The 70654-nt window shown below is 51.2% G+C and overlaps 2 protein-coding genes across 2 annotated transcripts in view; both read left to right on the top strand.

Moving 5' to 3' along the window:
• Nucleotides 1-28877: 28877 nt before the first annotated feature.
• On the top strand, nt 28878-30021 carry GJA5 (gap junction protein alpha 5). Its single transcript, XM_064152143.1, has one exon. It carries the CDS (start codon nt 28878-28880, stop codon nt 29985-29987), a length of 1110 nt encoding a protein of 369 aa, XP_064008213.1. The 3' UTR covers nt 29988-30021.
• A 37445-nt stretch (nt 30022-67466) lies between these two features.
• Nucleotides 67467-70654, top strand: part of ACP6 (acid phosphatase 6, lysophosphatidic) — an 11851-nt gene continuing 8663 nt past the window's right edge. The window contains exons 1-5 of the mRNA XM_064152277.1: nt 67467-67705; nt 68837-68965; nt 69059-69189; nt 69755-69834; nt 70631-70654. The exon at nt 70631-70654 is cut by the window's right edge and continues 64 nt beyond it. Of these exons, the coding sequence (XP_064008347.1) occupies nt 67535-67705; nt 68837-68965; nt 69059-69189; nt 69755-69834; nt 70631-70654 (535 nt within the window). The 5' untranslated portion in view covers nt 67467-67534. The remainder of the gene's footprint in view (nt 67706-68836; nt 68966-69058; nt 69190-69754; nt 69835-70630) is intronic.

The following is a 70654-nucleotide window of genomic DNA, read 5'->3' as shown; positions in this document are numbered from 1 at the left end:
CAAGGACCTCTGTTTTGTGTGAAGAAGCTCTTTCACATGAGAGCTCTCATCAGTGCTACCGCCTAATGGCAGCCCTCCCCTGTGCATTGTGTTAGCTTGCTCTTATTGCTTGTTTAATTCCCTGGCACAGAATGAATCTGCCATTAACTATCCATGTGATCAGCACCAAAAAAGCTCATCACATGGACTCTGTTCAGGATTTATCTGGCTTCTGTGTGAAAGGGAGCAGCTCTGATAAGGCAAGGACAGGAAAGTGACTGAAAAAGGGACCTCTTGGCTTATCAGGTTCAATCTCTTTGAACAACAGGCATCTACAAAACAAATGGCCTTTTCTAAACTTACTAAGCTCTGCCCTAAATCTCATTAGGTTTTCACTCTCACTTGTGCTACTAGAATGCTGTTCCAGCACCTCCTTCCCTGCTCTGTTGCCTAGAAACCTTCTGATTTCCAACCTAAATTCATTCACGGCCAATTTATATCTATTTATTCTTGTGCCACATTGTCCTTTAGCCTAAGTAGTTCTCTCTCCCTAACACTCTCCCAACCCCCAATTCCTAAAGGTATTTATAGGCTGCAAATCTCTTCTCTCTTAACCTTTGTTCTTCCAGTCTAAGTAACTAAGCTCCCTTATAGTATTCACCCCTCAGGCACATCACATCATGTTTTAATTACTTTGGGTAGCTGCACTAGCATGAAGTTCAGTGCAAACTAATTAATGCAGGAAAGCTCAAGCTAGCACCACACAGGTCAGCTCAAATGTCTCTCTAGTCAGTTCTGTGAACATACTCTTGGCTGAGAGACACTCCCCATCCCTCTGGTCACCCCAATGCTTCTCTTTGCACCTGCTCCAGGCTGAAAACCCTTCTTGACTGTGGGTGAGCAGCACTGCACAGAGTGTTGTGTGTGAGTCTCACATCCTCTTGGACCATGTTAGTCTCACACACTGCAACTGGACATGCTGCTACATCCTGAAAGGTCACTTGCCTTTTTCTCCCCCACACAGCACTGCTGATTCATCCTCCTTTGGTGACTTTCACCCAGGATTTTTTTCTATCTCAGCCCTGCCAACTAGGAACACCCAATTCCTGAGAGATTCCTGCTAATCTCTGAGCAACCAGCTCCCAGAGTGTGGCTTTGCACTCCCCTCTTTAGCCTCACCTCAGTCACTGCAGCCGCGGAGCCTTCACTTTGAGAGAGTGATTGGCATTGGAATGGGCTGCCCAGGGAGGTGGTGGAGTTGCCATCCCTGGAGGTGTTGAAGCCAAGCCTGGCTGAGGCACTTAGTGCCATAGTCTGGTTTATTGGCCAGGGCTGGGTGCTAGGTTGGGCTGGCTGAGCTTGGAGGTCTCTTCCTACCTGCTTGATTCTATGATTGCATTTCTGTAGGCTCTCAATACCTATTTAAGCAGGGGGCAAAGGCTGTCATCTTAGTTTTCCAGATGGAGATTTCAGGCAAACCAAAACTTGGCTGACTTCTCTGTTGTCAGACATGAAACCTTCTGGAGCAGGAGCCTGAGGGCACTCTGTGAGGTTTCAGGCCAGCCTTGCTTTGTTGTCATTCTGATGCCATAATGTCTCAGGGCACTGGAGAGAAGGGCTGCAGCTGGAGAGAGTGATTGGCATTGGAATGGGCTGCCAGGGAGGTGGTGGAGATGCCATCCCTGGAGGTGTTCAAGAACAGACTGGCTGGGGCACTTAGTGCCATGGTCTGCTTGATTGGCCAGGGCTGGGTGCTAGGTTGGACTGGCTGATCTTGGAGGTCTCTTCCAACCTGGTTGATTCTATGATTCTATGATTCATCTCCCCTGGTGCTGGAATCCACCTCTGCCCTGCCAATACCTCCCACTTTTGTCTGCTCAGCAGACTTCATTAGCATTTCTGCTGTCAGTGCCAAGGTAATTAACACAAATATTCAAATTTAAAAGAAAATCAGTCCTAAGAGCCTTCTTTGAGCAGCCTCACAGATAACTTCCCTTCAGCCTATTAGGAGCTGGTGTCTCAATTCTGTCATCCTCTTATCCTCGTGGGAATTTCTCTAATAATCACTGTTGTCTTCAGCTGAGTCTTCTCCACTAATTTGCTTCTGGGACACCATACCACATCTTACTAAAGTCAAGGTAGATAAGGTCTACTATGTTTCTTTAACCAAGAAAGAGAGGAATCTTACCCCAAGAAAGCTATTTGACTGAAAGATTGTGCACATTGTCCTATTTTCCCCTTACTCCTTGGCTTTATGTCTCCTTTCCTTCAAAATCCATTCCACAGCATCATAAACTGCTGAGAGCTGCAAGCTGCATGTAGCAAGATGTCAGCTGTTCTTATTCCCACTGTCTGGGGGAATATTTGCTTCCACTTGTTCCACTCACTCAAGCCATACATGTTTTGCATAGTAATGTCTTGGGGAGGGGAGGGAAAATCCTTCTTCCCAGTTTACCAGTGGGAAAAGCAGCTATTTATCTGTGGAGCTGGAGAAGCTGTCAAGAAGATGACCTTCTTGTGGCCTTCCAGGATCTCAAGGGGGCTACAAAAAAGCTGAGAAGAGACTTTTTAGGCTCTCAGGGAGTGACAGGACTGGGGGGAATGGAGCAAAGCTGATTGAGACTGGACACAAGGAGGAAGTTGTTGAGCAGGAGAGTGGTGAGAGGCTGGAATGGGTTGCCCAGGGAGGTGGTTGAGGCCCCATGGCTGGAGGTGTTTGAGGCCAGGCTGGCTGAGGCTGTGTGCAGCCTGCTCTAGGGTAGGGTGTCCCTTCCCATGGCAGAGGACTTGGAACTGGCTGATCCTTGTGGTGCCTTCCAACCCTGACTGATTCTGTGATTCTATGATTCATGACAACTCTGGTTTTAACTTGAAGGAGGTGCACTAGAGAAGAGAAGGGATAAGAGAGTGTCTGGCTGAGGTATCTGTACAACACCTGTACTCACCTTTTGCCTCTGTGTCTGTCTTCACCTACCTCCTTGCTGTGCTGAGAACTATTCAAATATGTCCCACCACTGAAACAAAAGAGCTTGCAATAGCTACCTCGTGTGTGATGTGTGTGTTGCACAGAAATCTTCTCCCCTCCTTCACTCATTCAAGAGAAACAGCCTGTGTCTGCTGGATTCAGAGATGAACACTGCAGGACATTGAGTGTGCTGCTCAGGAGCAACACTAGGACAGCAGATACAAGGGAGTGAGCAGAGAGAATCAGACATGATCACCCCAAGTGTTCAACAAATTATCAGCCATGCAGGACAGGTTCTTCTGCCCCTGTGCTCAGCACTGCTCAGGCCACCCCTGGAGTGCTGTGTCCAGTTCTGGGCTCCTCAATTCAAGAGAGATGTTGAGGTGCTGGAAGGTGTCCAGAGAAGGGCAGCAAGGCTGGGGAGGGTCCTGGAGCAGAGCCCTGTGAGGAGAGGCTGAGGGAGCTGGGGGTGTGCAGCCTGAAGAAGAGGAGGCTCAGGGCAGACCTCATTGCTGTCTACAGCTACCTGAAGGGAGACTGTAGCCAGGTGGGGTTGGGCTCTGCTGCCAGGCAAGCAGCAACAGAACAAGGGGACACAGTCTCAAGTTGTGCCGGGGAGGTCTAGGCTGGATGTTAGGAGGAAGTTGTTGTCAGAGAGAGTGATTGGCATTGGAATGGGCTGCCCAGGGAGGTGGTGGAGGCACCGTCCCTGGGGGTCTTCAAGAAAAGACTGAATGAGGCACTTAGTGCCATGGTCTAGTTGATTGGCCAGGGCTGGGTGCTAGGTTGGACTGGCTGAGCTTGGAGCTCTCTGCCAACCTGGCTGATTCTGTGATTCTATGGTTCTATGACAGGGATTACATTTTGCACAGACAGCTCACTTAGAGGTCCTGCCTCTCTATGGCACATGAGAAACATGTGACAGGCCTCAGCCAGCCTATCCCAAAGCCATCTGTAAGCTAGATCTGTACTATTAACACATTTTTGGACCCTTCTGTGATGAAATCCTTGACAATTTCACTGGCATAAATTCATCAGGTCTTTATATAGTAATAGCTTATGAAAATTACTCCAGGGAGATAAAAGGACAAAAGGCCAAGTGCAGATTCCTGCATCTGGGGAGGAATAACAAACTGCAGCAGTACAGGCTGGGAGGTGACTGCTGGAGAGCAGCCCTGTGGAGAGGGACCTGGGGGTGCTGGTGGAGAACATCCATGGCACAGCAATGTGCCCTTGTGGCCAAGAAGGCCAATGGGAGCCTGGGGTGTATTAGGCAGAGTGTGTCCAGCAGAGCAAGGGAGGTTCTCCTGCCCCTCTGCTCTGCCCTGCTGAGACTTCATATTGAATACTGTGTTCAGTTTTGGGCTCCTCAGTTGCAGAGGGACAGGGATCTGCTGGAGAGGGTTCATTGAAGGGCTATGAGGATGATGAGGGGACAGGAGGGCATGGCTGATGAGAAGAGGCTGAGGGCCCTGGGGCTGCTTAGTCTGGAGAAGAGAAGACTGAGAGGGGATTGGATCAATGTTTATAAGTATCTGAGGGCTGCCAGGACAGGGGGGGACAGGCTCTGCTCACTGCTCCCTGGGATAGCACAAGCAGCAATGGGTGTAAGCTGCAGCACAGGAGGTTCCAGCTCAACACAAGGGGGAACTTCTTTCCTGTAAGGGTCCCAGAGCCCTGACACAGGCTGCCCAGAGAGGTTGTGGAGTCTCCTTCTCTGGAGCCTTTCCAGGCCTGTCTGGATGTGTTCTTCTGTGATCTGTGTCAGATAGGATTGTCCTGCTCTGGCAGGGGGGGTTGGACTCGATGATCTCCTCGGGTCCCTTCCAACCCCTGTGAAAAGAACACAGTGATATTCTCTTCCCCATGAAATTCTACCACAGGCTACATCTGCCAGGCAAGAGAGGGAGAAACAGCTCCTGAAACATACCCATCACAGAAGGACTTTCAATACAGCTAGAAATGAAGTTGCAAATTACTATAGGTTTCTCCACACTAAGAGTTTACTGAGCTGCTCTGGGAACTTATTGTGCACTCTGTGTCCTGCACTAACTGCCAGCAAGGACTCAGCCCTCTTGAGTCGCATTTTTCACTTAGAGGGTGAGAGTGTCCAGAGGGAGCATTCCTGCAGGGGCAGCCTCTGCATAGCCTGCCTCTGTGCAGGCTGGCTTTCAACCTTGTGACTAACAGAGGCACTAAATCGGTGGGAGAGCAATGGTAAGATTGGCAGGCCTGTGTTTTAGTCTCTGGGCTGCTTTTGCTTCGTGATCTCCACTAGCTGCTGCATAGTGACCCCTGGGATGGGAAGTATCCAGCCCAGGAAGGATTGCTGGAGGAGCACCTGGCCAATGCTTGGGCAGAGCAAGCCATTTCTCAGCGTAGCAGAGCCTTCTGTGCAAACCCCACTCTCCTCCCACCAGCTGAGGCCAGCCTTTATCAAACCCAGCAGGAATCTCTGGTTCACCATCCTCTCTGGCAGGCATTAGGGGCTCAAAGCAACACCTACATGAAATACAAGACCTCCAGATGCTCGATATGCCAAAAGCTTTTCTTTTTCTTCCCAAAGGCCCAAATGCTCGTGCAGCAGACTCTGTGTGTGCAGGGAGGTGGTGGAGGGGTAGTGTGTCAAAAAACACCTCTCCTGACAGGCAGATTATTCCATGTTTATCGGCGAGGGAGCCTATGAAATCCTCCGGGACAGGACTGCAGCTATGCTGGGCTCCTGATCCCAGCGACTAGAGCAGGTCCTATGTTATTTGAAGGGGTTGAGGACCTCCCCAGGCTGGTGTAACTGGGGTGGGGTAACCCTGGCTCTCTTCATTTAAGGAAAGCTTAGACCATGGCATTGTTATCCGGGGGAGGAGGTGAAAGGAACAGCAGTAGAGGCAACTGGAAGGGACAGCACAAAGCCAGCAGCGAGTGCATCCTGTCGGCATGGGAAGGGTGGCACAGGGAGAGGCTGAAAATGGAGAGGGAAGAATGAGAGCCATGGTCTTTAAAGGAACAACAACAGAAAGCTAGGCTTGGAAATAGAAAGATTAAGGGGAAAAGGGCGGGAGAGGCAAGAAAAGTAAGCAAAGAAAGAAGAGGGGGGGAAATGCAGAAAGGCAGTGGGGAAGACAGAAAGTGACACAGAAAGGGGGTGGAGAAAAAGAGAGGAAGAGAGAGAGAGAGAGAAGCGTATTAAAGGAGTAAATCTAAGCAACTGGGGAGAACAAGGATTCCACCTCAACTACAGGAAGGAGAAGTTCTCAAAGCAAGGAAAGAAGACAGGAGACAAGACACTGGGAATCAGGTGAGTAACCAGGAGGGCAATATAACAGAAGCGTTAATGGCAGATCAGACTGTGACACTCAAGGGGAAAACAGCACCAGGGGAGAGAGGGACTTAGTGAGGCAGGAACAGAAAGGTGGCCAAAAATAACTGCAGAAATGTGCATTTTGTTTCAGTTCCTTTCCAAAGCATTCCCAGTAATAACAAGATGGGCTTGGGCTGTTTTAAAACCTAGACTCTTGTTGCCACAGGCAGCTAAGAAAATGACAAGCAAGCCTCCCTGCAGTGGGTGCTGAGAGGTTTCAGTGCAAGGGCAAGCAGTGTTAAAGCCACAGGTATCCTCAGCCAGTAAAATGTGAGACTTGCAGTTTCTGTCAGAGCCCATTCCAGACTGCTCTGGGGAGGGTGCGGAAGGGAGCTCTTGCCTAGGAGAGGCTCTCAGGGTATAATCCCTTCACCAAAAGGCTGTGTGGATCTCCCATGCTCCAAAATGCACAGGATGCTTTCCAAATGCTCTTAGTTCCTTTTCCTTCAGAGTATGACATCCTGGCTGGTCTGTAGCATGGGAGCCTAACTCAAATAGAGCGCAGTGCCTTGCCCCTATCTCCTGGCCACCCGCACCGCAGCGCGCCGTGAGGGGGATGCCACTCTCCTCCATCCCAACACTGCCCAGAGCAGCCTCGGCACAGAGGCACACAGACCTAGAGGGACAAATGCCCTCTCCTGCCAGCAGCTGACGCTTCTTTTTGGTTGCTTTCCTAACTTTATTCACCTGTTTTTTGTGCTTGGAAAATGTATTCAATCACGTTTCCATCATGTACTACTTCTGGTATTGCCATTGGATGTTTCGAAGGGCAACATAGCTTGAAAACACAGCAACCCTATAGAGCTTAAAACACAGCAACCCTATAGAGCTTAAAACATAGCTAACCCATAGAGCTTAAAACACAGCAACCCTATAGAGCTTAAAACATAGATAACCCTATAGAGCTTAAAACACAGCAACCCTATAGAGCTTAAAACATAGCAAACCCATAGAGCTTAAAACACAGCAACCCTATAGAGCTTAAAACACAGCAACCCTATAGAGCTTAAAACATAGATAACCCATAGAGCTTAAAACACAGCAACCCTATAGAGCTTAAAACACAGCAACCCTATAGAGCTTAAAGCACAGCAGCCCTATAGAGCTTAAAACATAGCTAACCCATAGAGCTTAAAACACAGCAACCCTATAGAGCTTAAAACACAGCAACCCTATAGAGCTTAAAGCACAGCAGCCCTATAGAGCTTAAAACATAGCTAACCCATAGAGCTTAAAGCACAGCAGCCCTATAGAGCTTAAAACATAGCTAACCCATAGAGCTTAAAACACAGCAACCCTATAGAGCTTAAAACACAGCAACCCTATAGAGCTTAAAACACAGCAACCCTATAGAGCTTAAAACATAGCTAACCCATAGAGCTTAAAACACAGCAACCCTATAGAGCTTAAAACATAGCTAACCCATAGAGCTTAAAACACAGCAACCCTATAGAGCTTAAAGCACAGCAACCCTATAGAGCTTAAAACATAGCTAACCCATAGAGCTTAAAACATAGCTAACCCTATAGAGCTTAAAACATAGCTAACCCATAGAGCTTAAAACACAGCAACCCTATAGAGCTTAAAACATAGCTAACCCATAGAGCTTAAAACACAGCAACCCTATAGAGCTTAAAGCACAGCAACCCTATAGAGCTTAAAACACAGCAACCCTATAGAGCTTAAAGCACAGCAACCCTATAGAGCTTGAAGACACAGCAACCCTATAGAGCCACCTGGATCGAAGCAGGGACAACAAATGTAAAGGCTGCCTGCTAATTGCCACCTCTGCTCTGTGGTGACTCCTTTGATTTCCCAAAGGGTCATTTGTCTAACGAGCTTTGTTGCGGTCAGATTTTAACAGCTCAGGTAAACTGAGGCAGTGCTTCAGTCCTTGAGTACTGCAAAAACCATCCCAGGGTCATGTAAGTAGCACTTCTGGCCAGATTTCATCTAAAAGGTCACAGGCTGAAAAAAAACTTTATGGCTGAAAACAAAAAAGCTTAACTGCTGAACTTTTCCTCCATGCTAAATAAACCTACCAAAACCAGTAGGTGAAGCATTATGTATAAGAGATTTCTCCCAGCACTGCCTGTGTGATCCCCTCTTTTAAGGCCAAAGAACTCTATGCATGTAATAATATATGTGTGCATATGTCAGTGCAGAAAGGAGTGGGTGAAAGTGTTATTAGGTAGGAGCAGGTGAAACTGTTATCCAGAAGCCTCGTGGTACCAGGTGGTACCAGGTGGTACCAGGAGCTAAACAATTCTGCACTTTCTGGTCCTTTCACTATCAAGTCTGAGAAGCAGGTAGAAGTGTTGTTCAGAAGCCTCATGGTACCAGGAGCTAAACAATTCTGCACTTTCTGGTCCTTTCACTATCAAAGCTGAGAAGCAGATAGAAGTGTTGTTCAGAAGCCTCATGGTACCAGGAGCTAAACAATTCTGCACTTTCTGGTCCTTTCACTATCAAAGCTGAGAAGCAGGTAAAAGTGTCATTCAGAAGCCTCATGGTACCAGAAGCTGGTACTAGGTGGTACCAGGAGCTAAACAATTCTGCACTTTCTGGTCCTTTCACTATCAAAGCTGAGACGCAGGTAGAAGTGTCATTCAGAAGCCTCATGGTACCAAGACCTAAATATTTCTGCACTTTCTGGTCCTTTCACTATCAAGTCTGAGAAGCAGGTGAAAGTGGTATCCAGAAGCCTCGTGGTACCAGGTGGTACCAGGTGGTACCAGGAGCTAAACAATTCTGCACTTTCTGGTCCTTTCACTATCAAGTCTGAGAAGCAGGTAGAAGTGTTGTTCAGAAGCCTCATGGTACCAGGAGCTAAACAATTCTGCACTTTCTGGTCCTTTCACTATCAAAGCTGAGAAGCAGATAGAAGTGTCATTCAGAAGCCTCATGGTACCAGAAGCTGGTACCAGGTGGTACCAGGAGCTAAACAATTCTGCGCTTTCTGGTCCTTTCACTATCAAAGCTGAGAAGCAGGTAGAAGTGTTATTCAGAAGCCTCATGGTACCAGAAGCTGGTACCAGGTGGTACCAGGAGCTAAACAATTCTGCACTTTCTGGTCCTTTCACTACCAAAGCTAAGAAGCAGGTAGAAGTGTTATTCAGAAGCCTCATGGTACCAAGACCTAAATATTTCTGCACTTTCTGGTCCTTTCTTTCACTATCAAGTCTGAGAAGCAGGTGAAGGTGGTATCCAGAATCCTCGTGGTACCAGGAGCTGGTACCAGGTGGTACCAGGAGCTAAACAATTCTGCACTTTCTGGTCCTTTCACTATCAAAGCTGAGAAGCAGGTAGAAGTGTCATTCAGAAGCCTCATGGTACCAAGACCTAAATATTTCTGCACTTTCTGGTCCTTTCACTATCAAGTCTAAGAAGCAGGTAGAAGTGTTATTCAGAAGCCTCATGGTACCAGAAGCTGGTACTAGGTGGTACCAGGAGCTAAACAATTCTGCACTTTCTGGTCCTTTCACTATCAAAGCTGAGACGCAGGTAGAAGTGTCATTCAGAAGCCTCATGGTACCAAGACCTAAATATTTCTGCACTTTCTGGTCCTTTCACTATCAAGTCTGAGAAGCAGGTGAAAGTGGTATCCAGAAGCCTCGTGGTACCAGGAGCTGGTACCAGGTGGTACCAGGAGCTAAACAATTCTGCACTTTCTGGTCCTTTCACTATCAAAGCTAAGAAGCAGGTAGAAGTGTTATTCAGAAGCCTCATGGTATCAGGAGCTGGTACTAGGTGGTACCAGGAGCTAAACAATTCTGCACTTTCTGGTCCTTTCACTATCAAAGCTGAGAAGCAGGTAGAAGTGTTGTTCAGAAGCCTCATGGTACCAGGAGCTAAACAATTTGCACTTTCTGGTCCTTTCACTATCAAAGCTGAGAAGCAGGTAGAAGTGTCATTCAGAAGCCTCATGGTACCAGGAGCTGGTACCAGGTAGTACCAGGAGCTAGTACCAGGTGGTACCAGGAGCTAAACAATTCTGCACTTTCTGGTCCTTTCACTATCAAAGCTGAGAAGCAGGTAGAAGTGTCATTCAGAAGCCTCATGGTACCAGGAGCTAAATAATTCTGCACTTTCTGGTCTTTTCACTATCAACTCTGAGAAGCAGGTAGAAGTGTCATTCAGAAGCCTCATGGTACCAAGAGCTAAACAATTTGCACTTTCTGGTCTTTTCACTATCAACTCTGAGAAGAGCACAGCAGGTTTCTAACTTGCTTGCCCCTTTCCTTGGGAGTGGAACAGTAGCTGAGGAGAATTCCTGGGGCTTCAGGGTTTAAAATACATACCAGGCTCTGGTCTCTTGGGAACTATGTTAAGTATTCCTGCTACTATAACTATTTGGGGTTGGTGGTTTTTTTCCCACTCAACAGTACACAGTATCACAAGATTTCAGTATTAGGGACTTTCAGATGAATAATTTAAACCTTGCCAGAAGATGCAGACCTTCATGCCCTAGCCTCTCTCTCTTCTTCTCTTTTTGACCTTCAGACAGATGTCACATATTGGGCACGTTTGCCCTTCTTTCCTGACTTATCTTGCTGTGTTGAAACTAGATGAGAAGGGATGAGTAATTCAGCACTCCACTGTGGCATTAGGGAGCAGATTTCAGAGGCTGCTCCACACCTCGGGTGTTGCTGGATGAGGCACGAGGACAGAGGCTTAAAATTAGAACTAGTTCCCAGGAGGCACCAGAGAAACTTCAGTCTTTGGGCTAAGAATGCATAAAGAGGTGGGGGGAGGGGAAATCCATTTTATGGGTATTGATAAGCAACAGAGAAATCTCTAGAAGCAAATCCCTGGCACGCCAGCTACTTCCTTCAACAGAGAAATATTCATGCCACATGGTGAGGAGCCAGCATGGAATCATAGAAGCAACCAGGTTGGAAGAGACCTCCAAGCTCAGCCAGGCCAACCTAGCACCCAGCCCTGGCCAATCAACCAGACCATGGCACTAAGTGCCTCAGCCAGGCTTGGCTTCAACACCTCCAGGCACAGCAACTCCACCACCTCCCTGGGCAGCCCATTCCAATGCCAATCACTCTCTGGGAACTTCCTCCTAGCATGGAATCAGTCAGGGTTGGGAGGGATAGTGATGCATGCTTCTAAGGGTCTCTACTGTGTCTTTAAAGAGGGGTCAGTAGCTTTTAATGTAAAAACAGCTGGGGGTGTGCAGCCTGAAGAAGAGGAGGCTCAGGGCAGAGCTCATTGCTGCCGACAACTACCTGAAGGGAGGCTGTAGCCAGGTGGGTTTCGGCTCCTCTGCCAAGCAACCAGCAACAGAAGAAGGGGACACAGTCTCATGTTGTGCCAGGGGAGGTCTAGGCTGGATGTTAGGGGGAAGTTGTTGTCAGAGAGAGTGATTGGCATTGGAATGGGCTGCCCAGGGAGGTGGTGGAGTCACTGTGCCTGGAGGTGTTGAAGCCAAGCCTGGCTGAGGCACTTAGTGCCATGGTCTGGTTGCTTGGCCAGGGCTGGGTGCTAGGTTGGGCTGGCTGAGCTTGGAGCTCTCTTCCAACCTGCTTGATTCTGTGATTCTATGATTTCCTTAAAGAAATATTCATGCCACACAGTAAGTAACGAGCATAGAGAGGCATGCTTCTAAGGGTCTCTAGTGTCTCTTTAAAGAGGGGCTGGTGGTTTTTAATGCAAGAACTAGTGGATTTACACTTACATTTCCATCTTTCTTCATTATCTTTGTCATTACAGGCGTGCCTTAAGAATAGCTAACATTTTCTATACAAAACTGCTCTCTCTTAGAAGTAGAAAAGCTGACAGATGCCTTGGTCAGGGCACAGGGTGACTGGAGAAGTGAGGCAGTCCAGTAAGGGTGATTGCTGCAGAGCTCCACGTTCTTCAGCTGTGTTTGAATCTCTGTGAAGGAGGGAGGGAACAGTGAGAGGGAAGAAAAAGTGTCTCCAGTTTTAAATCAGACAAAGCTATCCAAGATGAGTGGAGTTAATTCTTGCTTCTTACTCCAATCTCCTCTGTAAGGATGAGGAGAATTCTTCAAGCCACACTTCTTCACAGATGTAGGTGTTCAAAAAAAGCCTGGCTGGGGCACTTAGTGCCATGGTCTGGTTGATTGGCCAGGGCTGGGTGCTAGGTTGGGCTGGATGAGCTTGGAGCTCTCTTCCAGTCTGGTTGATTCTGTGATTCTATGATTCTTTGGTCTGGTTGATTGGACAGGGCTGGCTTAGATGTTGGACTGGATGATCTTGGAGGTCACTTCCAACCTGCTTGATTCTATGATTCTATGATCTGGTTGATGGGCTAGGGCTGGGTGCTAGGTTGGACTGAATGAGCTTGGAGGTCTCTTCCAGCCTGCTTGATTCTATGATTCTATGGTCTAGTTGATTGGACAGGGCTGGGTGCTAGGTTGGACTGGATGATCTTGGAGGTCTCATCCAGCCTGCTTGATTCTATGACTCTAAATGGTGTCTCTAGTTTTCTGGATGTTTGATTTTCAGATGTGGTCCAGCTGGTGGAAGGGATAAACTCTCCCAGCACAGCATTAACCAGACAGAGCTCTGCTTTGAACACTATGCAGTGCCAGCTACACTGAAAATAAAGCCAGATTAGCAACATCTCTAAACAGCCTCCAAAATTCATGACTATTTTTTATCTTAATCTCTCACTGCCTCAGTTCCTCAGCTCTAAAGTCGAGCTAATTCTATCTCCTCACCTCTGGGTGGTGATGAAAATAAGTAAATTAATAATTGTGAAGCCATCAGATACTGTTGTGATGAAAGCCATAGGAAAACCCGAGAGGAAGCTAATAACTCTGCCTGTAGAACTGGACTTGAATAATGTACAGTAAATGAGGCACAGGCCACCCACTAAACAATGAGGAGAAAACAAAACATTGAATAGCTGCCCTTCAAGAAAGCCCCAGCTAGGCTGGCACAGAATAAGGCAGGCATCCTGTGCAAAGAATGAGGTGACAATGTAAGGATGTGGTTAGAGACTCTTAGCTATGAGGCACAGGCACAAAGAGATTGCATTAAGATTAGTGAGAACAGTAACCCTAGCGTTTCCTAACTCCCTACTGCTGGGTCCTGCAAAGGTCTTATCTGTTGTTTTTGGGAGGGAGGGGGAGCAGGCACATGTATATGTGTATACAATAAGTATACAGAATAATCCACTCAGGAGTTACAGCCATGAGTGAGAAAATCAATACTTGAGGCAAGAATGCAGCAATGAGGCTAAAATGAGAAGAGAATCCTAAGGATTTCTGGGAAGGAAGGAGAAAAGAGGTTTGGAGAGGTAATATTAAGTGGGAAGCAGAGAGTTGAATTTCCCATTTCTGAAGTTGAAGACTTTAGGAGTCTGGATGCTGTTAAGATTTAGGTGGTCAAAACTGCCAAAAGAGCTGAGGCAAGGATTTGCAGGGAGAGTTTGATTGTTGGAGAACATTGGCAAAAGTGGTAAGCAAGAGTCATAGAATCAACCAGGTTGGAAGAGACCTCCAAGGTCAGCCACTCCAACCTAGCACCCAGCCCTATCCAGTCATCTGGACCATGGCACTAAATGCCCCAGCCAGGCTTTGTTTGAACATCACCAGGGACAGTGACTCCACCACCTCCCTGGGCAGCCCATTCCAATGCCAATCACTCTCTCTGACAACAACTTCCTCCTTACATCCAGCCTAGACCTGCCCCATCACAGCTTGAGGCTGTGTCCCCCTGTTCTGTTGCCGCTTGCCTGGGAAAAGAGCCCAACCCCACCTGGCTACAGCCTCCCTTCAGGTAGTTGTAGACAGCAATGAGCTCTGCCCTGAGCCTCCTCTTCTGCAGGCTGCACACCCCCAGCTCCCTCAGCCTCTCCTCACAGGGTTTGTGTTCCAGGCTTTTCATCAGTTTTGCTGCCCTTCTCTGGACACCTTCCAGCACCTCAACATCTCTCTTGGATTGAGAGGCCCAGAACTGGACACAGCACTCCAGGTGTGGCCTGAGCAGTGCCGAGTACAGGGGAAGAAGAACCTCCTTTGTCCTGCTGGCAGAAGACACTAGGGTGAGAGGGAAAGGATGGGCGAAGACTGCTTGAGAGCCCTCTTCTTAGAATCATAGAATCAACCAGGTTGGACAAGACCTCCAAGATCATCCAGTCCAACCTACCAGCCAGCCCTATCCAGTCATCTAGACCTTCTCCCTCTACCTCTCCAGTCTGTTGTATTTCAGCAATGTAACAAACTCCTCCTCATGCTATGTACCAGTGTAAAAATCACTGCTATGTTGGGCACAATGGATTGCTGCTATACTGCACACAATGTGGTACCTGCCACCACCTCCATGTCTTCTGATACCAATCTCCTCCATTGGCCAGCCTGTGCTCACAATCAGTTTCTCGCAGGAGGGTTCAGGCACTGCTTTACTATAGGAGTCAAAGTATCACAGTGTCACCGTATCACCAAGGTTGGAAGAGACCTCACAGATCATCAAGTCCAACCCTTTACCACAGAGCTCAAGGCCAGACCATGGCACCAAGTGCCACGTCCAGTCCTGCCTTGAACAGCCCCAGGGACGGCGACTCCACCACCTCCCCGGGCAGCCCATTCCAGTGTCCAATGACTCTCTCAGGGAAGAACTTTCTCCTCACCTCCAGCCTAAATCTCCCCTGGCACAGCCTGAGGCTGTGTCCTCTTGTTCTGGTGCTGGCCACCTGAGAGAAGAGAGCAACCTCCTCCTGGCCACAACCACCCCTCAGGTAGTTGTAGACAGCAATAAGGTCTGCCCTGAGCCTCCTCTTCTCCAGGCTAACCAATCCCAGCTCCCTCAGCCTCTCCTCGTAGGGCTGTGCTCAAGGCCTCTCCCCAGCCTCGTTGCCCTTCTCTGGACACGCTCAAGCATCTCAATGTCCCTCCTAAACTGGGGGGCCCAGAACTGAACACAGCACTCAAGGTGAGGTCTAACCAGTGCAGTGTACAGGGGCAGAATGACCTCCCTGCTCCTGCTGGCCACACCATTCCTGAGGCAGGCCAGGATGCCACTGGCTCTCTTGGCCACCTGGGCACACTGCTGGCTCATGTTCAGGCAGGTATCAATCAGCACCCCCAGATCCCTCTCTGTCTGGCTGCTCTCAGCCACTCCGACCCCAGCCTGTATCTCTGCATGGGGTTGTTGTGACCAAAGTGCAGCACCCTGCACTTGGACTTATTAAGTCCCCACATTTCTCAGCACGTTTTCCAAAGCTGCTCTGCTCTGCTCAACCACCCTCACTCTTGTATACAGCACTGCTCATATTAGCATCAGCTCCAACTTCATACAGGATAGCTTTGCCCTTGGAAGATTAACAAAACCCCAAACTTGCAAAGAGGACTAAGTTCTGTAATCCTGAACTGGATGCTTTTCATCCTGTTAGTTTAGATGTAAGCTGAATAATACCCCTCAGCCTCTTTGCAGGATTTACACCAGAGAGAGGGGTGGGGGCTTTTTTCCTAGCAAAAATACCTCACAAGCCTTCATTTAGCTTGTCCCAAGTCTCACTTTGCCATAGTTGTTGGGCTCTCTACAGGCTCCTGTTTAAGGCACAGAGGTAATGCCAAGAGAAGCAGAGGGTGCAACCTGCATGCAGAATGTAGGCCTGGATACCACTGGCACATAACCTGGAGTACTGCATCCAGTTCTGGAGCCCCCATGACAAGAGGGATGTGGAGATGCTGGAGTGTGTCCAGAGCAGGGCCAGGAGGATGCTGAGAGGCTGCAGCAGCTCTGCTGTGAGCACAGACTGAAAGACTCGGGGCTGTGCAGGCTGGAGCAGAGGAGGCTCCCAGGTGACCTCCTTGTGGTCTTCCAGGATCTGAAGGGGGCTACAAAAAAGCTGGGGAGGGACTTTTTAGGCTGTGAGGGAGTGGCAGGAGTGGGGGGAATGGAGCAAAGGTGGAGGTGGGGAGAGTGAGGCTGGAGGTGAGGAGGAAGTTGCTGAGCAGGAGAGTGGTGAGAGGCTGGAATGGGTTGCCCAGGGAGGTGGTTGAGGCCCCATGGCTGGAGGTGTTTGAGGCCAGGCTGGCTGAGGCTGTGTGCAGCCTGCTCTAGGGTAGGGTGTCCCTGGGCAGGGCAGGGGGGTTGTAACTGGATGATCTTTATGGTCCCTTCCAACCCTGACTGAGTCTATGGTTCTATTCTATGATTCTATGATTATATATACATATAAAAATAAATATAAAAATAAATGTTTACAAATACAGTGGGACAAATTCATGACTCAGCTTCACTCGTGTGAGTTCAAGGTCCTTTCTGTTCTGGGGCTCCTGCATCTACATTAGACAGAGTTTGGTCTTCACATCCAGATACATGAAAGCACAATTTGACCCTGGCCAAGGAGAGGGGGAAATGAACATGTGCTGGTTTGAGGCTAGCTGGGGTATTTTGAATTAGATGCTAGGCTGTGAAAAGGAAGCACTGGTGATGTCTGTTGCACTCATAGGCTTGCTGAGGTGGATAAGAACAAGAACATAAATACAGATAACAGAGTTGCTCTCTGTCTCTGTCTGCATGCACTTCTCTCCCTAACCTGCTGTCTGTGTAACTAATCCCTCTGCTTTCCTAACCCCCCTGGCCAATTCTCCAAACTCACCTTGAACGTAATGCAAAGTCTGGGATAAGGTAGAGGGGTGGGAGAAGGTAGAAGGGTGGTTGGGAGCCCCTCCTGGGGACTCAGGTTTCTGGGGGGGCTGTTGTGTTTCTGTATTACCTTTTCCCTTGTCTACTTCTGTATCTGTATTGTACCTACCTGCTTGTATCTTGTGCTGAGCTGTAAATATATAGCTTCCTATCTTTAACTTCCAGCTCGGCTGAGTCTAGTCTGGGTGATTGCCTTAAGCTGGGGGAGGGGGCAGGTAATACCCAAACCATCACAGAACATTAGATAGCCTAGATGGACAAATAATCTAAGTTCAGCTAGCTGGGAGCCTGCAGTTTCCCCACTGTCTCTTCAGATGAAAATACTCCCCCTAATACTGTCACCTCTGTGTGCTACACATTCCTGCCTTATGCACTTGGAGGTGCTGAGTGATTGGCTCCTGCCTGTGTGCCTGTGTGCCTCGAGGCAGGGGTGTGCTCAGGAGGTGACAGGTCATTCAACTGCCTTATCTTCACACCCCCTCTCTTTTGCTTTATGTGATGTCCGAGATGTTTCCACATTTGGAGAGGAGGAGGACAGCAGAGCTCCAGGAGGAACAATCAGCTGTCTGCAACTGCAAGCAGGGCGTGTGGTCTGCATGCAAGCATCACCCTCCCAAACGTTCAGTGCACACAGGAGAAGCAGAGATGAGAAGCACTGAATGTCTGTCCTCCAGGACAGGAGCTGCTAACATGGAGCCCTGTCTCTCATGTGAGATTTGAACACTAGAGGCAAAGACACTAAGGCCAGGCTGGCTGAGGCTGTGTGCAGCTTGATCTAGGGTAGGGTGTCCCTGGGCATGGCAGGGGGGTTGGAACTGGCTGCTCCTTGTGCTCCCTTCCAACCCTGCCTGATTCTACAATTCTATGTTTCAGCACATATTTTGAACTTATGGAACAATAAAGGAATTAAACAGGTTGGAAGAGACCTCCAAGCTCAGCTAGCCCAACCTAGCACCCAGCCCTGCCCAAGCAACCAGACCATGGCACTAAGTGCCCCAGCCAGGCTTCGCTTCAACACCTCCAGGGAAGGCAACTCCACCACCTCCCTGGGCAGCCCATTCCAATGCCAATCACTCTCTCTGACAACAACTTCCTAACAACATCCAGCCTAGACCTCCCCCAGCACAGCTGCAGACTGTGTCCCCTTGTTCTGTTGCTGGTTGCCTGGCAGCAGAGCCCAACCCCACCTGGCTACAGCCTCCCTTTAGGTAGTGGCAGACAGCAATGAGCTCTGCCCTGAGCCTCCTCTGCTGCAGGCTGCACACCCCCAGCTCCCTCAGCCTCTCCTCACAGGGCTGTGCTCCAGGCCCCTCACCAGCTTCTTCACCCTAATGCAATGAAGGATCCTGTGCAACATGACAGACTTTGTAACTTTAATGAAGCATAAAGAAGTACAAACCTATTTAGTCCAGATGTAAGCAGAAATGAGAGTTACAAATGTGCCTAAAGAACTGGCTTGTTTCAGGCAGAAACTTCTGAGTGCACCTATGCACACTTGCAGGCAGAGGGACGAGGCTTGGATGACAGTGCCTAAAGAGTCACTGCTTGCTTATTGTATGCTCATATGGAGGAGCCAATGTCAGTAGACAGTGAACAAAAATATCCACACTGAGGTGGGCTTTAGCATTGCAAAGCTCTGAAAAAGCCTCTGGAATTCAAAGCATCACACCTGTGCTGGACAGTGCACTTCCACCTTCATTAAATGTTTTGAAGTTGTAAGGCATGTGCCCCCAAGATGCCACCTGACAGGTCCTGGCAGCAAAGGAGCACTGTATGCATACACTGAAAAGGCTGCTCCTTCCTGCCACAGCTGCACACTCTGCCACCAGCAACAAGACACTCATTTCTTAGAGGAGCACTGAGAAACGAGAATCTCTGGGTCTCCCAGGTGTACCTGCAGCAGAACGACAGCACAAGAAGGATTTCTTTCAGTGGACCACGTTAATAGTGTCTCAGGGCACAGGAGAAAAGGGCTGCAGCTGGAGAGAGTGATTGGCATTGGAATGGGCTGCCCAGGGAGGTGGTGGAGTCGCTGTGCCTGGAGGTGTTGAAGCAAAGCCTGGATGAGACATTTAGTGCCATGGTCTGGTTGATTGGCCAGGGCTGGGTGCTAGGTTGGACTGGCTGAGCTTGGAGGTCACTTCCAACCTGCTTGATTCTATTATATTAGGAGGAAGTTCTTCCCAGAGAGAGTGATTGGCATTGGAATGGGCTGCCCAGGGAGGTGGTGGAGTCGCTGTCCCTGGAGGTGTAGAAGCCAAGCCTGGCTGGGGCACTTAGTGCCATGGTCTGGTTGATTGGCCAGGGCTGGGTGCTAGGTTGGACTGGCTGAGCTTGGAGATCTCTTCCAACCTGGTTGATGCTATGATTCTGTGTTCTGGTGCTGTAGTGTTGTGTTGTTAACATCAGGTCTAAGAGGATAGAAAAAAGGACACACATTTGCAAGTCACAAAAGGCCTGAGCTCTGCCTCTACACTGCCGCTGACACAGTGACCCTGACCAAGCAATCTGCCCATTGTGTACCCCAGGAATCACCTCCTGCAAGATAAGGATGACAGAATCCACACTGCATGGGGAGCTGTAAGTCTGAACTACTGTTGCAGGACGCTGGAGGTCCTTAGGTGAAGGCACAGCTGTACAGCAAAGCTGCAGTAACTAACCTCTAGCTCAGAGCTGAAAGCATCCTTCCTAAGTGTCCCCAGGCTTGAGAGGACAGTTGTGCAATACAGAGACTGCTGGGCTCTGGCTGCAGCCTGACAGTTGTCAACATAGGGGTAAAGATCTCTGCCTGTATACCACCCAGGCTGGCTACCTGCTGTGCTCTGTGCTCACCTGGACCTGGCATGAGTTGACAGAGATGGAGAAAAGAAGGTCACAAGCAGTTTCTAGACACTGCACACAGCACAGGCTTGCCTGGATGATCCCTTGCACAGGGCTGTCTCTTTTCATGCACCCAGTACCTAAAGGAGCAGACTGCTTCCCCGTTTGGTAGTTCAGAGGGTCATAGAGGATGGACTTTTTGCATGGCCTCCACACAGACTCCTGTGTCTGGTGTGAGTCACTTGAAAATAATCAGGCCTCAGCCTTACAGTTGTCTGATGAACTGTCAGATCACACATCTGTACCCTGCTGAGCAAATCACACAGGCAAATTGGGCCAAAACACAGCAGCTTTGACTTCATTGCTTCTCCCTTCCCTGGGATCCATGCTTCCCAGGCACAAAGCTGAGGGAGCTGGGGGTGTGCAGCCTGCAGAAGAGGAGGCTCAGGGCAGAGCTCATTGCTGCCTGCAGCTACCTGAAGGGAGCCAGGTGGGGTTGGGCTCTTCTGCCAGGCAAGCAGCAACAGAACAAGGGGACACAGTCTGAAGTTGTGCCAGGGCAGGTCTAGGCTGGATGTTAGGAGGAAGTTGTTGTCAGAGAGAGTGATTGGCATTGGAATGGGCTGCCCAGGGAGGTGGTGGAGGCACCGTCCCTGGAGGTGTTCAAGAAAAGCCTGGATGAGGCACTTAGTGCCATGGTCTGGTTGACTGGATAGGGCTGGGGGATAGGTTGGAGTGGCTGAGCTTGGAGGTCTCTTCCAACCTGCTTGATTCTATGATTCTATGAAAGCCTCCCTTGGAGAGCCTCTCTGAATGGCCAGGAGCTGCCAAGGAGAAGAGGTGCATGCAGCAAGGGAGAGCAGAAACTGTGACAATCAGGCTCTCCACTCTATTTTAGCAACACCCTGCAGAGAGGGTGACCTCCTGTCACCTTCCTGGTGGGAAAAGCTAGCATGAAGTGTCAAGCTCAGCTATTTATGTCACTGCTGATAGTGCTGCCTGTCTTCCAAAGAGGAGAAAACTTTCTTCCTAACAACGCCCAGGGATAAAAAAGCACAGAAGGAAGATGGCTGTGCAGGAACAGCCCTCCTGGCTGGCTGGGAATTTCCTAGCTGATCCTCAGAGTCCTTGGCTAGCATGCACAGAACGAGCCTAGCAGCTGGAGCATGCAGCAGTGATGCAAAGTGCTCGCCGGGTGTGCTGCATCACCAAGAGCACAGGCAAAACTGCTCCAGGAGCAACGGACACTTCCCCTCCCATAGTATCACAGTATCACAGTATCATCAGGGTTGGAAGAGACCTCACAGATCATCAAGTCCAACCCTTTACCACAGAGCTCAAGGCCAGACCATGGCACCAAGTGCCACGTCCAGTCCTGCCCTGAACAGCTCCAGGGACGGCGACTCCACCACCTCCCCGGGCAGCCCATTCCAGTGTCCAATGACTCTCTCAGGGAAGAACTTTCTCCTCACCTCCAGCCTAAATCTCCCCTGGCACAGCCTGAGGCTGTGTCCTCTTGTTCTGGTGCTGGCCACCTGAGAGAAGAGAGCAACCTCCTCCTGGCCACAACCTCCCCTCAGGTAGTTGTAGACAGCAATAAGGTCTGCCCTGAGCCTCCTCTTCTCCAGGCTAACCAATCCCAGCTCCCTCAGCCTCTCCTCATAAGGTAGAAGAAGGTAGTGCCAACAGGAATGGCAGGAAGCAGCCCACGGGTGGCAAGCCAGCCTGCCATATTAGCAGGTGCCATCCCTGCTGGGGTATTTTTGTCATGGAATGCAGCAGTCACGAGGCAGCCCAGAGCTAAGCAGGCTCCACGCCTGGCCTGCAGTGTGATACTTGGTTTTCCCCAGTGCTTGCAGAGCTCCAGGTGATGATTAAGCTGGGAGAGCCATGTTGCTGGGCCTGTGCCAGGCTGTGCTGCTCTTTGTCACATACTCCTTTCCCGGTGCCAAGACCCCATGACTGCACACAGCTCCTCTGTTGATGCAGCACAAAGCTGTCAGACAAAAGGAGGGCCAGGCAGTGGCACAGCCCACATGCTCAGCATGAGTATGGATGGCTGCTGTTGAGGACATATTCTGTTGGGTCCCCAGACCCCACAGAGGTACTCAGAGGTGGTTTTTGCTGAGTCATAGAATCATGGAATCATGGAATGGTTCAGGTTGGAAGCGATCTCAAGGATCAGCCAGTTCCAACCCCCCACCATAGGCAGGGACACCTCCCACTAGAACAGGTCACTCAAGGCCTCATCCAACCTGCCCTTACAATCACAGAATCATAGAATCAAGCAGGTTGGGAGAGACTTCCAAGCTCAGCCAGCCCAACCTAGCACCCAGCCCTAGACCATGGCACTAAGTGCCCCAGCCAGGCTTGGCTTCAACACCTCCAGGCACAGTGACTCCACCACCTCCCTGGGCAGCCCATTCCAATGCCAATCACTCTCTCTGACAACAACTTCCTAACAACATCCAGCCTAGACCTGTCCTGGCACAGCTTGAGGCTGTGTCCCCTTCTTCTGTTGCTGCTTGCCTGGCAGCAGAGCCCAACCCCACCTGGCTACAGCCTCCCTTCAGGGAGTTGTAGACAGCAATGATCTCTGCCCTGAGCCTCCTCTTCTGCAGGCTGCACACCCCCAGCTCCCTCAGCCTCTCCTCACAGGGCTCTGCTCCAGGCCCCTCCCCAGCCTTGCTGCCCTTCTCCAAACACCTTCCAGTACCTCAACATCTCTCTTGAATTCAGGAGCCCAGAACTGGACACAGCACTCAAGATGGAGCCTGAGCAGTGCTGAGCACAGGGGCACAAGAACCTCCCTTGTCCTGCTGCCCACACTGCTCCTGAGCCAGCCCAGGATGCCATTGGCTCTGCTGCCCACTTGGGCACTGCTGCCTCATCTTCAGCTCCTCTCTCCCAGCACCCCCAGCTCCCTCTCTGCCTGGCTGCTCTCAGCCACTCTATCCCTCCAGGGAGGGAGCAGACACAACCTCCCTGGGCAACCTGTGCCAGTGTCTCACCACCCTCACTGCAAAGAACCCTTGCCTAACATCTACTTTGAATCCCTCCTCTGCCAGTTTAAATCCATTCCTCCCCATCCTGTCATTACAAGACCTTGTCAATATATCGTGCCAGAGCTGGGCAGGATTTGCCCAAGTTAGCCCAAACTGGGAATATAAAAGGCCAGAGATGTTCACACACTGAGAGGTCAAAGCATAGGGAGGACATAGCAGTCTGGGAATGGGAAAAAACAGAAACTATATGGAAAATTCCCAAGAATAGTAAGGCTCTGAGGAAAAAAGCTAGGTCAGAGGCAGCTCTGCATGTTCAGCAAAAGCTGACAGGAGGAGGCAAGAAGCCTTCTTTGCTTGCTGGCAGCGAAGAGCTAGATGCTCACTTCTGCTGATTTGAGGGCCTTCAGTCTGGCATTGCAAGAACAGCTCACTAATAACTAAAGTCTAAGCTAAAATATTACTGCTCTAGGAGTGAAACTTCTGCTCTTGGCTTCTCAGCTCCATTCTCCTGTGGCCACCTACCCCTTTGCAGCGGCCACCTCAGCTCTCTGTGGGGCTGCAGCAAGAAGGCATCTTTGGACAAGCCCACCTTTAAACAGTCTATGCAGAGCAACAGTCAGCAGAGAAGGGCAGAGGAAATGGTGCTACTGTCTAGCCTGAGTTTGGCTGCCAGCCTTGGGTCCTTCTCAGAATCACAGAATCAGTCAGGGTTGGAAGGGACCACAAGGATCAGACAGCCCCAATCCCCCTGCCATGCCCAGGGACACCCTACCCTAGAGCAGGCTTCTCAGAGAGAGTGATTGGCATTGGAATGGGCTGCCCAGGGAGGTGGTGGAGTTGCTGTCTCTGGAGGGGTTGAAGCCAAGCCTGGCTGGGGCACTTAGTGCCATGGTCTGGTTGATTGGCCAGGGCTGGGTGCTAGGTTGAACTGGCTGAGCTTGGAGGTCTCTTCCAACCTGTTTGATTCTGTGATTCTAAGAGTGTAAAGGTTCACCTTTTGATCTTTGTCCCACATATCCTTATAGCTAGACCCTGCATGTAAACAAATGATGGTATAAATCACTATGCCTGAAGCTTCATTAAACTATATCAGCCACACAACTACAGGACAAGCAACAATCCCCCCAGCAAGCCTAATCTCTCTGTTCTCCAGCTTTTTCTCACAGGAAATCTACACAATATTGCTGGTGTAAATGTTGAGCTTCAACAGTGTCTATTCACCACAGACCTTCCTTGCACAGTAAAAATCATTGCCTCTTAAAAGACAAGGGACAATAAAGAAGAAGAGTTAACAATTTGGTCCCTACAGCTTTGGGATTTACCTTGTGTAAATCATTATGGTGATTAGGAAGTTTTTCATTTATTTATTAAAAGATATTTTCAGAAAGAATGACTGTAAGGGAATAGTACCTGCAAGATAATGCTACACACTTTATAGAATCATAGAATCAAACAGGTTGGAAGAGACCTCCAAGCTCAGCCAGGCCAACCTAGCACCCAGCCCTGGACTGTCAACCAGACCATGGCACTAAGTGCCCCAGCCAGGCTTGGCTTCAACACCTCCAGGCACAGCCACTCCACCACCTCCCTGGGCAGCCCATTCCAATGGCAATCACTCTCTCTGCCAACAACTTCCTAACAACATCCAGCCTATACTTCCCCTGGCACAACTTGAGGCTGTGTCCCCTTGTTCTGTTGCTCCTTGCCTGGCAGAAGAGCCCAACCCCACCTGGATGCAGCCTCCCTTCAGGTAGTTGCAGACAGCAATGAGCTCTGCCCTGAGCCTCCTCTGCTGCAGGCTGCACACCCCCAGCTCCCTCAGCCTTTCCTCACAGGGTTTGTGTTCCAGGCCCCTCCCCAGCCTTGCTGTCCTTCTCTGGACACCTTCCAGCACCTCAACATCTCTCTTGAATTGAGGAGCTCAGAACTGGACACAGCACTCAAGGTGTGGCCTGAGCAGTGCTGAGCACAGGGAAAGAATATCCTCCCTCATCCTATAGTACCTAACTCTTAACTCAGGCCAAGGGAAAGCTTTGCAGTGCTCAGGGAAGGTAAGTAAGGTGACTCTGACTGGATCAAAAAGTTGCTCAAGTCACTCACACAGAGACTCACAAATTTTTATCTTTTTATCCATGAGGTTAAGTGACTTGGCCAGAAACAGAGTAAGAAAGAAAGGTGGAGCCAGCTCTCCTACATCTTCACTTTGAATCCTACTGCCAGTCCATCAAACCTCTCCTCTCATCAGACCACATACCAAACAGCTCTTCCCAGGACCTTCTGGGCCTTGGCAGGCATTTCAAAGGAGGCTTTTTCTTTGTCTGTTTCATTTGAACTCTGCATTTTTGTCTCAAAGCTTAAGAAAAGAGGAGGGAGTAATATCCACCACTTAGATTTTGCAGCAGTTCACTCTCAGAGAGGCCTGACAAGGTGACAGCAGATTAGGTTTACCACACTGGCACAGCCTACCCAAGTCTTTACACTCCCCAAAGCATTTTTACTTGTACCTAAGTCTTTACACTCCCCAAAGCATCTGCAGCTTGCACCCAAGTCTTTACACTCCCCAAAGCATTTCCACTTGCACCCAAGTCTTTACACTCCCCAAAGCATCTGCACTTGTACCCAAGTCTTTACACTCCCCAAAGCATCTGCAGCTTGCACCCAAGTCTTTACACTCCCCAAAGAATCTGCACTTGTACCTGAGTCTTTACACTCCCCAAAGCATCTGCACTTGCACCCAAGTCTTTACACTCCCCAAAGCATTTTTACTTGCACCCAAGTCTTTACACTCCCCAAAGCATTTTTACTTGCACCCAAGTCTTTACACTCCCCAAAGCATTTCCACTTGTACCCAAGTCTTTACACTCCCCAAAGCATCTGCACTTGCACCCAAGTCTTTACACTCCCCAAAGCATCTTCACTTGTACCCAAGTCTTTACACTCCCCAAAGCATCTGCACTTGTACCCAAGTCTTTACACTCCCCAAAGCATCTGCACTTGCACCCAAGTCTTTACACTCCCCAAAGCATCTGCAGCTTGCACCCAAGTCTTTACACTCCCCAAAGCATCTGCACTTGTACCCAAGTCTTTACACTCCCCAAAGCATCTGCACTTGTACCCAAGTCTTTACACTCCCCAAAGCATCTGCAGCTTGCACCCAAGTCTTTACACTCCCCAAAGCATCTGCACTTGTACCCAAGTCTTTACACTCCCCAAAGCATCTGCACTTGCACCCAAGTCTTTACACTCCCCAAAGCATCTTCACTTGCACCCAAGTCTTTACACTCCCCAAAGCATCTTCACTTGTACCCAAGTCTTTACACTCCCCAAAGCATCTGCACTTGTACCCAAGTCTTTACACTCCCCAAAGCATCTGCACTTGCACCCAAGTCTTTACACTCCCCAAAGCATCTTCACTTGCACCCAAGTCTTTACACTCCCCAAAGCATCTTCACTTGTACCCAAGTCTTTACACTCCCCAAAGCATCTGCAGCTTGTACCCAAGTCTTTACACTCCCCAAAGCATCTGCACTTGTACCCAAGTTTTTACAATCCCTGTGCTAGTTTGAGCCTAGCTGGGATATTTTGGTGAGAAGAATTAGATGCTAGGCTATGAAAAGGAAACAGTGGTGCTGTCTGCTGCACTCATAGGCTTGCTGAGATGGATAAGAACAAGAACATAAATGTAGATAATGGAGCTACTCTCTGTCTCTGGCTGCAGGCACTTCTCTCCCTAACTTGCTAACTAATCCTTCTGCTTCCTAACCTCCCTGGCCAACCTTCCAAACTATCTCAAAAGTAAGGCAAAGTCTGGAGTAAGGTACAGGGGTGGAAGGAAGGTGTAAGGGTGGTTGTGAGCCCCCCTTGGGGACTCTGGTTTCTGGGAGGGTTGTTGTGTTTCTGTATTACTTTTTAGCTTCTCTATTTCTGTATATATTGTAACTCCCTGCTTGTACATTGTGCTAAGCTGTAAATATAAAGCTTCATTCATTCAATTTCCAGCTCAGATGAGTTTAGTCTGGATGATTTTCTTAAGGAGGGGAGGTAACACCCAAACCATCACACTCCCCAAAACATTTACAGCTTGTAAATGAAAACACATGCAACTGGCAAGACTGCAAAACCAAAGCAAAACCCATGGGCAGTGGGCACGTGGGCACCAGGAAAGTTTTCAATACATTTCTTCTATGGTGGCATCAAGCTCAGAAATGAAGCCCAAAGCAGCTTCACATTCTAAGTGTCAGCACAGGTATTCATAGAATCATAGAATCAACCAGGTTGGAAGAGACCTCCAAGCTCAGCCAGCCCAACCTAGCACCCAGCCCTGGCCAATCAACCAGACCATGGCACTAAGTGCCCCAGCCAGGCTTGGCTTCAACCCCTCCAGGCACAGCCACTCCACCACCTCCCTGGGCAGCCCATTCCAATGCCAATCACTCTCTCTGACAACAACTTCCTAACAACATCCAGCCTAGACCTCCCTTGCCACAACTTGAGACTGTGTCCCCTTGCTCTATTGCTGCTTGCCTGGCAGCAGAGCCCAACCCCACCTGGCTACAGCCTCCCTTCAGGTAGCTGTAGACATCAATGAGCTCTACCCTGAGCCTCCTCTGCTGCAGGCTGCACACCCCCAGCTCCCTCAGCCTCTCCTCACAGGGCTCTGCTCCAGGACCCTCACCAGCTCCATTGCCTTTCTCTGGACACCTTCCAGCACAGCCCTGCTCTCTTGAATTGAGGAGCCCAGAACTGGACACAGCACTCCAGGGGTGGCCTAAGCAGTGCTGAGCACAGGGGCACAAGAACCTCCCTTGTCCTGCTGCCCACACTGCTCCTGAGCCAGCCCAGGATGCCATTGGCTCTCCTGCCCACCTGGGCACTGCTGGCTCCTCTTCAGCTCCTCTCTTCCAGCACCCCCAGCTCCCTCTCTGCCTGCCTGCTCTCCAGACACAGGGAAGTGCTGAGCACTGCTCAGCCCAAGCTGTAGACTCCAGTTTTATCTCCTTGGGGATCAGCCTATTAAAGACTCCCCAGAGCTCAGTTTGTAAACAGCTGAATGCTGCATTAACTACACAGTCTGCAGAGGATGCAATGCACAGACTGCAGCAAAAGGACTTTCTGGACCAAGAATAGATCTGGCTCAAAGTTTTGGCAGCCTATTTAGCAGGTTGCAGTTGGGTTAAGCCAAGACCAAAAAAGATCAGTTTTAATTTCAGTAGCTGAATAAAAACAAAACCCAACAAACAAAACTGCAGCACATTGTGTTCAGTGGATGAGGAACAAAGTTTTCAGCAAACCAGATGTCATTCACAGCATCACAGTATCACCAAGGTTGGAAGAGACCTCACAGATCATCAAGTCCAACCCTTTACCACAGAGCTCAAGGCCAGACCATGGCACCAAGTGCCACCTCCAACCTTGCCTTCAACAGCCCCAGGGACGGCGACTCCACCACCTCCCCGGGCAGCCCATTCCAGTGTCCAATGACTCTCTCAGGGAAGAACTTTCTCCTCACCTCCAGCCTAAATTTCCCCTGGTGCAGCTTGAGGCTGTGTCCTCTTGTTCTGGTGCTGGCCACCTGAGAGAAGAGAGCAACCTCCTCCTGGCCACAATCACCCCTCAGGTAGTTGTAGACAGCAATAAGGTCTCCCCTGAGCCTCCTCTTCTCCAGGCTAACCAATCCCAGCTCCCTCAGCCTCTCCTCGTAGGGCTGTGCTCAAGGCCTCTCCCCAGCCTCGTTGCCCTTCTCTGGACACGCTCAAGCATCTCAGTGTCCCTCCTAAACTGGGGGGCCCAGAACTGAACACAGGACTCAAGGTGTGGTCTAACCAGTGCAGAGTCCAGGGGCAGAATGACCTCCCTGCTCCTGCTGGCCACACCATTCCTGATGCAGGCCAGGATGCCACTGGCTCTCTTGGCCACCTGGGCACACTGCTGGCTCATGTTCATTTCAGGTCAGATGAAAACATTTCCTTTGACACAAAACAAATCACTTCACATCCCTGGTTGGGTATTTTCTAACCCTCTTTAAAACCATTCTCTTCTATTTTTTTTCTCCCTCCACAGAGACTGTGTCAAATTCTCCTCTTGAGACTTTTCCTCCCACTCAGTGAGCAGAAAAAATGGGAGACTGGAGTTTCCTGGGAGAGTTCCTTGAGGAGGTCCACAAACACTCCACCGTGGTGGGGAAAGTCTGGCTGACTGTGCTCTTCATCTTCCGGATGCTGGTGCTGGGTACAGCCGCTGAGTCCTCCTGGGGCGACGAGCAGTCTGACTTCATGTGCGACACCCAGCAGCCTGGCTGTGAGAACGTCTGCTACGACAAGGCTTTCCCCATCTCCCATGTCCGGTTCTGGGTCCTCCAGATCATCTTCGTCTCCACCCCATCGCTGGTGTACATGGGCCACGCGATGCACACAGTGCGCATGGAAGAGAAGAGGAAGCTGAAGGAGGCGGAAATGGAGGCGCGGGAGCTGAAAGGCGACGGTGACACATACTGCCAACAGAAGTCCTCCGTGGCAGAGAAGGCTGAGCTCTCTTGCTGGGACGAATCAGGAGGCAAAATCATACTCAGAGGAAGTCTGCTGAACACCTATGTCTACAGCATTTTGATTCGCACTGCCATGGAAGTGGCCTTCATAGTGGGGCAGTACGTCCTGTACGGCATCTTCCTGGAGACCCTCTACATCTGCCAGCGGGCACCTTGCCCCCACCCTGTCAACTGCTACGTCTCCCGCCCCACCGAGAAGAACGTCTTCATCGTCTTCATGCTGGCGGTGGCAGTGCTCTCCCTCTTCCTCAGCCTGGCTGAGCTCTACCACTTGGGCTGGAAGAAAGCCAAAGAGAGGTGCTCCAGGTCGTATAAAGCCAGCAGCAGCACGGTCCCTGGCAGACTGGAGTCTGCCCCGCAAGCAGAAAGGGCCCAGATGTACACTCCTCCACCAGATTTTAACCAGTGCTTGTCAAGTCCTGCTGGGAAGTTCATCAGCCCCTTCAGCAACAGAACGGCCTCCCAGCAGAACACTGCCAACTTTGCCACTGAGAGAGTGCATGGCCAGGAGGATGCTGCTGGGGAAGGGTCCTTCATTAAGTCCAGCTACGTGGAGAGTCCAGAGGCGGCCAACGAATGCGCAGCACCTGCCTTCCCTGAGAGCTACTTCAATGAGAAACGTCGCCTCAGCAAGACCAGCCGTGCCAGCAGCAAGGCCAGGTCAGACGATCTCTCTGTGTGACCTGTCCTCAGGAGGGAGGAGGAGAAGGAGCAGTCTCAGTGCTTAGCAAAACTTCTGCCAAGTGGACTCCAGACTCTTGCCACTAACGTCTCTCTGTTTTAACAACCCCTTGCTCCTTTTCAGTGAACATCATTGTTGCATTGCAGACATGAGCACCTCTTACAGCTAAAGGCAGGGGCAGCCACCAGGAGACACACTAAAGAGAGGCACCAACCTCAAGATCATAGACTCATAGAATCACAGAATCATAGAACCAACAAATCAACCAGGTTGGAAGACACATGCAAGATCATTCAGGCCAACCTAGCACCCTGCCCTAGCCAATTACCCAGACCATGGCACTAAGTGCCCCAGCCAGGCTTCACTTGAACACCTCCAGGCATGGTGACTCCAACATCTCCCTGGGCAGCCCATTCCAATGTAAATCACTCTCTCTGGGAAGAACTTCCTCCTAGTATCATAGAACTGTAGAATCAACCAGGTTGGAAGAGACATGCAAGATCATCCAGGCCAACCTAGCACCCAGCCCTGGCCAATCAACCAGACCATGGCATTAAGTGCCCCAGCCAGGCTTGGCTTCAACACCTCCAGGGATGGCAACTGAATCACCTCCCTGGGCAGCCCATTCCAATGCCAATCACTCTCTCTGACAACAACTTCCTCCTAACATCCAGCCTAGACCTCCCCTGCCACAACTTCAGCCTGTGTCCCCTTGTTCTGTTGCTGCTTGCCTGGCAGAAGAGCCCAACCCCACTGCTACAGCCTCCCTTCAGGGAGTTGTAGTCTTCAGGTAGTTCTAGACTTCTGCTAGTTCCTCCCCATCAGGTTGCTTGTGCTCTCCTGTTAACAACCACTGATGAGGAGCAAAGTTTGGCAGGGCTGGGGGGGAGGATGTTGACTTCAGCTCAAATCTTGCATTGACCACACACCTACACACAGCTTTTGTTTTTTTCAGTTGGCCCATGTGGATGTGGGATGAGCAGCTGAAGAAATTTCTCTTTTGTAGTTCCCTCCAGTTCTGTTGCTGGTTGCCTGGAGGAAGAGACTGACCCCCACCTGGCTACAACCTCCCTTCAGGTAGTTGTAGACAGCAATGTCCACATTATCACCAGGCACTGGACACTCACTACTCTTAGCACAGTAGAGCACAGGCCAGCAGACTCCCGAGGCTGCCCAGCAAGCATCTACTGCCACACTGTATTCAACAGACTGACTGGAACTCAACCCCCTTGCATCTTCTTCGGTGTCTACTCAACATTTCCTACACCACCTCAGCAAACATACTGAGCTGAAGCTCCTCTCCCCTGCAGGCAGCAGAAACGCACCAGCAGGCATTCTGAAAGGAGAGGCTGCTCACCTGCTTTGTTCCTTGCTCTTTCTAATGCTCCCTTTTTCTATCTGAGCCCAGGTATTTGCTACCAGTTTACCAAGACAATAAATTCTACTTGAATATTTTTTTTTACACTGTATATATATAACTCTTGCCTATAAATAAGGACATCTGTGGTCCCTCACGCACAGCTGCCTCACGTCTAACATTGGAATCCCTCCCTCATTCCTAAGTCAGCCCAGCAGGCTGGCCCCAGGCGCAATGCTTAGATCACAGAAGCACAGAATCAACAGGTTGGAAGAGACTTCCAAGCTCATCCAGTCCAACCTAGCACCCAGCCCTATCCAGTCAACTAGACCATGGCACTAAGTGCCTCATCCAGGCTTTCCTTGAGCACCTCCAGTTGATGAAGACTAGGGAATCTTCCCAAGATATTTGTGTCATCCATTCAAAGTGAGACATCCACTAACAGAAGGAGAGGCTCTCCAGTGGGAACAGATATCTTGCTAGTAAAATTATGTGGAAATAAAGTGGGTTTCCCTCTTTTTAAACTCATCTTTCAAGCCACCTGAGCGCTGCTGAAAGGGCAATGCCAGCTGCCAGCCTGAGATCAAAGCATCCTCTGTTCGTCTGCAGAAGAGGTACGGCCCACGTCTTCTCCTCACGAAGCTACCAAAACACTTCAGTTCTGCACATCACTCAGCTCTTGGCTGCTTTTTCAAGCCTGCCTGCCAGTGCTAGCCAAGATACTTTTCCCACAGTAAGCTGCCATTCTGCCATCAGCGTCATCCTCATCTCCGCTCCGTCCCTAGCACATGCACCGTAAGAAACCACCCCTGGGCCAGCTCTTGCCACCGCTACAGCCTCTCAGAGCAGCCACTGCACAGAGCTTGGTGGGTGAGGGCTGTGAGCAGCTCCCACTCTTTTCTCAGTGCACAGCTGACTTCCCTCTGTAAAGACTTTGCTGACCAGAGCTAAGCTGCTCCCTGCCAATTACCCTGCACTGCCCTTTCAGACGCAGGCCACAGCTTCCCAACACCGGGCTGCAGAAGCGAGTGGCCAGGGAGCTGCTTCGGAGGGCACTGAGCCACTGCCTCTCTTAGGGCCACCCAAAAGGAGTGTGCATCCCTGCTCCCGACACATGGCCAGCTTTGGCACAGCTCTCTGCCCATAAGCACACATCTTCACACACAGAGGGGGGAAGCCACGGCTGTGTTTTACATACCTGTGCTTTTTAATCCCCAAAAGACCTGTGTGCTCCCCTTACCATGAGATTTTAGCCCATTGTGCCCAGGTTTGTCCAAATAAAGTTCTAACTCCATCTCTCCGTGTCCATGTTTCTCCTCTCCCATGCCTGAGAATGAGCTGCTAGCATCACTGGGCTGCCTGCCAGCCTTTGTTGCTCAGAGATGACAAACATTCCCATCGCCCAGAGTGGCAGGCATGAGAGGAGGGCTCAGCCAGAGGGATAACTAATAAATATTGGGAAATGATTGATTGACTGGCTAACAGAAACTCCCTCCAGTTTCCTTGCTTGCCTCCTCATTATCAAGGAGGACTGGGAAGAGCTGGCCAGAGAGCAGAGCTTCCACACTCTTGCAACAGAAGCATTCCTTTCTTGTATGCCCCTGGCACACCTCTGTACCCAGAGAGACCATCTGCAATGTCAGGCTCAGCAGGAAAAGGGTGGCAAAACCTTTTCCCTAAGCATCTTATTCATAGAATCATAGAATCAACCAGGTTGGAAGAGAGCTCCAAGCTCATCAGGCCAACCTAGCACCCAGCCCTATCCAGTCAACCAGACCATGGCACTAAGTGCCCCAGCCAGGCTTGGCTTCAACACCTCCAGGGATGGCAACTCCACCACCTCCCTGGGCAGCCTATTCCATAGGCTCACAGGATGTTAGGGGTTGGAAGGGACTCAAGGAGATCACTGAGTCCTACCCCCCTGCCAGAGCAGGACCACACAATCTAGCACAGATCACAGAGGAACACATCCAGACAGGCTTTGAAAGTCTTCAGAGAAGGAGACTCCACAACCTCTCTGGGCAGCCTGTGCCAGGGCTCTGTGACTTCCACTGCCAATCCTCTTCCAATGCCAATTACTCTCTGCAAAGGTCTTCCTCCTAACATCCAGCCTATACCTCCCTCATCACAACTTGAGGCTGTGTCCCCTTATTACTTGTCCATGCAGTAAAAGAGCCTTGAGAGACATTTTAAGAGGCAAGGTCTTGAGAGATGTTGAGAATCCACTGCTAACCACCTCTGCAAAGAGTTCCTGTGAGTACTCAGCCTTCTTAAGATGAGGCTGCCCAGCACAAAGAAAACCCCTTGTTCCCCCAGCTGATGACTGCCCTCTCAATTTCATCCCTGGCTCCCACTTGCTGACTTTCACAGGCTCCATCCTTCTGACCCTGGATCCCCCTGTCCATTCTAAAGGAAGTGACTTTCCTTCCTTTTTCCATGCACTATCTCATCCCACGGGACTCTGGGAGGCTGCTGGGAAGCTGCAGACCAATAAAGCACTGGGTCCCAGCAAGGAGCCTGAGAGGAGGCATAAAGAGTGAAAACTAGAACTCAAAGAGGACACTGGTACAAGGACTTTTAGCTGCACTAGAAACTGCAGGGACCCTTGCAGAGGAAAGGAGCCTGGCTTTGGAGGTTCCAGCCCAGAAAGAAGGATGCCACAGCCACACAAGGCAGCAAGGAGGCAGGATTAGTCCTGCAGGGCTAGAACTTTTTACTGGCATGTGCAGACCCATCAGCATATCTGTCCCTTAGGTGCCACCTTGCTGGGAGACATGTGCAATGGGTAAGTAAGCAAACCTTGGCTACTGAGTGGTATTGCCATTTCACAGGGGCAAACAGTGACCCAGGCCTCGTTCAATAAGCTGCTCATGGTCTGTAACAAGTAATAGATCACATTTCAAGAAGAGAAGTGCTAGGAAGTTATCTCTGAAAGCAAACCCAAGCTCTCTCCAGGCTGCAGCAGGAGCCCTCCCTCTCTTCTTTTCTCTTTTTTCTGGTCAACACCAGTTAATAACAGTAGCTGCCATGTAAGGCAGAAAGCAGCTGCACAAAGCACCTACAGGATGGCCAAGGGGTCAGGCCCAGGCAGCATGGGTTTAGGAAGGGCAGGTCCTGCCTAGCCAACCTGAGCTCCTTTTATGATCAGGTTCCTGCCTGGTGAATGTGGAGAAGGCTGTGGATGGAGTCTGCCTGGACTGCAGCAAAGCCTTTGACACCATAGAATCATAGAATCATAGAATCAACCAGGTTGGAAGAGACCTCCAAGCTCAGCCAGTCCAACCTAGCACCCAGCCCTAGCCAGTCAACCAGACCATGGCACTAAGTGCCCCAGCCAGGCTTGGCTTCAACACCTCCAGCCACAGCCACTCCACCACCTCCCTGGGCAGCCCATTCCAATGCCAATCACTCTCTCTGACAACAACTTCCTAACAACATCCAGCCTAGACCTACCCTGCCACAGCTTGAGACTGTGTCCCCTTGTTCTGTTGCTGCTTGCCTGGCAGCAGAGCCCAATCCCACCTGGCTACAGCCTCCCTTCAGGGAGCTGCAGACAGCAATGAGCTCTGCCCTGAGCCTCCTCTTCTGCAGGCTGCACACCTCCAGCTCCCTCAGCCTCTCCTCATAGGGTTTATGTTCCAGGACCCTCACCAGCTTTGTCACCCTTCTCTGGACACCTTCCAGCACCTCAACATCTCTCTTGAATTGAGGAGCCCAGAACTGGACACAGCACTCCAGGTGTGGCCTGAGCAGTGCTGAGCACAGGGGAAGAAGAACCTCCCTTGTCCTGCTGCCCACACTGCTCTCTGGGCTCGGCCATCCAGTCAATTTGTGATCCAGCACAGCTGCCACAACAAGCTCCTGGCACAGCTGGCAGCTCCTGGCTTGGACAGATTCACTCTGATATGGGTCAAGAACTGGCTGGAGGGCCAGGCCCAGAGAGTGGTGGTGAATGGTGCCACATCCAGCTGGCAGCTGGCACTAGTGGTGTGCCCCAGGGATCAGTGCTTGGCACAGTCCTGTTCAATATCTTCCTTGATGATCTGGACCAGGGGATTGAGTCCAGCATCAGTAAGTTTGCAGATGACATTGAGCTAGGGGCAGCTGTGGAGCTGCTGGAGGGTAGCAGAGCCCTGCAGAGGGACCTGGCCAGGCTGGATGGGCGGGCAGAGGTCAATGGGATGAGATTGAACAAGGCCAAGTGCAGGGTTCTGCACTTTGGCCACAACAACCCCAAGCAGTGCTACAGGCTGGGGCCAGAGTGGCTGAGAGCAGCCAGGCAGAGAGGGAGCTGGGGGTGCTGGGAGAGAGGAGCTGAAGATGAGGCAGCAGTGCCCAGGTGGGCAGCAGAGCCAATGGCATCCTGGGCTGGCTCAGGAGCAGTGTGGCCAGCAGGACAAGGGAGGTTCTTGTGCCCCTGTGCTCAGCACTGCTCAGGCCACACCTTCAGTGCTGTGTGCAGGTCTGGGCTCCTCCATTCAAGAGAGATGCTGAGGTGCTGGAAGGTGTTTGGAGAAGGGCAGCAAAGCTGGGGAGGGGCCTGGAGCACAGCCCTGTGAGGAGAGGCTGAGGGAGCTGGGGGTGTGCAGCCTGCAGCAGAGGACGCTCAGGGCTGACCTCATTGCTGTCTGCAGCTACCTGAAGGGAGGCTGTAGCCAGGTGGGGTTGGGCTCTGCTGCCAGGCAGCCAGCAACAGAAGAAGGGGACACAGTCTCAAGCTGCGGCAGGGGAGGTCTAGGCTGGATGTTGTTAGGAAGTTGTTGTCAGAGAGAGTGATTGGCATTGGAATGGGCTGCCCAGGGAGGTGGTGGAGTCACTGTGCCTGGAGGTGTTGAAGCCAAGCCTGGCTGGGGCACTTAGTGCCATGGTCTGGTTGATTGGCTGGGGCTGGGTGCTAGGTTGGCCTGGATGATCTTGGAGGTCTCTTCCAACCTGGCTGATTCTATAGCCCAGCACTAAAGGTGAGAAGTTCTCTGTGCCATTTCAGATCTCTAAGATCCAAGTGTGTTCACCGGTGGTGTTTTGGTGAGACCATGTGAGCACAACCATCCCAGCTGCCTGTGGCCCAGCCTAGAGAGTACATGACAGTATCACAGTGTTATCAGGGTTGGAAGAGACCTCACAGATCATCAAGTCCAACCCTTTACCACAGAGCTCAAGGCCAGACCATGGCACCAAGTGCCACGTCCAGTCCTGCCTTGAACAGCTCCAGGGACGGCGACTCCACCACCTCCCCGGGCAGCCCATTCCAGTGTCCAATGACTCTCTCAGGGAAGAACTTTCTCCTCACCTCCAGCCTAAATTTCCCCTGGCACAGCCTGAGGCTGTGTCCTCTCATTCTGGTGCTGGCCACCTGAGAGAAGAGAGCAACCTCCTCCTGGCCACAACCACCCCTCAGGTAGTTGTAGACAGCAATAAGGTCTGCCCTGAGCCTCCTCTTCTCCAGGCTAACCAATCCCAGCTCCCTCAGCCTCTCCTCGTAGGGCTGTGCTCAAGGCCTCTCCCCAGCCTCGTTGCCCTTCTCTGGACACGCTCAAGCATCTCAATGTCCCTCCTAAACTGGGGGGCCCAGAACTGAACACAGGACTCAAGGTGTGGTCTAACCAGTGCAGAGTACAGGGGCAGAATGACCTCCCTGCTCCTGCTGGCCACACCTGTCACTCATTTCTTAATCAAGCCTTGATTCCTTCTTCCAGATCTAATAAGCAGAGAGTATTTGAAGGATGGATGTTTGCAGTGCCTGACAGACCATAAACTTGTGATTGTTGGAATCCACTGCCAAGGCCATGCAGGCTATCACACCACAATAGGAGCACATTCACTTCAGCCAGGGAGCAGAGAGGCTGGCCTGTCATTTCAGACAGCTGTTGTATTTATTGCTTTGTACCAGAATGATGGATGGACAATCTGATAGCTGTGACCTAAATCAACATTAAATATAAGCTTCAGTGCTTGGACAGTCACTTCATTTTCAAATGGGTTTAAACTGCAAGAGGGGTGATTCAAACTTCCAGTACCTGGTGCTGTACCTGGAGTACACTTCTGGAGTCCCCAGCACAAGAAGGACATGGAGCTGTTGGAGCCAGTCCAGAGGAGAGCCACAAAGATGCTCAGAGGGCTGCAGCAGCTCTGCTATGAGGACAGGCTGAGAGAGTTGGGGCTCTGCAGCCTGGAGAAGAGAAGGCTTCAAGAAGACCTTATTGTGGCCTTCCAGTATCTGAAGGGGACCTACAGAAAGGCTGGGGAGAGACTGTTTACAAGGTCTTGTAATGACAGGACAAGAGGCAATAGGTTTAAAGTGGCAGAGGGGAGATTCAAAGTAGATGTTAGGCAAGGGTTCTTTGCAGTGAGGGTGGTGAGACACTGGCACAGGTTGAGAGTGGTGAGACACTGGCACAGGTTGAGAGTGGTGAGACACTGGCACAGGTTGAGGGTGCTGAGACTCTGACACAGGTTAAGGGTGGTGAGACACTGGCACAGGTTCCCCAGGGAGGTTGTGGAGCACAGAAGCACCCAACGTGATCAAAGATCACATTGGGTGCTTCTGTGCTCCACAACCTCCCTGGAGGTGTTCAAGGCCAGGTTGGATGAGTCCTTGGACAGCCTCTTCTAGTGGGAGGTGTCCCTGCCTATGTCAGGAGGTTGGAACTGGCTGATTCTTGAGGTCCCTTCTAACCTAAACCACTCTGTGCTTACAAAGACAGTGCTTTGAGAAGGGAGAAAAAAGAATGTGTGAGAGCTTTTCATTCTGCTGTTCTCCCTGCTGAGGTCTGCCCAGCCTCTCAAAATTGAATTTTCCAGAAACCCTGTCCCAAATCATCCTCTTTGTCAGCACACCCCAAACCATTTCAGCATTGCCTGGTGTGTGAAGGAGCCAGAAGTCACTTGTGATCTCCAGCTGGTCAGCTGCCAAGCCGAAGATAGGAGAAGAGGGAAACGTGTGTTTCACCAAGCTCTTAAAGCAGAAATGCTTACCCCTATAAAAAGAAAAGCTATATTTGAAAAAGGCATTGAATGCCAAAACTAACAGAGTAATGAATTGAGAAAAGGTCATGCCTCTAAAGTCTCTCCCCCCAGACGGCACAGGGGGACAGCTGAGTGGGCTGAGACAAATGAGGGAGACAGTGGGAGAGGTGCTTAAAAGCAAGGGCTGAGCTACAGCACATGGGTTGAGCATGTTGGGTTTTGGCTAACAGAAGACCTAAGCAAGGCAACATCCAAGCAAACTCAGAGCTGGTAAAAGTTCAGGTGGTTAGAAGGGAGCAGATAGAAAAGTCCTGGAACACAAACCCTATGAGGAGAGGCTGAAGGAGCTGGGGTTGCTTAGCCTGGAGAAGAGGAGTGTGACTTCACTGATGACCTCCCTGGGCAGCCCATTCCAATGCAAATCACTCTCCTCTTACTCTCAACTCAGGGTTGAGAAGAGGCTCAAGGGTGATGTCATTGCTGTCTACAGCTACCTGAAGGGAGGCTGTAGCCAGGTGGGGTTGGGCTCTTCTGCCAGGCAAGCAGCAACAGAAGAAGGGGACACAGCCTCAAGTTGTGGCAGGGGAGGTCTAGGATGGATGTTGTTAGGAAGTTGTTGTCAGAGAGAGTGATTGGCATTGGAATGGGCTGCCCAGGGAGGTGGTGGAGTCACCGTGCCTGGAGGTGTTGAAGCCAAGCCTGGCTGGGGCACTTAGTGCCATGGTCTGGTTGATTGGCCAGGGCTGGGTGCTAGGTTGGATTGGATGAGCTTGGAGGTCTCTTCCAACCTGGTGGATTCTATGACTGCCTGCACAACAGCAGGAGTTTCAGTTCAATCTATGACACCCATACCAGCTGGGGTTACAGTAGAGGATGCTGCACAGGGCTGATGCCAGTCTTTGCATGCATTAGGAATAACACTTTGGTGATTATGCAGTCAGCTGCAGCAGAGGCATGGATGGACTGAGAACGAAGACGAAGAGTGGCAGCTTCCAAAGATACACTTTTAGGTGGAAAAACTGTGACTTCAAAATGCAAAATTAATACTTTTGCTTTTGCCTTAAATGTTGCTTATATAGTTAGAGAATCATAGAATCATAGAATCAAGCAGGTTGGAAGAGACCTCCAAGCTCAGCCAGCCCAACCTAGCACCCAGCCCTGGCCAAGCAACCAGACCATGGCACTAAGTGCCTCAGCCAGGCTTTCCTTGAACATCTCCAGGCACAGCCACTCCACCACCTCCCTGGGCAGCCCATTCCAATGCCAATCACTCTCTCTGACAACAACTTCCTAACAACATCCAGCCTAGACCTCCCCTGCCACAACTTGAGACTCTCCCCTTGTTCTGTTGCTGGGTGTCTGGCAGAAGAGCCCAACCCCACCTGGCTACAGCCTCCCTGCAGAGAGTTGTAGACAGCAATGAGCTCTGCCCTGAGCCTCCTCTGCTGCAGGCTGCACACCCCCAGCTCCTTCAGCCTCTCCTCACAGGGCTCTGCTCCAGGACCCTCCCCAGCCTTGCTGCCCTTCTCTGGACACATTCCAGCACCTCAACATCTCTCTTGAATTGAGGAGCCCAGAACTGGACACAGCACTCAAGGGGTGGCCTGAGCAGTGCTGAGTACAGGGGCAGAAGAACCTCCCTTGTCCTGCTGGCCACACTGCTCCTGAGCCAGCCCAGGATGCCATTGGCTCTAGATGATTAAAGATCTTTCTCAGAACCACAGAACTGCCATACCATATATATTGATATATATATAACATTACCAGGCAAATACAATGACAGAGGAAGAAGCAAATGCACTTATCACACTCACTCTAGCCTAAAAATGCAGAAATGCTTCATTTTTCCTGCAGTGAACATTGACTTACATTTGTTAAGACTAATTTGCCCAGACCACATCCACACACCACCACTGCTTTCCCACAGACATTTGAGCAATTGAGTTTGACAGGCAACAGAGGTCTCGGAAAGTGAATGTCAGCCATGAAAACCAAATTCTAGACTCATATGGGCCAAGATCCAGCCCAGAGGCAGATGTGTGTTCCTCCAGCCATCAGTAGGGCACAAACAATATTGCATAACTGACTCTGCCAATCACAAAGCAGACAGCACACCTCCCCTGGAGACCATATGCAATAAATACACAGCAAAAGGGGCGTGAAAGAGAGTTATGTAGTAGTAGCAAAGAGCTGAGTGAACTGTGATGCACCAGCTGATGGAAATGGTGGTCACTTCTAAGGCATTTTAGGTCCTTTACTTCCCAGGCACTGTCTAAGATGTGGCTGGGAATCCTTGAAGCCCAGGCAGGAATCACACAGAAGGATGGATGTAGATAAGGGCTGCAGAAGATCTTGCTTCCCTGGCTGATCACAAAGTTCCCATGGGAAGGTTTGACTCCTGCAGCATCTTCTCCACATCACAGAGTCATAGAATCAACCAGGTTGGAAGAGACCTCCAAGCTCATCCAGTCCAACCTAGCACCCAGCCCTGGCCAGTCAACCAGACCATGGCACTAAGTGCCCCAGCCAGGCTTGGCTTCAACATCTCCAGGCATGGCAACTCCACCACCTCCCTGGGCAGCCCATTCCAATGCCAATCACTCTCTCTGACAACAACTTCTTCCTCACATCCAGTCTAGACCTGCCCTGCCACAACTTCAGACTGTGTCCCCTTCTTGTGTTGCTGCTTGCCTGGCAGCAGAGCCCAACCCCACCTGGCTACAGCCTCCCTGCAGGTAGTTGCAGACAGCAATGAGCTCTGCCCTAAGCCTCCTCTTCTGCAGGCTGCACACCCCCAGCTCCCTCAGCCTCTCCTCATAGGGGTTGTGTTTCAGCCCCCTCACCAGCTTCATTGCCCTTCTCTGGACACCTTCCAGCACCTCAACACCACCATTCACCATTTTGTGCTCACTCAGAAAAGGTTTCACAAACCCCACACAAGGTCCTGCAACTTCCAAGCACAAATGACATAAAAGCATGGTGAGGGCACCTCAATGCCAGCACTGAACATGCTCCCATGCCCTCTAACACATTTTGTCACACAAGGTTTTGCTACCTGCCTACTAACACAAAACACCAGCCTCTGGATGAATTAATCATATAACACATTCAGGAGCAAAATGCACTCCCCTAGAGCAAGGCAGGGAGCAAAACTCAGAAAGGCTGCAGTATAACCTGGTTGATGTTTACTTCCTACAGGAAGGCTGTGGAGGGACTACTGACAAGGTCTTGTAATGCCAGGACAAGGGGGAATGGGTTTGAACTGGCAGAGGGGAGATTGAAAGTAGATGTTAGGAAAGGGTTCTTTGCAGTGAGGGTGGTGAGACACTGGCACAGGTTGAGGGTGGTGAGACAGTGGCACAGGTTGCCCAGGGAGGTTGTGGAGCACAGAAGCACCCAATGTGATCTTTGATCACATTGGGTGCTTCTGTGCTCCACAACCTCCCTGGAGGTGTTCAAGGCCAGGTTGGATGAGTCCTTGAGCAACCTGTTCTAGTGGGAGGTGTCCCTGCCTATGTCAGGGGGTTGGAGCTGGATGATCCTTGAGGTCCCTTCCAACCTAAACCATTCTGTGATTCTAAGAAGGCTGAGGACAGATACAACCAAGCTAGAGATCAAAATGAACTGTTAAGGACTCTTTTGAGAGGTAAGTTTTCTTGTTCATGACCCTAACATTGAAAAGACATGTCAGTGAGGGTCAGCTCTATGACACTATAAAGAAAGCAAAGGACACATCAACATCTTCATCAGTGACACTGATGGGAGCACAGAATGTCTGCTCAGCAAGTTTGCTGACAACACCAAGCTGGGAGGCTTGGCTGAGACAGCTGCAGGCTGTGCTGCCATCCAGAGAGCCCTGGGCAGACTGAGAGCTGGGCACAGAGGAACCAGATGAGGTTCAACAAGGACAAGTGCAGAGTCCTGCATCTGGGGAGGGATAACAAACTGCAGCAGTACAGGCTGGGAGGTGACTGCTGGAGAGCAGCCCTGTGGAGAGGGACCTGGGGGTGCTGGTGGAGAACATCCATGGCACAGCAATGTGCCCTTGTGGCCAAGAAGGCCAATGGGAGCCTGGGCTGTATTAGGAGGAGTGTGTCCAGCAGATCAAGGGAGGTTCTCCTGCCCCTCTGCTCTGCCCTGGTGAGACCTCGTCTTGAATACTGTGTTCAGTTTTGGGCTCCCCAGTTGAAGAGGGACAGGGATCTGCTGGAGAGGGTCCAGAGGTGGGCTATGAGGATGATGAGGGGACTGGAGGGCACTGCCTGATGAGGAGAGGCTGAGGGCCCTGGGGCTGTTTAGTCTGGAGAAGAGAAGACTGAGAGGGGATTGGATAAATGTTTATGAGTATCTGAAGGCTGCCAGGAGGGGGGGACAGGCTCTGCTCACTGCTCCCTGGGATAGCACAAGCAGCAATGGGTGTAAGCTGCAGCACAGGAGGTTCCAGCTCAGCACAAGGGGGAACTTCTTTACTGTAAGGGTCCCAGAGCCCTGGCACAGGCTGCCCAGAGAGGTTGTGGAGTCTCCTTCTCTGGAGCCTTTCAAGGCCTGTCTGGATGTGTTCCTCTGTGACCTGTGCTAGATAGCATTGTCCTGCTCTGGCAGGGGGGTTGGACTCGATGATCTCCTTGGGTCCCATCCAACCCCCAACATCCTCTGATCCTATGATCTATGATCAAAGCAATTTTCCTGCAAACTGGACACGAGTTGCTAGGAAATGACATTTTCAATAGCAGTCCCAGCAAACCCCAGCACAGTTGTATTCAGACACAGGCTTCACTTGAAAGCATGTTACCCACCAGCTCCTACCCTTAAAAGGAATCAGATTAGCAGGGAGAGTCAAGCCTGGGGTCAGAAATTTGCTGCTATTTGCTTGGGTTTGTTTGTTGTTGTTTTTTTTTTTCTTTCTTTCTTTTTCCTGTGCCAGATCTTCAGCCTGGGAACAAAGTTTGAGACTGAAAAGAAAGTGTTGCTGACAGAACTGGCTTGATGGGTGCCAGGCTATGGGCAAGGCATTTCAGAAACAAGTGCCTAAAATTAGCCACTGCTAAGTCATGTAGTCCAATGAAGTGTAGTTCCCACCTTGCTTTTCTTCCACTTAAGCTAGGATGAAAAGGGTCCACTTTGGTACTCAAATATAGCAGAAATCACAGAATCAGGCAAGGTTAGAGGGCACCACAAGGATCAGCCAGTTCCAACCCCCCTGCCATGCCCAGGGACACCCTACCCTAGAGCAGGCTGCACACAGCCTCAGCCAGCCTGGCCTCAAACACCTCCAGCCATGGGGCCTCAACCACCTCCCTGGGCAACCCATTCCAGCCTCTCACCACTCTCCTGCTCAACAACTTCCTCCTCACCTCCAGCCTCACTCTCCCCACCTCCAGCTTTGCTCCATTCCCCCCACTCCTGCCACTCCCTCACAGCCTCAAAAGTCCCTCCCCAGCTTTTTTGTAGCCCACTTCAGATCCTGGAAGGCCACAAGAAGGTCACCTGGGAGCCTCCTCTGCTCCAGCCTGCACAGCCCCAACTCTTTCAGTCTGTGCTCACAGCAGAGCTGCTGCAGCCTCTGAGCATCCTCCTGGCCCTGCTCTGGACACACTCCAGCATCTCCACATCCCTCTTGTCCCAGGGGCTCCAGAACTGGATGCAGTACTCCAGGTGGGGTCTCAGCAGAGCACAGCAGAGGGGGAGAATCCCCTCCCTGGCCCTGCTGGCCACACTTCTGCTGCTGCAGCCCAGGCTCTGCTTGGCTTTCTGGGCTGCAAGTGCACACTGCTGGCTCCTGCTGAGCTTCTCCTCCAGCAGCACCCTCAGTCCCTCTCCATCACCTTTGCTGTGTAACAGGAATGACAAACCCAAAATCCCATGAGGTTTGTAACTGGTATTCCAAGTGAGAACAAAAAACCCCGGGGGGGGGGGGGGGGGGGGGGGGGGAGGGGGGGGATTTTGGGGATTTTTCTATTCAAATAACTTTCCATTTTCCCCTTACAGATCACCAGAACTCCTTCCTCACCTCTTTTAATTCTGAAATTAGGCTCTGTATTACTCCCCCCACCCCTCCCTTTGTGGTCTTGTACTTTCTTGGGATACAGTGATACTTTCCTCTCCACATTCCCAGTCTCTCCAGCTCCCTTTAAACTCTGGCATTTCAAGGGGGGGTGACAAAATTTGAGGCCTTTCTGAAATTGTCATTAATGTGTCTGGTTCTAAATCAAGATGTGATGGCTTGGGAGCTACCCAACCCCTGACTCTTATGAAATGACCCAGGCTAGACTTAGCCAAGCTGGAAGTTAAGGAAATGAAGAAATAAAAGACACTCAGAGCAATCCTCACCAATTCCTGATGGCAATCTCTGACCACATGAGCACATCACAGCTCCCAGCACAGGGAGGTATGTGAGAGCTTAAGGAGAGCCAGCATCAGTAAGTTTGCAGATGACACCAAGCTAGGAGCAGCTGTGGAGCTGCTGGAGGGTAGCAGAGCCCTGCAGAGGGACCTGGCCAGGCTGGATGGGTGGGCAGAGGCCAATGGGATGAGACTGAACAAGGCCAAGTGCAGGGTTCTGCACTTTGGCCACAACAACCCCAAGCAGCACTGCAGGCTGGGGACAGAGTGGCTGAGAGCAGCCAGGCAGAGAGGGAGCTGGGGGTGCTGGGAGAGAGGAGCTGAAGATGAGGCAGCAGTGCCCAGGTGGGCAGCAGAGCCAGTGGCATCCTGGGCTGGCTCAGGAGCAGTGTGGGCAGCAGCACAAGGGAGGTTCTTGTGCCCCTGTGCTCAGCACTGCTCAGGCCACACCTTGAGTGCTGTGTCCAGTTCTGGGCTCCTCAATTCAAGAGAGATGTTGAGGTGCTGGAAGGTGTCCAGAGAAGGGCAGCAAGGCTGGGGAGGGGCCTGGAGAGAGCCCTGTGAGGAGAGGCTGAGGGAGCTGGGGGTGGGGTTGGGCTCTGCTGCCAGGCAAGCAGCAACAGAACAAAGGGACACAGCCTCAAGTTGCCTCAGGGGAGGTCTAGGCTGGATGTTGTTAGGAAGTTGTTGTCAGAGAGAGTGATTGGCATTGGAATGGGCTGCCCAGGGAGGTGGTGGAGTCGCTGTGCCTGGAGGTGTTGAAGTCAAGCCTGGCTGGGGCACTTAGTGCCATGGTCTGGTTGCTTGGGCAGGGCTGGGTGCTAGGGTGGGCTGGCTGAGCTTGGAGGTCTCTCCCAATCTGGTTGATTCTGTGATTCTTAGTCCTTTCCCTCTCACAGTGCAAACCTGGGGCTAAGATGAGCAGCTCATGTCTTTCTCAAAGCACTGCTTCCCACAAGCCAAATCAGGGCTGCCACTACCCCTATGTGAAATGATATGGAAGCAGCAAGGGTGTGGGGCAGAAAAAGACATGCATCATACCACAGTGTTACACATCCACACTGTCTCAGGCTCAGAAAGAGGAATATGGTTGGCCCTGGCTGCACCATGCTTGTGTTGAGTGCTGCTCCAATCTTAGCCCCAGCACCTCTGTGCCATAGGCTGGCCTGTAGCTGGAGTCTGCAGCTTCCTCAGTTGCACTTAACAAGACCAAATTAAGCAGCATTTTAATCCCAACATGCAAGTACTTGCAATGGGGACAACACTCTTGACAATCAATTGCTCCTCCAACCAGAAGCACTCTCTTAATGAGAAGCATTATTTTAATTAAGAATTGGAAAGCACAGTCTAGGGATGAGGCAACTTCCAATTGCTGCAGTGGGGTTTGAAAACGTAGGCACTGCTGCTAACAGAAGTTACTGATGCCATCAGAAGTTACTGCTTATGTACTCTGCCCTGCACTGTGCAGTCAGAGCAGACACGCCAGGGCTGAAACCCTGGGCTGGCTCAGGAGCAGTGTGAGCAGCAGGACAAGGGAGGTTCTTGTGCCCCTGTGCTCAGCACTGCTCAGGCCACCCCTGGAGTGCTGTGTCCAGTTCTGAGCTCCTCCATTCAAGAGAGATGTTGAGGTGCTGGAAGGTGTCCAGAGAAGGGCAACAAAGCTGATGAGAGGCTTGGAGCAGAGCCCTGTGAGAAGAGGCTGAGGGAGCTGGGGGTGTGCAGCCTGCAGCAGAGGAGGCTCAGGGCAGAGCTCATTGCTGTCTACAGCTCCCTGAAGGGAGGCTGTAGCCAGGTGGGGTTGGGCTCTGCTGCCAGGCAACCAGCAATAGAGCAAGGGGACAGAGTCTCAAGTTGTGCCAGGGGAGGTCTAGGCTGGATGTTAGGAGGAAGTTGTTGTCAGAGAGAGTGATTGGCATTGGAATGGGCTGCCCAGGGAGGTGGTGGAGTCACTGTCCCTGGAGGTGTTGAAGCCAAGCCTGGCTGGGGCACTTAGTGCCATGGTCTGGTTGACTGGTTAGGGCTGGGTGCTAGGTTGGGCTGGCTGAGCTTGGAGGTCTCTTCCAACATGATTGATTCTGTGATTCTGTGATTCTATGACAGGAATGCTATGAAGCTCCAGTGCCAAGACTGTTCTGCTTCTGTCCCCTCTTCATGGCTGAAAGCACAGATACTAATGCCCTAGGAAAACTCATGTGTGTTAACAATGCTTAAAATAAATACTGAAGAAGAGTCTTGCAACAAAGCTGATGTTAGCCATACCATTGTCTGGGATATTTCGGATCCTTGCACTCAAGGAATCTCAGGCACCCACATTAAATGACTCCCGATTGAGACATGAGAACTGGCAGTGGCATAAATACCCACAGAGCACTGTCTGTTAGAGCTGACAGGCAGATGGCATCAGAATGGCAACAAAGCAAGGCTGGCCTGAAGCCTTGCAGAGTACCCTCAGGCTCCTGCTCCAGAAGGTTTCATGTCTGACAACAGAGAAGTCAGCCAAGTTTTGGTTTGCCTGAAATCTCCATCTGGAAAACTAAGATTACAGCCTTTGCCCCCTGCTTAAATAGGTATTGAGAGCCTACAGAAATGCAATCATAGAATCATAGAATCAAGCAGGCTGGAAGAGACCTCCAAGCTCAGCCAGCCCAACCTAGCACCCAGCCCTGGCCAATCAACCACACCATGGCACTAAGTGCCTCATCCAGGCTTTTCTTCAACACCTCCAGGGATGGTGACTCCACCACCTCCCTGGGCAGCCCATTCCAATGCCAATCACTCTCTCAGTTCCTCTGCTTCTGTGGCTGTGGGACTCTGGCCTCTCCAGGGAAGGAAATTGCTGGTGGAGCTTAGAGGTAGCCTGAGGAACACTCACACTCAAGCACACAAAACAGCCACTGCCCTGTTGGTGCCTTTTGCAGGATCACAGGATGTCAGGAGACTCAAAGAGATCATTGAGACCAACCCCAATGATACACTTAAAGCACTGCAATTGTGCACAAGAAATTGAAAGGTAATCACAGAAGCACAGAACCAAGCAGGTTGGAAGAGACCTCCAAGCTCAGCCAGCCCAACCTAGCACCCAGCCCTGCCCAAGCAACCAGACCATGGCACTAAGTGCCCCAGCCAGGCTTGGCTTCAACACTTCCAGGGATGGTGACTCCACCACCTCCCTGGGCAGCCCATTCCAATGCCAAACACTCTCTCTGGCAAGAGCTTCCTCCTGACATCTGGCCTGTACCCTGAGATAGACAAGAGCTGGACAATGAAACCAGAATAAACTAAAACCTTTGTGTCCAAAGGAAAATCAGCTGGAGAGGAAGAGACATTAGGACAAAAATCCTCTGTCTAGAGCTAGAGTAAACCAGAGCTATGGCACTCTCTGTGTGTACCCATGCAACGTGCACAGAAGCAGCACAGGAATATTGCCACTTTGTAATAGCAGTGCTCCTGTGACTATGAGAGTCCAGAGCTGACAGGCAAGACCTGAAGGGAAGGTCATAGCTGTCATGCCAACAGCTACTAACACAGTTTGAAAACCAGCAGAGTAGGTGCATATATGAAGCACTCTTGTGTTTTCCTACCTCATAGCCTTCCTCCTGAGGCAGCAATAAGTGTTATTCCCACCTGCTGAATGATAACCTGAGTTTGATTGGCCTGCTGAATGCTGCATGCCAAATTGCACTGACTTGGATTCACTTCAAGCTCCCAATGCTCCCTCCACCACTCTCATGGTGTGTCAGGACCCAGTTTCAAGTTCATTAGCTTCATGTCCTGTATTAGCACCTACCACCTACATACAGATGCACTATTTGCAGCTCACACTTCAACAGCTTTCCAAACCTGAAAGCTCTCAGCAGAGATGCAGCTCAGCCCTTCCAGCACTGCTGCACAACTCATATTCCTGTGTGCTGTTCTCTGTTCTGCCCTGGATACACAGGATCAACAGGGCACAGAGAAACACAGAATCACTCAGGGCTGGAAGGGACCACAAGGAGCAGACAGTTCCAACCCCCTGCCATGCCCATGGACACCCTACCCTAGAGCAGGCTGCACACAGCCTCAGCCAGCCTGGCCTCAAACACCTCCAGCCATGGGGCCTCAACCACCTCCCTGGGCAACCCAGTCCAGCCTCTCACCACTCTCCTGCTCAAAAACTTCCTCCTCACCTCCAGCCTCACTCTCCCCACCTCCAGCTTTGCTCCATTCCCCCCACTCCTGCCACTCCCTCACAGCCTCAAAAGTCCCTCCCCAGCTTTTTTGCAGCCCCCTTCAGATCCTGGAAGGCCACAAGGAGGTCCCCTGGGAGCCTCCTCTGCTCCAGCCTGCACAGCCCCAACTCTTTCAGTCTGTGCTCACAGCAGAGCTGCTGCAGCCTCTGAGCATCCTCCTGGCCCTGCTCTGGACACACTCCAGCATCTCCACAGCCCTCTTGTAATGGGGGCTCCAGAACTGGATGCAGTATTGCAGGTGGAAGGGCACATCATTAAATCTGCTCACAGCACCACCTCTCCTGGGTCTGCACTAGAAATCACAATGATGTGTGCACAGCTTCACTGGGAAGTGGTGCAGAATAACAACTGTGAGCTCCTTTGCACTGCATGGAGGGAAGACACTATGGACAAAACAGCTTCTACAAAATGTACTGCAAGAGGTCAGACAGGATGGGTCCCACCCATGAGGCTGCAGCACAGTGTCTGGCACAGAAGGCTTTCAGAGCTGGCAAATCAGGAGGGGACAAAATATGCCTCATGGTGCCTGCAGACAGCCCAGGTGGTCTTGAACAGAGATGGTTGTAAGGTCTCTCCAAAGCAGTCCATTGCTGCTTGCTCTGCAAAAGCCAGTTGAAGGAGATGGCAGGTTGGGAGACAGCAAGAAAACACCAACCCCTGGGCTCTCAGATGATGTCCTTTTGAGACAAACACAGCCAGAACAGAGCCCTGATGTGCCGCAGAAGTGAGCAAGACTGTGGCTTGCTCCTGTCACTGAAGCTTTGTGTTTCCTCTGGAGAGAGGTGGCTTTCTTGGGAAGACACTGTTCTCTGAGCACCACCTTCAGCACCACATAGCCCACAGAGGGCTGCATCTGCAGCAGCCCTTGCCTGTGTAAGGAGCATCTGTGGTGCCCATCTAACTGCCTGGAATGTCTTGGCTGCTGGGGGTGGGTGACCCAGCATCCAGCAACAGAACAAGGGGACACAGTCTCAAGCTGTGGCAGGGGAGGTCTAGGCTGGATGTTGTTAGGAAGTTGTTGTCAGAGAGAGTGATTGGCATTGGAATGGGCTGCCCAGGGAGGTGGTGGAGTCACTGTGCCTGGAGGTGTTGAAGCCAAGCCTGGCTGGGGCACTCAGTGCCATGGTCTGGTTGATTGGGCAGGGCTGGGTGCTAGGTTGGACTGGCTGAGCTTGGAGGTCTCTTCCAACCTGCTTGATTCTATGGTTCTATGACATATGAACCATAAAGTTAATAAGGGACTGCTATCTATTTCATCACTGAAGTTACCAGTTGCTGATTTGTAGTGGAGGTCTCTTGCTGATTGCATGTAACAGCAAGTCCCCTTTTTTTGTGAATGCAAACCCAGAGAGGTTAAGTCTCACCTCTCTACAAGAAGCACTTGTCCTATAATTCTACAACTGGCAACAAACCAGATCTGGAGACTGCCAGCCTCTGGCATACTTCAGATGCTCTTGTGCTTCCTCATAGCTGGTGATGGGGAGTTAACTGGTGTTGGCTCCCTACTGACTTACACTATCCAATGTCTGTGCCAGTTTCATATGGCAAATAGTTCTCCATTTGACCACATGAAATATATTAAAGAGACCTGTCCCACCTCGTGTGGGGTTTGGGAAACCTTTTCTGTGTGAGCACAAAATGGTGAACAGTGTTGTTGAGATACTGGAAAGTGTCCAGAGAAGGGCAGCAAGGCTGGGGAGGGGCCTGGAGCACAGCCCTGTGAGGAGAGGCTGAGGGAGCTGGGGGTGAGCAGCCTGCAGAAGAGGAGGCTCAGGGCAGAGCTCATTGCTGTCTGCAACCACCTGAAGGGAGGCTGTAGCCAGGTGGGGTTGGGCTCTGCTGCCAGGCAAGCAGCAACAGAAGAAGGGACAGAGTCTCAAGCTGTGGCAGGGGAGGTCTAGGCTGGCTGTTAGGAGGAAGTTGTTGTCAGAGAGAGTGACTGGCATTGGAATGGGCTGCCCAGGGAGGTGGTGGTGTCGTGCCTGGAGGTGTTGAAGCCAAGCCTGGCTGGGGCACTTGGTGCCATGGTCTGGTTGATTGGCCAGGGCTGGGTGCTAGGTTGACCTGTATGAGCTTGGAGGTCTCTTCCAACCTGGCTGATTCTATGACTCAACATCTGCTTTGACAAAGCTCTGGGTTAGACCCACAAAACTGATTTTCACTAACCTGGGAGGGAAATGTTTATGAAAAGGGTGGCTTTATTTTTCCCCCTGGATGTGAGAGCTGCAGGACCAAGAATAGAAGGGTGAGTGTAAGACTTTCAAAGCAGAGATTTGTCATGGCAATTCTGACGACTGTCAATGTGAGCAACGCCGCCAGGCACCGCTCAAAGTCTGCAGCATCCTTCAAACCTGCCATGGGGGTTTTAAAGAGGGCTAAAATAAATGCAGAAATTCAGCAATATATATATATACACACACAGAGAGATAGTATTGTTCAAAAGAGAACAGGTGGTCCTGCCAGCAGTGTAAAGATGACTCTTGAAAACAGCTAATGCCCAGATAAGTAACCTTTCCTAACCATACAAGCAGCACATTCAGAGCTCTCCTTGAGTTCTCCCCCTTCATGAGCCATAATCATCTGAGATACTGATCCTCTGTCAAGACAAGGCCTGAGGACTTCCAAGTGTCTTGATCTACTTCACCCAACATATCCACACAATTCCACCCTGTTGACCTTCAGCAGATTTTTGCCCTTCTGAAAATAACATGCATGAAACAGCTGCTGGAGCCAGAGACGTCTCGGATGTAAATAATTGTGATGGTTTGGGTGTTCCCTGCCTCCCCCCACACTTTGGAAAATCACCCAGACTAGACTCAGTGGCTCTGGAAATTGGGTGAAGCTTTGTATTTGCAGCTTAGCACAAGAGACAAGTAGAGAGTTACAATATTAGCAGCTAGAGACAGAAATAGACAAGTTAAAGGTAATACAGAAACACAACAGCCCTGCCAGAAACCAGAGTGCCCAGAGGGGCTCCCAACCACCCTGCCACCTTCTTACCACCCCTCTACCTTATCCCAGATGTTGCCTTATGTTTAAGGTAGTTTGGAGGGTCGGCCAGGGGGGTTAGGAAGCAGGTAGATGAATCACACAGACGGCAGGTTAGGTTAGAGAGAGAAGTTCAGCCCAAAGCCCAGACAGCAACTGCCTTATGTTTGTGTTCTTGTTCTTATCCATCTCAGCAAGCCTATGAGTGCAGCAGACATCACCAGTGTTTCCTTTTCACAGCCTAGCATCTAATTCTTCTCACCAAAACATTCTAGCTAGCTTCAAACTAGCACAATAACACAGACCCCTGAGAGGAGGTTTATAGCTCCTCTTCTAGCTCCCCACCACTTGGTGTGACCCCTGCCCTCATGTAACAAAGAAGAGCAGATACTGAACGTGAGAAAGGTTCAAGGTATCATGCACAGCTCACAAGGACTCCAATGCAAGCCTGAGGTGACTGCATATCAAGACACAGGGAATGCAAAGAAGAAATCTGGAAGCAGTCTTGAACTCTCAGAATTTACACTAAGCCTGCAGCAATACAAAAGGCTAATATTTTACCCCAGGTTCCAGTTACACTCCCCCAGTCTCTGACAGGAAGATGACTGGGGTCACACACAGGCTGTGTCACACACATAAACCCCAGTCCTTAGTCACTTCTGGGTGAGCATGAAAGAATCAAGCAAGTTGGAAGAGGCCAATCACAAAGCAGACAGCACACCTCCCCTGGAGACCATATGCAATAAATACACAGCAAAGGGGGCTTGAAAGAGAGTTATGTAGTAGTAGCAAAGAGCTGAGTGAACTGTGATGCACCAGCTGATGGAAATGGTGGTCACTTCTAAGGCATTTTAGGTCCTTTACTTCCCAGGCACTGTCTAAGACGTGGCTGGGAATCCTTGAAGCCCAGGCAGGAATCACACAGAAGGATGGATGTAGATAAGGGCTGCAGAAGATCTTGCTTCCCTGGCTGATCACAAAGTTCCCATGGGAAGGTTTGCCTCCTGCAGCATCTTCTCCACATCACAGAGTCATAGAATCAAACAGTTTGGAAGAGACCTCCAAGCTCAGCCAGTCCAACCTAGCACCCAGCCCTGGCCAAGCAACCAGACCATAGCACTAAGTGCCCCAGCCAGGCTTTACTTGAACATCTCCAGGCACAGCCACTCCACCACCTCCCTGGGCAGCCCATTCCAATGCCAATCACTCTCCCTGGGAAGAACTTCCTCCACATTGTGGAGGGCCTGTAGGCCCAAAAGCAGGCTTATTTATGCCTTGCCCTGCCTGGACATGTCTCTGCCTGCACCAGAGGTAAACATATTAACCAAGCACAAAGGGGCACAACAGACCTGGTGCCATAAAGCCAGTCACCCAGGACACCTGATTGTGTAAGCCCCCACACGCCCAGCTTGTGCCTGCCTAGTGCTAGGGCCATGTGATTCCCACATCTGGGGTCCAGGCCTGTGGCTTTTACCCATTATGGTGAGGTTTGGCTGACTGCCAACCTGATTGGCCATTCTAGTGGCCAATGGGCTATTAATTCATGGCCCACATTTAATAAATAGGGGTGCACAGGCTCATGTGCTTGCTCCCCCACATTGCTTGCTTGCCTGCCTGCGTACTTCCTTGCAGAGCTCACTTATGGTTGCCTATCTATGATTACCTGGTGTGTGCCATTGCCACAAGTTGCCAGGAGCAGACCCACTTGTCTGCACATGATTGGCCTGAGCAGGCAGCATCAGCATCAGACCCGTGCTCAGACTGCACAGCATCCTGCCTCTGCACCTGAGATCCTGCCTACATATCCCTGGAGAGAGCAGCCAGCAGAAATCAGCAGCACAAAGTCAGAGACTGCCATTTCCCCTGAAGCTGGAGGATTTTGTGTTCAGTTCTGGACCCCCCAGTTTAGGAGGGACATTGAGATGCTTGAGCGTGTCCAGAGAAGGGCGACGAGGCTGGGGAGAGGCCTTGAGCACAGCCCTACGAGGAGAGGCTGAGGGAGCTGGGATTGGTTAGCCTGGAGAAGAGGAGGCTCAGGGCAGACCTTATTGCTGTCTACAACTACCTGAGGGGTGGTTGTGGCCAGGAGGAGGTTGCTCTCTTCTCTCAGGTGGCCAGCAACAGAACGAGAGGACACAGCCTCAGGCTGTGCCAGGGGAGATTTAGGCTGGAGGTGAGGAGAAAGTTCTTCCCTGAGAGAGTCATTGGACACTGGAATGGGCTGCCCGGGGAGGTGGTGGAGTCGCCGTCCCTGGAGCTGTTCAAGGCAGGACTGGACGTGGCACTTGGTGCCATGGTCTAGCCTTGAGCTCTGTGGTAAAGGGTTGGACTTGATGATCTGTGAGGTCTCTTCCAACCCTGATGATACTGAGATACTGTGATTCCAGCCTCAAAGTCCACAGGCAGAGACCCTGAAGAATCAGACACTAGGCACAGGCTGTGACGTAGCCCTGGAGGGTGATTATTGATTAATCAGAATTGTGAGTAAATACTTCAATGCCTCTCTAATTTCTATTACTTCTGCCATAGAGCAGAAAAGCAGCTTTCAGCCCACCCTTGCTGGGCAAGTAGTATATGACCCCAAGTGGCATTAAGCCGCGGGGAAAACTCTCTCTGTTAATAGTTAGAATGTCTGCTAGATGTTATAATAGTTAACATTTGATATATATTCCCATTGTGTCTTCATAATCATGTAGAACAACTATTAATATTAAAGTTCAGTGGTTGGGGGTGGCAAGAGTTGAAAACATTGAAGTTAATAAATATATATATCTTTATAAATATCCTCTCACATCAATTAATTTCTTCATAGAATCATAGAATCATAGAATCAACCAGGTTGGAAGAGAGCTCCAAGATCATCCAGTCCAACCTATCACAGAGCCATATCCAATCAACCAGACCATGGCACTAAGTGCCTCATCCAGGCTTTGCTTGAACACCTCCAGCCACAGCCACTCCACCACCTCCCTGGGCAGCCCATTCCAATGCCAATCACTCTCTCTGACAACAACTTCCTCCTAACATCCAGCCTATACCTCCCCCAGCACAACTTGAGACTCTGTCCCCTTGTTCTATTGCTGGTTGTCTGGGAAAAGAGACCAACCCCACCTGGCTACAACCTCCCTTCAGGTAGTTGTAGACAGCAATGAGGTCACCCCTGAGCCTTCTCTTCTCCACACTAAACCCCCCAATCTTCCCTCCGCCACAATCGGTGTTGGTAGCAGAACACCCCTCTGTGACACTCCACCACCCCCCTGGGCAGCCCATTCCAATGCCAATCACTCTCTCTGGCAACAACTTCCTCCTAACATCCAGCCTAAAGCATAACAAAACAACTTTGATAGGAACTGTAAGGGTCAGTGTGTTCTCTTTGTAGACTTCTCCCATGAGCAGTTAGAAAAAAGTGACTAGTTTTAGACTTGCACCACCTCCTTTCACTCCCTATCACCCAAACTCCTTGCTGTAACGTATATGCACAACAAGAAAAGGAGGAGGTAAACATTAGAAGCACCAAATGGTTAAATGCTGCCACTGGGAAGCACATCTGCCACTCATCAGGGTGCTGAGAGCCAGGACGCAGCATCTCAGCTGCAGTAAAAGACTGGCAGCTCTCCCACCTCCTCTGGACACCATGCAGACATGGAGGGTCACAGAGTCACAGAATTAACCAGGTTGGAAGACACCTTCAGGATCATCGAGTCCAACCTAGCACCTAACCCTTCTCATTAACTAACCCATGGCATGAAGGGCCTCATCCAGCCGCCTCTTAAACGCCTCCAGGGATGGTGAGTGCACTGCCTCCCTGGGCAGCCCATTCCAATGCCAATCTCTCTCTCTGTGAAGAATTTCTTCCTAATGTCCAGGCTAAACCTATCCTGGGACAGCTTGAGGCTGTGTCCCCTTGTTCTGTTGCAAGGTGCCTGGCAGAAGAGCCCAACCCTCACCAGGCTACAACCTCCCTTCAGGTAGTTGTAGACAGCAGTAAGGTCTCCCCTGAGCCTTCTCTTCTCCAGTCCACCTGATGTGCCTGGGAACAGTTGGTCCAGCTTGCTTCTGGAGACTCTTCCTTATCTCAGTTTTTATCTGCATGGGAAAAAGCTCTCAAGGCTGAGGAGAAGAGTGGCCTGCTGCTATCCCAGAGAGGAGAATAATTGAGTCGGCATGATGCCACAGAGTACCACATGCAGCAGATGGCTGCAGGCATCATCCAGTTTAGGATGACAAAGTTTGAACAAAAGAAAAACAGAAGGCAGGGAGTGCATCTTCTGTGCTAGGGTACAGGGCAGGAGATGAACTCCTGCAGTCACTTTTGCCCAGCACACAGCCACCTTCCAGCTCTCCTGATGCCACACCAACAATGGAAAAATACTCAAGACCTGTCATTTACAAGTGTGATGGTTTGGGTGTTCCCTGCCCCCCCCAAACTTAAGAAAATCACCCAGACTAGACTCAGCCCAGCTGGGAGTTAAGGAATGAAGCTTTATATTCACAGCTTAGCACAAGAGACAAGCACAGAGTTATAATATTTGCAGCTAGATATAGAAATAGACAAGTTAAAGGTAATACAGAAACACAACAGCCCTGCCAGAAACCAGAGTGCCCAGAGGGGTCTCCCAACCACCCTTCCACCTTCTTTCCATCCCTCTACCTTATCCCAGATGTTGCCTTATGTTTAAGGTAGTTTGGAGGGTCAGCCAGGGGGGTTAGGAAGCAGGTTAGGAATCACACAGATGGCAGGTTAGGTTAGAGAGAGAAGTTCAGCCCAAAGCCCAGACAGCAACTGCCTTATCTATGTTTGTGTTCTTGTTCTTATCCATCTCAGCAAGCCTATGAGTGCAGCAGACATCACCTGTGTTTCCTTTTCACAGCCTAGCATCTAATTCTTCTCACTAAAATATCCCAGCTAGGCTCAAATTAGTGCAAGAAGAAAAAGAGAGGCAAAATCAGGTGGCTCCTGGCAAAAGGGACCAGAAACAAGCAGCTGACTAATACCTCCTTTCCAAAATCCACAGGAGAAAGTCTTCACAAGTGTTTTCATGATACCAACCTCAAATGCCACAGCTTAGAAGCTCTGACTTTCAGGACTCTCCCACATAACCCATAGGAATTGAGAAACAAAAGTATGACCTGTAAGTAGCAATGCACAGCCTTCCATTGCTGGGAGGTAAACCACTCACGTGAAAGCAAGCAGAAAAGGAGTTGAAGTTCCAACTCCTCTGCCTTCCACTAGACCAAATTGCTCAAACTCTTGTACAACCTGGTCTTAAAACACCTCCAGGGAGGGGGCATCCACAACTTCCCTGAGCAACCTGTTCCACTGTCTCATCACCCTCACTGTAAAGAATTTCTTTCTAATATCCAGTCTAAATCTACCCTCCTCAAACTTCAATCATAGAATCAAGCAGGTTGGAAGAGACCTCCAAGCTCATCCAGGCCAACCTAGCACCCAGCCCTGACCAATCCACCAGACCATGGCACTAAGTGCCCCAGCCAGGCTTGGCTTCAACACCTCCAGGCACAGCCACTCCCCCACCTCCCTGGGCAGCCCATTCCAATGCCAATCACTCTCTCTGACAACAACTTCCTAACAACATCCAGCCTAGACCTCCCCTGCCACAACTTGAGACCATTCCCTCTCATCCTATCACTACAAGCCCTTGTAAAAAGTTCCTACCCAGCTTTCTTGTAGTCCCCCTTCAGATACTGGAAGGCTGCTCTAAGGTCTCCCTGGAGCCTTTTCTTCCCCAGGCTGAACAGTCCCAACTCTCTCAGCCTGTCTCCATAAGGCAGGTGCTCCTGCCCTCTGAACATCTTCATGGCCCTCCTTGGACCTGCTCCAGCAGTTCAATGTCCTTCTTATGCTGGCAACAGCAGAACTGAAAGCTGTACTCCAGGTGGGGTCCCATAAGAGTGGAGTGGGAGAATGTACAGAGAATCGCCTCTCTCATCCTGCTGGTCCCACTTCTTTTGATGCAGCCCAGGACACAGCTGCCCTTCTGGATGGCAACAGCACACTGCCACCAGCTCATGTTGAGTTTTACATCAACTGACACTGCCAAGCCCTTCTCCTCAAGACTGCTCTCAAGACAGTCTCTGCCCAGCCTATATTTGCGCTAGGGATTGTCCCAACCCAGATGTACAACCTTGCACATGGCCTTGTGTAATTTTATGAGGTTGGCTTGGGACCACCTGTCGAGGCTGTCCAAGCCACTCTGGGTGGCATCTCTTCCCTCCAGCAGGCTAACTGTGCCACGTAGCTTGGTGTCATCTGCAAACTTGCTAGGGGTGTACTCAGTCCCACTGTCTGTATTGCTGAGAATGATGTCATAGAATCACAGAATCAGTCAGGGTTGGAAGGGACCACAAGGAGCAGACAGTTCCAACCCCCCTGCCATGCCCAGGGACACCCTACCCTAGAGCAGGCTGCACACAGCCTCAGCCAGCCTGGCCTCAAACACCTCCAGCCATGGGGCCTCAACCACCTCCCTGGGCAACCCATTCCAGCCTCTCACCACTCTCCTGCTCAACAACTTCCTCCTCACCTCCAGCCTCACTCTCCCCACCTCCACCTTTGCTCCATTCCCCCCCATCCTGGCACTCCCTCACAGCCTAAAAAGTCCCTCCCCAGCTTTTTTGTAGCCCACTTCAGATCCTGGCAGGCCACAAGAAGGTCACCTGGGAGCCTCCTCTGCTCCAGCCTGCACAGCCCCAACTCTTCCAGTCTGTGCTCACAGCAGAGCTGCTGCAGCCTCTCAGCATCCTCCTGGCCCTGCTCTGGACACACTCCAGCATCTCCACAGCCCTCTTGTAATGGGGGCTCCAGAGCTGGATGCAGTACTCCAGGTGGGGTCTCAGCAGAGCACAGCAGAGGAGGAGAATCCCCTCCCTGGCCCTGCTGGCCACACTTCTGCTGCTGCAGCCCAGGCTCTGCTTGGCTTTCTGGGCTGCAAGTGCACACTGCTGGCTCCTGTTGAGCTTCTCCTCCAGCAGCACCCCCAAGTCCCTCTCCTCAGGGCTGCTCTCCAGCCACTCACTGCTCAGCCTGGATTGATGCTTGGCATTGCCTCGACCAGCACTGGTCCGAGCACTGATACAGATCTGAACACTGTATCACGAATGGTGTCTTGCAGGGAAGGTTTGGTCTACAGTGGCATCTAGGAGTTTATTTTCGCTGATTCCACCCCAAAGGAACATAGAAATCAGGAGTGGAAACATTCTTTCCATTTCAGAAGGCAGCTGGCTACAGGGTTGGTGACAGCCAGAGCGGAGCAGACGAGAGTCATCCATCTCCGCGGGAAGCAGCACAGCACACATGAACGAGTTATAAATAAATGTCTGCTCTGTGTGAACACAAAACAGCCTACACACCCAGGATAACTCCCTTGGAATAGCCACTGTGGTCAGCTATCCCTGCAGGACACACAGACATCAGCATTAGCTCCACAGTCAGGAAGGGCCAAAGCTTTTTCAGCCGCGGACTAGAGCAGCTTGTGACTCTGAACGTGACTGCGGCATGAATGCTTGCTGGCATGGTTTGGGTCTTACCTGGCCCCCACACTCTTATGAAACCACCCAGACTAGATTCAGTCAGCTGGGAGTTAAGGAACGAAGCTTTCTGTTCAGAGCTTAGCACAAGAGACAAGCAGAGAGTTACAATAGTTACAGCTGTAGACAGGAATAGACAAGGCAAAGGTAATACAGAAACACAACAGCCCTGCCAGAAACCAGAGTGCCCAGAGGGGCTCCCAACCACCCTCCCACCTTCTTCCCTCCCCTCTACCTTACCCCAGACTTTGTCTTACATTCAAGGTGAGTTTGGAGGATCAGCCAGGGGGGTTAGGAAGCAGAGGGATTAATTACACAGACAGCAGGTTAGGGAGAGAAGGGAGGCAGCCAGAGCGAGAGAGCACAACTCTGTCATCTATATTTATGTTCTTGTTCTTATCCATCTCAGCAAGCCTATGAGTGCAGCAGACATCACCAGTGCTTCCTTTTCACAGCCTAGCATCTAATTCTTCTCACCAAAATATCCCAGCTAGCCTCAAACCAGCACACTTGCCCGTGCTGCAACAGTGGACACCTGCCAGCTGCAACGTCTGAGAATTCAGGGGCCATAGTCATTGCATGGGGACTAGAGCAAAAAGTACCTTAATTGTACTCAGAGTGCCAGTCATGGAAACATCTTGGCATGAAAGGGGTATTTGGAAGGGCAGGAAAACACTTTGTGCCAGAGCAGAGCAGCAGATACTCTGCACAGAAGTGCCTCTGGCAAGCAAAGCACCTGGCCACTGAGACCTATTTCATGAACCCCATGCAGTTCATAGAGCTGCCCCAGAACAGGCAAATGCCCCACAAGGCCAGCACAGGGAGAGGCCATGCTTGACATTAGCTGCTCACAGCTCACTTGGGCACTCACACCAGCCTGGTTATGCCACCTTCCTCCAGCAGCCATCACCACTGCCAGGTTTGCAGTGCAGCTTGTGCTGTACAGCCCTTCAGGTGCAGCTTTCCAGCCTGCATCCCATGCTGAGCAAAAAAGCACTTGGAAAGAACCCAAAGTAGTCAAGCCAATAGAAGCCTATTTTCTAAAGCCTACTCTTCAGGGGAGGGGTGGGGGAAATCTCACCTGTCTAAGGGATGTCCAGACACTATTTGTGTCTCTGTCACACAGGCAGCAGATCTGTGATTTACTCAACAGAGCTACATAACCCTTTACTCAGGGAGAAAGTGACTGCATAATGCAAAAAACACTAAATCACTGCAATCATAAAATCATGGAATCACAGAATCAAGCAGGTTGGAAGAGACCTCCAAGCTCAGCCAGCCCAACCTAGCACCCAGCCCTGCCCAAGCAACCAGACCATGGCACTAAGTGCCCCAGCCAGGATTGGCTGCAACACCTCCAGGGACAGCGACTCCACCACCTCCCTGGGCAGCCCATTCCAATGCCAATCACTCTCTCTGACAACAACTTCCTTACAACATCCAGCCCAGACCTCCCCTGCCACAGCTTCAGACTGTGTCCCCTTCTTCTGTTGCTGCTTGCCTGGCAGCAGAGCCCAACCCCACCTGGCTACAGCTTCCCTGCAGGCAGCTGCAGACAGCAATGAGCTCTGCCCTGAAACTCCTCTGCTGCAGGCTGCACACCCCCAGCTCCCTCAGCCTCTCCTCACAGGGCTCTGCTCCAGGCCCCTCCCCAGCCTTGCTGCCCTTCTCTGGACACCTTCCAGCACCTCAACAGCCCTCTTGAATGGAGGAGCCCAGAACTGGACACAGCAAACAAGGAACACACCAGATTAAGCTGTTTCTTTGGGGGGTATTTTAAAAACACACTTTAATTCACATGGTAGGACAAAAAAAACCTAATTGTGATAATCAGACACAAGCTTAACAACATGTCAGCCACGCTACAATGGTGTGGCTTGGTCAAACTATGAAACTCAGTATGACTCACTTTCCTCCTCAAGAAAATGAAGATGTGAATGCAAACTTGTCATACAGGAGTGCTCTGAGGTGTGATACATTGCTGAAGCACTATAAAGATTCAAATTATGGCAACAGTAATATTTCACAAGGGTAATAATCACTGCAACTTGGGGAAAGTTCAAATAGGAGCACAGCCCTGTGAGGAGAGGCTGAGGGAGCTGGGGGTGTGCAGCCTGCAGAAGGGGAGGCTCAGGGCAGAGCTCATTGCTGTCTGCAGCTCACTGCAGGGAGGCTGTAGCCAGGTGGGGTTGGGCTCTTCTGCCAGGCAAGCAGCAACAGAACAAGGGGACAGAGTCTCAAGTTGTGGCAGGGGAGGTCTAGGCTGGATGTTGTTAGGAAGTTGTTGTCAGAGAGAGTGATTGGCATTGGAATGGGCTGCCCAGGGAGGTGGTGGAGTCACCATCCCTGGAGGTGTTGAAGCCAAGCCTGGCTGGGGCACTTAGTGCCATGGTCTGGTGGATTGGTCAGGGCTGGGTGCTAGGTTGGCCTGGATGAGCTTGGAGGTCTCTTCCAACCTGCTTGATTCCATGAGGAGGAAATCTGCACTCTTCTTTCCGACACTGGAACAGGTTGCCCTGGGAAGTTGTGGATATCTCCTCCCTGAGAGAGCTCAAGACCAGGGCCCTGAGTAACCTGGTCGAGTGTGAGGTGTGTCTGCCCGTGACAGGGTGGTTGGAACTAGATGATATTTATGATGCCTCCCAACCCAAACCATTCCATGATTCTAGGTAACTCACTCATTCATTTAGAATTCATTAACTTCCCCAGCAGAACAAAACTCACCCAGATTGGCCACGGGATTAGCTTTCTGCTCCTTGCCTGGTCAGGAAAAGCAAGAGAAGGGTAAAAATAAAATGTCCTTTGAAAATGTTTCTGCAACAGTAACGCAGCTTAGAATAAATGTCTGCAGTCAGACAAAGAGAAAAAGCAAGAGGTGGGGGAGGACAACCCCATCTGCTAAAAAATGGACAGCTGCCTGCTATTTCAGAGAGCTCTCCTCTAATGGCATGCACCTGCTGTGGCACGCCATGCTCTGAGATATGTACCACCAGCAACACTGCTTGGCGCCAGCCAAGGCCCCCCAGGAGCCAAGGCCCCCCAGGAGGGACCCTGCAGACCCAATATTCACAATGTCACAGAAACTGGGGGGGGTCTTCCTGGGTAACACTGAATGGAAATTCAGCTAAATTCATCATGTAGCTCTTCCCTTGTTACACCTCTGCTCATTTCTATCACATAGAGTCACAGAATCAGACAGGTTGGAAGAGAGCTCCAAGCTCAGCCAGTCCAACCTAGCACCCAGCCCTGGCCAAGCAACCAGACCATGGCACTAAGTGCCCCAGCCAGGCTTGGCTTCAACACCTCCAGGGACAGTGACTCCACCACCTCCCTGGGCAGCCCATTCCAATGCCAATCACTCTCTCTGACAACAACTTCCTCCTAACATCCAGCCTAGACTTCCCCTGGCACAACTTGAGACTCTGTCCTCTTGTTCTGTTGCTGCTTGCCTGGCAGCAGAGCCCAACCCCACCTGGCTACAGCCTCCCTTCAGCTAATTGCAGACAGCAATGATGCTCCTCATCAATGGTTGCTAACAGGAGAGCACAAGCAGCCTGATGGGGAGGAACTACCTGAAATCTACAACTACCTGAAGGCAGGCTGTACCAGGTGGGGTTGGTCTCTTTTACCAGGCAACCAGCAATAGAACAACAGGACAAAGTCCCAGGCTGTACCAGGGTTAGGTCTAGGCTGGGTGTTAGGAGGAAGTTGTTGTCAGAGAGAGTGATTGGCATTGGAATGGGCTGCCCAGGGAGGTGGTGGCATTGCCATCCCTGCAGGTGTTGAAGCCAAGCCTGGATGGGGCACTTAGTGCCATGGTCTGGTTGATTGGCCAGGGCTGGGTGCTAGGTTGGACTGGCTGAGCTTGGAGGTCTCTTCCAACCTGCTTGATTCTATGATTCTATGAATTCAGAGTCTCTTTGCCTCCTCACAGGCTCTTCCTTTTGCAGTAAATTTAATCCACTGCTAAGGACCAGCACAGGCTCTTCCACCTGAACACACCTTTCTGCCATGACCCACTACCCCAAGCCAACCCTGGGCAGCAGGGAAGGTTGTGCTATGATTCAAAAGATCCTCTTGGAGTAAATTACAGACATGAAATAGCTGACAAGTTAGATTTGTCAGAGCCAGTGAATATTCTTGGTAATGGACTGGAGCTGAGGGAAAATGGGAAGAAAATGGGAGAGGAAGAAAGAACGAGAGGAAAAGAGAGAGTTAAGAAGTAAGAGGAAAAGAAAGATACCACCACGCCTTGGATCCAGTGCTGATTTCACAGACATAGTCCAAGTTCTTGGTAGAGGGAACACTCCAACAGGGTCCTCTGTGGTAAACAGAAGAAGGGGACACAGTCTCAAGTTGTGGCAGGGGAGGTCTAGGGTGGATGTTAGGAGGAAGTTGTTGGCAGAGAGAGTGATTGGCATTGGAATGGGCTGCCCAGGGAGGTGGTGGAGTCTCTGTGCCTGGAGGTGTTGAAGCAAAGCCTGGGTGGGGCACTTAGCCATGGTCTGGTTGACTGGCCAGGGCTGGGTGCTAGGTTGGGCTGGCTGAGCTTGGAGGTCTCTTCTGTCATAAATAACAGGCATAAACTGGTGTTCATGCAAGTTTAGGCTTTAATAGAGTTGCAGGAATCAAGCAATCAGGCCTGGGTGCAAGGGGAGACTGTGATCTACCCCCAATGCACACCCTTTGCCTCCAGTTTTCTCTTTTTATACCCTATTCTAGTACATATTCATTACTAAGTCCTAAGAAAAGGTTGGGTTTTCTTTATCAGTTTTTAGGGATGTGAGATGTCTCTTCCACACAGGTCTCCTTTTATCCGGTGGTCCCTCTGGTAATTTTTGATGAAGTAAGGGGTCTTGTTTAAGTGTCCTCATCAACTTCAAAGTCTTGGTTCTTCTGTTTGCTCATGCAAAAAAAAAGGTGGCACCAGGAGGAATGCATTGCCATTTAAATATGCAAAAGACTATCTCTTCCACATGCCTCCCTCCTTGCCAATCTAATTACTGTTATCTTTAAGCTTATTGAGATGGTGGTGCAAGCAGGAATGCAGTTTCATTCAAACCCCCCCTTCCTCCTTGTCTGTGACCTCTTGCCACGAATTGATCGGATCAAACATGATTCTAGATGTTTCTCAGACTTCCAACCTGCTTGATTCGATGCTTAGATGATTCTACAACACAGGGGCCCTAGAAGTTGTGGTTCTTCTACACCCTTTTGGCGGGGGTGGGGTGGCATTGTCTGCCCAGAGCACAGAGGTGTGCACCAGTGCCCTGCAGCAGTGTCTGTCACTGGATGCTGTCCCACATTTCATTTCCTTAGCGTTGTTGAAGTGGTGTTAAAGAGGCAGTTCTTGGCTCTGCAGACATTCTCTCTTTTCATGGTTAAAGCATCCCCCAAAGCCAGAGCTGGAAAGGCCATCACCCTGTTTATTCAAGACTGGCTATGTCACACCTTGCTTGAGACAATAGTCCTTAGGGGCTATCAGCCCTGCCACACATATTGCTTCCAGACATTAGCAAGACATCAGACACTCCCATGGCCAAGCATGCCCTCAGAAAGAGAACTTCGGGCTAACAGTCCCCTTCAGCCTGGCTTTGAATATTATGAAGGATTTGGCCTCTGTTACAGTATTTCACCACCCTCATTGTGGAAAATATCTTCCTTACATCTAGTCTAAACCTGCCTTCTTTTAGGACAAAACCGTTCACCCCTTGTCTTGCTCATAGAATCACAGCATCAAGCAGGTTGGAAGAGACCTCCAAGATCACAGGCTCACAGGATGTTAAGAGTTGGAAGGGACCCAAGGAGATCATTGAGTCCAATCCCCCCTGCCAGAGCAGGACAATCCTATCTGACACAGATCACAGAGGAACACATCCAGACAGGCCTTGAAAGGCTCCAGAGAAGGAGACTCCACAGCCTCTCTGAGCAGCCTGTGCCAGTGCTCTGGGACCCTTACAGTAAAGAAGTTCCCCTTTGTGTTGAGCTGGAACCTCCTGTGCTGCAGCTTACACCCATTGCTGCTTGTGCTATCCCAGGGAGCAGTGAGCAGAGCCTGTCCCCCCCCTCCTGGCAGCCCTCAGATACTCATAAACATTTATCCAATCCCCTCTCAGTCTTCTCTTCTCCAGACTAAGCAGTCCCACGTCTCTCAGCCTCTCTTCATCAGGCAGTGCCCTCCAGTCCCCTCATCATCCTTGTAGCCCTGCACTGGACCCTCTCCAGCAGATCCCTGTCCCTCTTCAACTGGGGAGCCCCAAACTGAACACAGTATTCAAGATGAGGTCTCAGCAGGGCAGAGCAGAGGGGCAGGAGAACCTCCCTTGCTCTGCTGGACACACTCCTCCTAATACACCCCAGGATCCCATTGGCCTTCTTGGCCACAAGGGCACATTGCTCTGCCATGGATGTTCTCCACCAGCACCCCCAGGTCCCTCTCCACAGGGCTGCTCTCCAGCAGTCACCTCCCAGCCTGGACTGCTGCAGTTTGTTATTCCTCCCCAGATGCAGGACTCTGATCATCCAGTCCAACCTAGCACCCAGCCTAAGCCAATCAACTAAACCATGGCACTAAGTGCCTCATCCAGGCTTTGCTTGAACACCTCCCCTGGCTAAAAACACTGTCCCCATCCTTCTTTAACTCCCTTTAAATACTGAAAGGCCTCAATAAGGTCTCCTGAAAGCTTTCTCTTCTCCAGGCTCAACAACCCCAATTGTCCCAGCCCTTCTGCACTGGAAAGGTGTCTCATCCCTCTCATCATGTTTACATTCCTCCTCTGGACCCGACTCAACAGGCACAGGTCTTTCTTGTGATGACAACAGCTGGACACAGCACTCCTGGTGTGATCTCATCAGAGCAAACTGGGAGAACTGCCTCACTTGACCTACTGACCACACTGCTTTTGATGCAGCCCAGGATGTGTCTGGCCTTTTGGGCTGAGAGGCTGCACTGCCAGCTCATGACCAGCCTTCCATCCACCAGTCCTTCTCCAACTCCTTCTCCACAGGGGCTGCTCTCACTCCTGTCATCCCCCATCTTGCATTGATATTCTGGGCTACTCAATTCGAGAGAGATGTTGAGGTGCTGGAAGGTGCCCAGAGAAGGGCAGCAAGGCTGGGGAGGGGCCTGGAGCACAGCCCTGTGAGGAGAGGCTGAGGGAGCTGGGGGTGTGCAGCCTGCAGCAGAGGAGGCTCAGGGCAGAGCTCATTGCTGTCTACAGCTGCCTGCAGGGAGGCTGTAGCCAGGTGGGGTTGGTCTCTGCTGCCAGGCAGCCAGCAACAGAAGAAGGGGGGACAGTCTCAAGTTGTGCCAAGGGAGGTCTAGACTGGATGATAGGAGGAAGTTGTTGTCAGAGAGAGTGATTGGCATTGGAATGGGCTGCCCAGGGAGGTGGTGGAGTTGCTGTGCCTGGAGGTGTTGAAGCCAAGCCTGGCTGGGGCACTTAGTGCCATGGTCTGGTTGCTTGGGCAGGGCTGGGTGCTAGGTTGGGCTGGCTGAGCTTGGAGCTCTCTTCCAACCTGGTTGATTCTGTGATACCGGAGTCTGCCCTGATGCAGGCGGAGGAGCTTGTCCAGGCCCCCCTGGGTGACATCCCCTCCTGGCGTGCGGACTGCCCAGCAGCGCTGACTGCATGCTTGCCGAGGCCGCACTCGATCCCGCTCTCAGTGCCATCCATAACGGCATCAAACAGCACTGCTCCCGCTACGGACTCCACTCGTCACCCATCTGCACCTGGGCACGGAGCCACTGACCGCTCCCGTCTGGCTGCCACCACAGACCAGTGAAGGCAGAGAGCAGGCGGGGCGCAGAGCGGCAGCGCTGCTGGGCTGGAGGCGGCGGCGATGGCCTCCCCCCGGCAGGGCTGTGCCGTGCCAGCGGCTGCGGGCGGGGGCGCCGCAAGCAGCCCTGTGCCTGCCCCGGCCGCGGCGGGGCCTGCGCACGGCGGCGCGGCCGAGCCCTCCCCTGGGCGCGGTGCCCGCCGGGAGCTGTATGCCGCCGCCGGCCGCTGCCGCTAACAGGAGCCCGCCGAGGACTCCGTTTCCCGTCGGCCCCCGGCGCCCGCGGCCGGCGCGGCCGTGCGGCGCTAACGGGCACCGGCAGTGGCAGCGTCGCCGTCATGGGTTGGGGAGCTCGCCTGGGCCTCCTGGGCGGCCTGGCCCTGTGGACGCAGCGGCAGAAGGCGGCGGCGGCGGCCCAGGAGCGGCGGGACCTGGAGCTGAAGCTGGTGCAGGTGGTCTTCCGGCACGGAGCGCGCACCCCGCTGCGGCCGCTGCCGGGGCCGGAGCCGGTGAGCGGTAGGACGGGCAGCGGGCAGGGCGCGGGCGCCTGGGGCTGCGGAGCGGGGACGGCTGCCCGGGGGGCTGCAGCTGATTCCCGCGCCGCGGGGTACCCGCGGCTGAGCTGCTTCCATCGGCTTGTAAGTGTGTGGGTTTGTGCCTCATCCAGGCTTCAACACCTCCAGGCACGGTGCCTCCACCACCTCCCTGGGCAGCCCATTCCAATGCCAGTCACTCTCTCTGACAACAGCTTCCTCCTGACAGGCAGCCTAGACCTGCCCTGGCACATTTTGAGGCTGCGTCCCCTTGTTCTGTTGCTGGTCCCCAAGACACTGCTGAGAGTAAATGTGTGGGAAACGCAGGAGCTGAGGAGTTGAAGTGGAACGGCGATAGCAGGGTCCCGCAAGCCATCAGCGGGACGGCTGCAGGGAGCCCTTAGAGGGGGCGGTGAGCGTGCCAGGGCCGTGACAGTGCCGCACCCTGGGGACCTGCCTGGCATCGCCCCGGCCGCAGGTGCAACGGGCAAGCCGCCTTGCCCTGCCTCGGCGTTACCGCCATTGCTCTGCCTTCCCGTAGGCTCCAGCGAGGCTTGCACCGCTTGAACTGCCTGAAACTCGTGGTAGTAGTTCGCTAAAGAAGTTCCTCGCTGTGTAACGAGTCGCAGCAAGGGATTTCCTTCAGGCTCTCCCGCTGTAAGGGGAGGAAAGCAAGTATTGCTTTTCACGCACATCACCTGTGCTCCGGCAGCAGCAGCTCCGTGGTGCAGCACTGCTCTCCGTTCTGTATGAACTCACTGAAGAGATGGGTGCCGGGGGAGAGGTATGCTGGGTGTTAAGAGGAAGTTCTTCCCAGAGAGAGTGATTGGCATTGGAATGGGCTGCCCAGGGGGGTAGGTGCTGGAGTCGCCGTCCCTGGAGGTGTTGAAGCCAAGCCTGGCTGGGGCACTTAGTGCCATGGTCTGGTTGATTGGCCAGGGCTGGGTGCTAGGTTGGGCTGGCTGAGCTTGGAGCTCTCTTCCAACCTGGTTGCTTCTATGATTCTCTTTGGCTGTGGTTGGTAAGACAGCACATAAATAATAGCTCAGCATTGGCTTGATGCTGTAAATCCACCAAAGCATTGTTTGTTTGTTCGTTCTGGAACAGGTGGAATGGCTTCCTGCTCTTTTAGATGTACCTGCTCAGACCAAGTTTGATTACATGGTGACTGACCTAAATGGAGGGCCCCAACCTCCCTCACCCTTTGATGAGCAATACAAAAAGATTACATTCAAGGTGAGAATGTGTATCGTGGTGGCTTCATGTTCCCTCTGCAGACTTGCTTATATCCATATTCCACTGGGGACCATTCCTTTTCTTTGCACTTAGGGTGGTGCAATTGCTGGACAGCTGACAACACTGGGGATGCAGCAGATGTTTGCCCTAGGGCAAAGGCTAAGAAAGAGCTACATGGAAGAAGCCAACTTTCTCTCACCAACATTTAAGCCTGCTGAGGTCTTGTGAGTCTCTCGGTTCAGTCTTGGCTTCCTCTCCCCTAACAAGTAGACCTCACCTAGGGAAACATTCTGACCAGCATACCCTTCTCCACCCTGTAGCAGAGTCTGGTACTAGAACTCTCTCATGACACAAAGCATCCAGTTCTCTCTCAGCCCTGAGTGATGCCAGGGACAGACTCCTCTCCCCTAGGTTTAGCCATCAACAGTGTCGACTGAAGAGAAACAAGCACTGCTGGAGCATAATTTAACTCACTGTAGGTGAAACAGCTAAAGTTCAGTGAACTGAAGCACACCCTTGTTGTTCACATCAGTCACCCTGGTAGTGTCTGATTTAGGATGAGATTCAAATTACTCCAGCAAAGTGCCAGTTTGTTTTCCCCACTGTCTGCAGAGAAGTTAAAGGACAGTTTGGCTGCAGGTGTCTGCTTTAGATGAGGCAAGATAGATTTTCCCCCCAAGGTTTCCAGAGGCAGAGTGAAAGTAGAATCCTTAGTGGCAGTAGGTCCCCCGCAGCTGCACCCGTGTGAAGGAGGCAGTCCTGCCTCACAAGCTGCTTTCTGTCTTCCAGCATCCGTTCCACTAACATCTTCCGGAACCTGGAGTCGACGCGGTGCCTGCTAGCTGGGCTGTACCAACAGCAGAAAGAAGGTTGGGGAGAAACTGACCGGAGCCTTCCCTTGCCCAGCCTCCCCTCTTCGCACACACCTTGCACATCCCAACTCTCTCTGCCTCCCGCCTGTTACTCCTTCCCTTGTTCTTCGCACCTAGCCCTCTTCCCCATGCTCTCCTGGTGGTGTATGTCCTTTATCAACATGTCACTTGCTCCCTCTCTTTGTGTAGCTTTCTGCTGATGCTCAGCTTGGATCTGTTACCACGAGTGCTGCAATTGCAAAGCTACTGAGGAGGTTAGAATTAACCCACTTCAGCAGCAAGCGGGTAAAAAGTTCCAGGTCCAGTGTTCACCTCTGAGAAAAGTTAGTCAGAGAAACCCGAGTTTTCAGCCAAGATCCTTTGCAAGTTCAGTATCCAGAGTAACCTTTTGGCTGTGTGTACAGTTGACAACTGTGTGTATGTGCCAGTATGGGCCATGATTTGAAGATCTCGCTTCTGCTCCCTCCACATTCAGTTCCAGGAACAGCAGAAGTGGCATGCCAAAGCTCCTTACACTTCATGACACACAAACTAATTTCTGACACATGCAAATACTAGGAAGAAAAAAAACCAACCCAACAAAACAGAAGTAGAAAGCTTTACAAAGTGCCCGGGAATTAAATGCTGTGTGCACACAAAGGAGCACGGTGCATTGTGTAGCAGGTGATAGCTTGGGGGGGAATTGCTATCTGACAACAATGGACTTGAGCACACAGACTGTGGGAGTGATTAAAGCAGCCTAAAGACAGGCAGATGCGCGAGTGATCACAGAAGCTTCCTTCTCCTTCCGCAGGATCCGTTGTTATTGTCACAGATG

The sequence above is a fragment of the Pogoniulus pusillus genome, chromosome 12 (assembly GCF_015220805.1).
Source record: "Pogoniulus pusillus isolate bPogPus1 chromosome 12, bPogPus1.pri, whole genome shotgun sequence".
NCBI lineage: Eukaryota > Metazoa > Chordata > Aves > Piciformes > Lybiidae > Pogoniulus > Pogoniulus pusillus.
The sequence above is the reverse complement of the archived record's forward strand: the minus strand, read 5'-3'. Positions and strand labels throughout refer to the sequence as shown.

What these genes read in the sequence shown, in the direction of transcription:
- GJA5 (XM_064152143.1), top strand. Translation starts at nt 28,878, where the DNA reads ATGGGAGACTGGAGTTTCCTGGGAGAGTTCCTTGAGGAGGTCCACAAA.